Consider the following 68,652-nt stretch of genomic DNA (forward strand, 5'->3'; position numbering starts at 1 on the left):
CTGCTTTCACTCGGGAACTTTGCTGTGATTCCTGGCAGAGGTTGGAAATGGTGGAAACAAAAAGGAAATGAAGTAAAAGGGGAATAGAGGAACAATTGTATTAAGAGTCAGATGTAGGACTGTTTTTTTTACTGAAGACACATCTCTTAGGAGAACATGGCCTCGAGATGTGCTTCAGGGAAGCTGCTGTTGTTGTGTTTTAACACAAATGTACACTCTATGGCCATCTGAATAAAAAAAGTTTGTGTGTGTTTAAGTTTATAAGTATTATCAATCACATTTCCCTTTATGGTATGGATCATATTACTAAGTTAAGAAATTATTACCATCATTTTGGTATGAGTGAATGAGTACAAAGGTGTTTGTATTTCCAATTTGTAACATAACCCCCACTACACTGCAGTTTCTATGCAAAAACGAGCATACAAGGCTCCTGCCTACAGTCCACTTGCTGTCTATAAGAGCTTCTTCACTAATGCATAGATGAATGGAAAATGCATCAAAATATACATATTTTCAGTTGTTACCAAAGGAACCGTAAATTGGATGTTATCTTTTTTAACGTTGAGTGCCTGGGTAAAATGTTTTTGTGATCTTCAAAGTACTTTAGAATGGCGCAGGGTTGTGTTTTGACCTTTAAAAGAGAGAAGAAACTTTCCAGTCTCCTTTGTGTATACTGTATGCAGCCTGCTTGTTTGTACTTGTTGGAATATTCAGTTGCTAGTGCAAAATGTTGAAATATATTCATTGTTTCCAGGCTGCAGAGGGCATAGTGTTCTCTCTTCACTTTGAAATGTTCAACATCTAATGCATAGGGAGCAGGAATGGTAACATGTGGCGTGCAAGGGAAGGATGCACACAGTGAGTGTTTAATAAGTTAACTTAAAACACTATATAATCCACTACTGTTTAAATAAGTTAAGAAAAATGTCTTCATAGTTTTGCATGGACAACTTCTAATAATTAAGAAAAAACACAAAACATAGATAAAACGAAACAGCTATTCTTTCTACTTTCATACATCATTCAGTCTTTTTTAAATTAATTATTCTAGGTTCCACGTCAGACAAATCATTGAAACGTGGTCTCAAATGTGTCCTTCACAAGCTTTTCTATTTACCTTATTTACTCTAGCTTGCTTTTTTTGCAGTAAGACATCTTGCTCTCCTCTTTATCTATTTCTTGATTGTCTCCTGTGCCCTCACCGCTGGGGGTCCATGTACAGGTAGTCATGCTGCTGACATTTGTGTCCAAGCCCGGTGACATGGCCTTTACGACCCCTTGCTGGGTATTCCTTCCCTTTACTTACCCCCTACCGCCATTCTTAACCCACCAAGTCCTCTTCATCTGTGTACACACGTATGTGTGTCTCTTGGTCTGCTTTGGGACCATCCTGTGTGTTTAAGCCATGTCCTGATCAGACTCTTTCGTACTGCCTTTAGCTTCTGTGCACAGTAGGGGACATGGTATGGTGCAAGCCTCTTTCTCTGCTGGATGCAGGGTGAGCAAATACAGTCACTGCATGCTGGGAGGTAGTGTGGCACACGTGAAAAAGGATACTCAATCTGATGTGATAAGATAGTAGAAACATATGAGCTCTATCCTAATAAGGACAATAACCTGATAATATGTCTTCGAATGTCTCACAAGATGTCAAAAATGTTCACTTCAGTAGAGCAATACTTACTTTTTCATAAATGTAATGGCCATATAATCTCATTTTCATTATTCACTATAGATTATCTGGAAATATTCTGACCCTGACTGTGATACAGAATTTTGGAAGAGTTATAAGGTGCACACACAAAGTGCAGAGCCTCATTGTTCTTCTTCTCAAACGCACACACACAAACACACAGACGTGCTCACCGTCCCTGCAGCCATGGGGATGGAGAACGCTGAGGTTCAAGGTCATTTCAAGTATTCAGCAGCCTGGGGCTCTCCATTGTCAGTGCATCACATAATGTTGCACACACACACATGAACTCAGATGCAAGCATTGTTGGTAGGCGTATATTCTACACACCGCATCTCACTAACACTCGCATCCGAGACAGAAAAGTGTCTGTCAGGGGAGAACATGACACCTCGAAAGTCCGCTCACGTGCACTAATGGTCACAGGTGTGAATCTTCAATGGAGACACAATTATCCTGTTTTGTTTTTAGGTCGAGATACAAAAGAATGAAAGGTATGACAATTGGACAATTTCTGTTTTCTTTCATCATTTATCTATTCTGCTGTGATTGCTTATTCTTCATGCTCTACAGTCTACAGATGGTGCAGTATGCATGGCACTTACCATTATTTGGCCGACTGATTATTTATATTCGGTTTCTATTAGGTAAAGGAGTGAGAATTTGTGGAAATAGTGGAGTTTTTAAATACAGAGTGGAGGTGAGAGAGAGAGAGAGAGAGAGAGAGAGAGAGAGAGAGAGAGAGAGAGAGAGAGAGAGAGAGAGAGAGAGCGAGCGAGCAGCAGTGGGTGTGATTAGCTCCTTTGTTGGAGGTCTGTTGAGCTTCATTGGCTCCAGAGAATAGGTTCCTAATGAACCCAGTCAAGCTTGGACCAAACTTTGTGCTGAAGACAAACTAAGTTATGGTGGTCTGGCAGAGCGCTGAGGGCGAGCCAACTGATATACAACGCTTGGACATATGGTCCCCCCCCATCAGGGCCTCTCCCAGCCACTTTCTCAAGTCCTGGTTTCTGTGTGTGTGCTTTTGTCTGTGTTTGTCTCAGAGGCACACAAGAAGAATATTTATAATGTGATTTTTTTATACATTTTTGATAAGTCAATAGAACAGAGAACTGGAAAAGAAAAACAGAGAGCAAAGAGGGAGGGGGGGGTGCTGCTTGATGCTTACTGAAAGCGACAAAAGAGAGAGGGCTGCAGGCTTTGTCTTTCCAGCTGACCCCAATACTGAATCCTTTCTGACACATCCTACAAGACATGAGTAACTGAGTAAATCAGGCCAACCTGGCTGTGATGCAGCAGTGAATGCACCACAACAGATGCAATATGGAAGTGAACCACATGGTAGCTCAACATATGAAAAAAAGAACACCTTTTACTGTACGGTTTTAAAATGGCATGTTGCAAAAGTGTTCTTTATTTGTAGAGAAGTGGAAGATTAGATAGCATATGTAAAGTATGTAAAGAGGAGGCGCATGTGAGCTTTGAGGGTAATTGTTTGGGTCAGGGTGGGAGCGTGGGGACGGATGGCTTCCGTGTACCACCAACAAGGCTCTCGGTAACTGAGCCGGCGAGGGGGAGAATGGGTCCACTACAGGGCCACACAGCAGGCTTAAACAACACTTATTCTACTGGCCAAACTGTCAGCCAGAACAACTTCATTGTGCCCAAAATTGGAGTTGAAAGCAAGGCAGAGACTTGGAAAGGGAGGGGGGCGGTGGGAAGGTAGTGAGAAAGAAGGGGAAGAAGCATAGAGAGAGAGGGAGTGAAGAGAGAGGGGGTCTGTGGGAAACAGGGGGACTGAAAAAGGGGGAGTCCTAGAGAAAGTGCAGTCCTGGATGAATAGGGTCAGACGGTGTGAGTTCATTTCAGTGAGGAGAATTCCCACAGATCCTAACTGAGGAGCAGACGGCCACTAGCAAGGCAGTGGTTCCAATGGAAATGTATTAAAATGCATTCTGGGTAGATGGACTGAGATTTTTAATTCCTGTATCTATATTGCCACCACTATTTGTTCACACCATGAAAAACATAGCTCTTAGAGAATGAGGATATAGCTGGATTATGCTACATACAGAATGCTACTAATGTGCATCAATTGACTGCTTCTCTTAGGTTTATATTTATTTATTTGTTGTAGACCTAAGTAGAAATACAATATTATGCTGGTTCTCTTCTTGTACTCCAATTTTGTACAACCCCTCCCCCAACATATCATGGCAATATTTAATCATATATTTGAAAAAGTATCATCAGGGCTGTGTAATAAATAACTGTGCCACATACCCAGAGGCATTATTCACCTTCCTGCAGGATTTCCCTGCATCGGACCCCAGGAGGGAGCCCACAGGCTCTGATCTGTAGTATGAGAAAACCTCTTCAGACTGACACTAAAGCAGTCTAAAACACTGATTTACCCAACTGTTCTCCACTTTGTCTCTTCTCTTGCTATTTCAAATTCTCTCTGCCCTTGGTAACTACTGCAAAAGGGTGAAGAAGTTTACTTAGTCACACCGAGTCAAGGGAGATGAAGAAAGTCTCTGATTCTGTGTGTGTGTGGGCGAAGGTGTGTGTTTGTGTGTGTGCACTCTCGCATGTCAGTGTGGTTTGCACTTGCATTAGTGTGTATGTGTGCGGGTGCAAAATGCAGAAATGTACACACAGCCCTGTTTGATCCAGAGCTAGCCCTGCAGCTCCCAGATACTCAACAAAAGGCCTCCTATTGTATGAGCTGTGTGTTTCCCAGGAGAGCTCGGGCTCAGCGAGAGAAGGGCCCCAGATCGCTTTCTCCTCACATGGATGTTATTCGCTCCACGGTCCAGCAGAACACTGTCCAAAAGGACTGGCCTTAGCATCTTGACGTAATTGACACATAGTGTTGGGAAAGAGAGCCAGAGGGTGTGAGGAAGAAGGGGAAAAAAAGCGAGAGTCTTGACAGGTGACATATGAGACAGACAGACAAAGAGAAGGCCTGTCAATAAAGGTGTTCTCATAGGAAAAATAATATGTATTGTGTTCTCCACTATTTTATGTGCTCCTTGACTTTACAATAGTCAGTTTTATTGTCAACCTTGTTCATGAATGTAGATCCGCCCGGTGGGTGGGTAGAGATTTCGCCCTGATCTTGACAAGCTTCATCCCTGACTGCATACTAATTTCCCCAGAACTACTGAACCAATGTAAAACAAATACAAATTGCCTGGGCTGCTGTTCATAGCTTGAGAGGCAGGGTCTTTGGAGGTTAGCAGAAAGTAGCTATCTATTGTGCGTATGTGATTAATCAGATGTTCTGCTGTGGACAGAGGAGCTTAAAGGGACAGCTAGTCGGCTTTACGATATCTGTAGGAATCTGTCAATATTCTGAGCTAATGAAGGGAAGTGTAACAAAAAGATGAATTAATTCACCAGTCAATTAAAAGTCCATCAAATGTCCAACGCGATCAGGCAGACAACAACAACTGAAATACAGACAAAGACATGTCTGTATTTCACTTTACGGGCAATTCTCAGCTGCTCTCTCTTCACCAGCTGTCTTTATCTAAGAGTTTTGAACGCTATATCTATCAGAGTACTTCGCTTTCCCTAACGATATCTAAACGTTTCCTTGAGATTGGGAGTGCCTGCGGAGTTGACCATAGATCTTAGTAGAGCTTCAGAAGCAGACAGTTGAAGACAAACAGGGTAGGCTGATACCATCTAATCTGTTGAACACCATTATCGTCTGAGATATCTCTATACCCCCCTCCATACATGCATGCACCCACCCTCCAAACCAGACTTACTCTCTCTCCACCCTTTGAGGTAAAAAGCTTGTGTGTTGAGGCTGAGAGTGAATGTAAGCCATTGTTATGGAGTAACCGGACTCCACAGCAGGTTGTTTGATCCTGTTTGGACCTGAAAAGCCCTTTTTTCTTGAACTACCACATCAGCTGAGAGGTTCAGACAACAGACTCTATTTGTAGAGTCCTCCGTCTGTCTGCTTCTCTTTCCTTTCTTTCTACTTTCCATTCTCACTTCATCGGTCTTAATCTGTCATCCACATTCAAATTTTTAGTCCAAAGCTTTAATTACCATATAGAGGAGCATGCACTCATTCACAAACTGTACTTAGACACAAACGTATGCTTTTAGGCACACTCTGTCGCTCTCAATTACTCCTTCTTTCTCTCTACCTTTTTTTCCCCTTCTTGTACCTTTTTCTCTGTACAGACACTGGGATTATATTCCTCACTTACACCTCTGTTATGGAAACAGCAGAAGAAAATGTTACTGGGAAGTGTTTGAATGACAAAAGCTGGAAATTGTTTTGTTTGCTCACAATACTAGTGATACCTCCACGCTCTTGTTGTGTTCCTGTTTACCCGACATCATCTCATTATTTAAATGACAACATAGAATCAGGCTGCCGTATTGTCGAATGTGTTGGGCGCCTACTTGCAGTTCCACGCCTTTGTTACTGTTTTGGCATTGTGTTCTGAATTTATGATCTGTTTGGCGTTCAGTGTGGACAATGTGCATGCAAATATCTGAGTTCCCATTCTGCCAGCTGTCGTTGTACATCAGCTTTCTTTCCTTAGAGGTATAGATGTAAAGTTGGAGGGGGGGGTGGAATGGCCCTGTAGGTTTTTGTAGGGAGATTTGTGCGGGCACACATACACACACACACACACACCTCTCACACACACACACACACACACACACACACACACACACACACACACACACACACACACACACACACACACACACACACACACACACACACACACACACACACACACACACACACACACACACACACACACACACACACCCATCTGTGCCCCCAACCCATTTCAGATGTGAGAAACTGTCCCGTCATTTGCATAAGACAAATTTACACTTCAACTTAGCCTTCCAAAGAGGATTCTTTTTTTCAGCAGATGTGCAGCCATTGCCATATTGGAGAATATAAAAAGGGAGGTAAAAAACGAGCATGGATAGGGGGACACACGTCATAAAAGATTAACCCTTTAATTTGCTCATCTCAGAGTAAAGGATTTATTGCAAACATAACTTGATATGCAGTAAAACAGACTTTTGTAGAGAATATAAAGTGTTTTCTTCTCGCCTCAATCAAGAGTTCCTATGACTGCCAGTTAGGGCACAATGTATTTTTTTTCCTGACTGATTTTTTGAAGCATGAGGTGCACTGACTGTGTTATGTGCACGTTTACACATCTATACTCACCTCAGTGGCATTGGGCGTAGGGCAAGAGAGTGAGTGCTATTAAGTAGAGTGTGCATGTGAAAGTGTGCGGATCGAGGATTTGCTCACATCAAAGCATTAAAGCAAGTGCAATGATGAATTATTGATAATGGCTAATGAAAAGGATCAGTTCAGGATGAACTACAAGCTTAGCCCTGAGGGTTAACACACATTCACACAAGCACCATTCAAACACCTATTTGAGGTTTTAACATGAAAACTGGTGCAAGCGTACTAGGTATTCTCTGTCTATATCTCATTGTTTGCTCCATGTTCTATTTTATCCACTCCAGTTAAGAGCAATGGAGGCCCAACACTGGGACAAGATAAAAGCACTGTGCTTCCTGGCCTACCAGCTGACAAGCAGGAAGCCTTTATGAGGCTGAGCTTTTTTTGGGGGAGAATAAGGGAGAAGGCTTCAGTTTTGGGGGAAGGGGATAGAGAATGGGGGTTGACGGTTTGAGGGCTGAGGGGGGGAAAGCCTCGGCGCCAGCCCCTCTGAAGCGCTCAGCATCCCCCCACTTATGGGATGGCGGATGCGTCTGGGGGTAGCCATGACAACACTGCTGCATGCCAGGGACATACCACGGCAACAGGGACAAGTAGAGTTGGTGTTGATGTGTGTGTGTGTGAGTGTGTGTGTAAAGATCCATTAAGGCCCACATATCTCATTGACATTAATATTCACTCGGTCAGACAGGAACGCCACTGCTGCCTCAATCAGTTTGCTGTTAGTCAGGCACAAATCACAGACACCTTTAGTATAGACTTGGAGGCTTAACATGAAAATATCCACAGTCTACATGCCCTCTTGTAAGTGAATGTAAGCTAGTTTCTGTAGTTTGACACAGTTGTCAAGGAAAGCACCTACTTGCTAATGTTTGGACATGGCACAGTTTTATACTTGTAGTATATAGTTTATACTCTCACAGACACAGAGAGGTGCTCACATTCACTCAGGTCATGAAGCATGGTCAGGTCTCACTAACTCTCTAACAAACATGCTCCTACACACACACACACACACACACACACACACACACACACACACACACACACACACACACACACACACACACACACACACACACACACACACACACACGCGCACACACACACACACACACACACACACACACACACACACACACACACACACACTCCTGGCCCTTGCACAGATCAAGCTGTGTTATAATAATCCCATATGGGACAGCAGGGATTCTCACTCAGAAAGTACCCATATAATGATGCTCTGATGAGTTCCTGTGTGTGAGTGTGTGTCTGTAGAAAAGAGAGTGTAAGTTGCTATATGTGTCATAGGTTATATACTGTTTTATTTTTTACCAAATCCCAGCCCACACACATACACATGCATGAAGAGTCAAACTCGGATCCTGTGGGAGTGTATTTGTAACCCCGGCTGCCTGTGCATTTGCTGAGGGGTTAAAGGGCCGAATGGTGAATCAAGTAAATAATTCACAATAGCTGAAACTCTTTCGATGTAACCTCATAATGCATGTGGGGAAGGAGACCAAAGAGACTTAGTTACGTACTTGCACACAATAGTCACTTCCAATATTGCTTGGTGTTTTGAGTTTACTGAGAAAAAAGTAGGCCAAAAAGAAATATCCATTAAGTCAAACAGGGCTCGCATCTTCTGATAAAGTCTGACTCTATTCAGGGTCGGAAAAATGAAATCAATACCTTCCATGTATGTGTGTTAATTTCCGGGTAAACATACAACTATAGTACTAAAATGTTTTGTCTATTTTGTGTTTCTAGGTTGGATGGTGACCTCGTAGATCATGACCCAGAAACAAATGGCTGACTGAAGTCTCCAGACAAAGGACGTCAAGGATATTCAGCTGATCTCAGAGGTGACTGCTCGCTCCCCTTTCAAGCATTGACATTTCTTCCATCTTATTATATGGGCAATATTTTACGAATTCCCTGCTATGGATCAGTGGTATCTGCATCCCTTTTCTCTGAGTATTCTATATGAAAGTGTCTGTAAGACATTTTGAGTGACATTGCTTCTGTCAAACGGCTGATTGAAGGAGACACAGAGAGAAATGCTGTGCTAATGAAATCGCCTGACCCACATCTTTTAATGCTATCCATTTCTCCAAAGACACAGAAAGGGCATTTATACAGGTAAACCATGACTGGTCCCTGAAGTGAAAGAAGGGTTTTTCAGAAGGATGAGGAGCATCCATTATTTACTATACTGGGGTTGCTAGACACTTAGGAGATAATGCAGTGCTTCAAGCATACAAAACATAGAGCCTCCTCTGTGCTGGCAACGCCATTGTTGTGTGTTTTGAACATGTCTGTTTCCATCCATACTGACAGATGAAAAAGAATATGTCTCCCTATGTTTCAGAAGCACGGACAGAGATAGAGAAATAAGGAGAGAATAGGATGGTGGAGAGATGTGTGTGTCAGCCATATCTTTGTGTATGTTTTGTTTATTCATGTACATGTGTGTCTTTTTAATGCCACCAATCTGTGTGTTGGCCTCTGCATGTACAACAGTGTCCTAACCTACCCATGTTTATATAGTCTACATTAAGTAATGGTACACAGTGCAAGCACATGTTTGTTGTGTATGCATCTTGTTTCTCATGCAATGACTCTCAGTAGTCTCTAGCAGGCCTCATGGGCTTCAGTCAAGACTTATTCTCTGCAGATCAGCAGCAGCCTGCTCCTCGTGGAGAGTGGAGGCATCTGACTGGGAGTAGTTAGTCGATTTCCTGAGGGACAATTTGAAATGAAATCCTTTTGTGTGGATGAGGGGAGACCACTCCCAAACAACCCTGTATTTTTCTGCATATATGTGCATTGTGATGGAGAGCATGACAACTGTCTATGTGTATTGATCTTGTCTGGGAAAATCAGGGTCCACTAAAAATCACAAAAATTTGAAGGACAAAATAAACATATATGTTTTAACCAAGTTATGTTGGTGATGTACAACATTATTTTAAAGGTATCATACTATAAGGAATGAGTTTGAGTCAAAGTAAGTAAATCTGACTTAAAGAAACATCTTTACAAGTCCACATTCGTAATTGGTGAAAGAAAGTACAACTGTTGGTTATCATGCATGGTAGTGTTTGTACTGATTTTACTTGGGCTGCATTGTTGCAGCTATTTTCATTTACATTATAAACATTAAGCTCAGATCTACCTGTTCAGTCTGTAAATTTCAAATTTGATGTACCCTGAATATCAGAGATACTGAGAACTATCAGCAACGTTGTGGATCCACACACAAACACACACACACACACACACACACACACACACACACACACACACACACACACACACACACACACACACACACACACACACACACACACACACACACACACACACACACACACACACACACACACACACACACACACAGACAAGCACTGCGGACATCATCCTTATATATAGGCATCAAACTGCAGTGTCAGCAGAGAAGATGGGGAGGTTGCAGAGAGAGGCACAGGCACATCTAGCGTTGACTAAGATCAGCTGCCACAAATAGACAGGGAGGCCAGGAAGGCAGTATGTGCCCTTGAGGTGCTGTGTGCAGGCGGATGGTGTGCTTCAGTTGTCTGAATCCACCTCCCTTCTTCTTTATACAGATGGGCTGAGTTGGACTGTTGATGGCTCAGGGACCCTCTGCCAATCCTGAACTGCTCTTTACTGTCAGCCAAAAATCAGAGAAATGTGTTGAAAGAGAAAGTATGGTCAAAACAGTTTTCGAAATGCTTGTAAAAAAATAGGGGAGGAGTTGCTGACTATCAAGAGTGTCAGAAAAGATAAATCAGCAATTTAGAGTTTACCTTAAGGAAACTCTTTTGTTAAGTCATTGGATCTTCAAATTACGTGTTACTCGGCCATTGTGGTGTGATGTAGACAATACACAGAAAATGTAACTGAACCAGTCAGACAACCTTACTCTCTCAAATAACCCCAGCTGTTCTCTACAGCCTATACGTTCATAGTGGGCCCCAGAATACCTTTCATGCTTGTCAACAAGCTCTATAGTTCTGGGGAAATATAATACCATAATGTCCTCGTAAAGAAGGGAGTGTCAAGTATGGGAAGAGTAGTGGGGGAGGGCTGGAGGTGCAGGTAACCGTTAGCTGGGTGTACAGGGGATCCGATAAGGCGTTCCCCAGACCCTACAGTCTACCAGTCTCCTCTATGAGAGAATAATAAGCAGCTGTAACCCTGAGACACTCCCAGGCCTGTGTCCTCAGCTACAAAAACATTCACCGGTCGTCTTATCAGGTTCTAAGGATATCACGTAAGACAATACATGTGAGAAGTGCAGTGGGAACAATGGGAGGAAAGTGCAGCGTGATATGAGGGGGACTAATGTCAGCGGCTATTGTTCAGGCCTTTGTCACTGTCAAGTACACCGGGAACTCACAGCTCACTGAACTCCTTTCATTCAAAGATCTTGCTTTGGGATGTGATGAAACTCTACAACATGTGCTGTACACGCTGAGATGATGTTTGTTGAAAAATGTAACATTGCTTTAAGAGGCTGGGGATGATGATTTAGTTTCACACTTCATAGTTTCTAAGATGAACTGTTTTAGGCGTAGATGTAACACACACAGGATATTATTAAAGCCCATTAAAAGTGTACACCTTGATGCTTTGATAGTTTTAATATAAGGTATATCAAATGAGATTTCCTGGATTTTTAATCATTGTCATATTTCTCTTTTTTTATATAGGTATACAAGTTCTTCTGATCAACAAGAGATGAGCTTGAATATCGTCAAGACCGAAGCTTCAAGATGTCCCATCCGAAATCTCACAATCTCTCACAAATGTATTTATTTGTATATGGGAGAATATTTTATAAGAAGAAATTATGAAAATATACTCCACTTTGAAAATTGCATTTATTTCATGTAACTGATTCAGTCTAACAAATATATTTTTTGACAGCAAAATAAAGGCATTTTTTTTTACTTAAAGTGATGTTTTAGTGTGAGTTATTTCCTCTTCTCTGTGTAGTGCTCTGGCACTCCAGGTAAAGAACAATGTGCTTGACATAATTGGGTCCTATTTGGTTATGAAAAGAGCATGCACACTGATAAAAGCTGGCAGAGTGATCAAAGCCCAATGCGTCCCGATCAAAATCATACACCTGACACAGCTGTAGTTTATCCTGACAGACTAACGAAATGTGGGGAAAAGGTTCAGACAGAAGCCTCCCAGTTTAGAATTAGCTCGATCTCACACTCTGTGCTATTTCTGGTGTACTTCTCTATGTCTGTCAAATGAAATATATCTGTGCGAAATACAAAATAGTAATTAAGAATTTGAATGATATGCTTCGTTTTGTTACCATTTGTCTCCATGCTGCATGTCAGGTTCATGTTTTTGAAAAAAAAATACAACAATCTAACTTTCGTATCGCTGTTAAAGTTTCCCCTGAATCTACTCAATGTACAACAAGAAGGATCACAAGTAAGAGCCATAACATCTTGACAAATAGTTTCTTATAGGAAAGAAGCGTCATTTTCTTCCCTTCTCTATCTTTCATTACTCTCCATTCATCTTTTTTGCTTCCCCATTTTCCCTTCTCCTTCCTAATCATATTAATTCTCACTGTCCCTTCCTACTTATCATTCATTCTCACTATTTTTCTCACACTTACGCCATCTTCATTTCCTTTACAGCATCACTCTTCTTTTCTACAACCATCTTTCAGTCCCGCCCGTCCCCCCTCATATTCCCCCACCCGAACCATTCTCTTGCTACCTTTCTCTCTCCGTTGTCTCTCTCCTTCTCAGATGTCAGATCACAGTCTACTCTTCCGCTTGCCCTGTCATCACATTTTTCACACAACCCCATCCCTTAATTGGGCCTGTATCATCATATCATGTAGAATATCTGATCACAGCAAGAGATGAAAGATGGCCTCCACCTATCCCCTCCCAGACAGATAGATAGACACACACACACACACACACACACACACACACACACACACACACACACACACACACACACACACACACACACACACACACACAGATACCTGTGTACATTTTTACACACCATGTTTGCACCAAGTTGTCGATGTGATTGTTACAACGTGACAGGAGAGATGGTGGATATTCCGTGAATGTCCACTGATGTTTGTCTCAGCTGCTAGTGGCTTTTGTGATGAGACAAAGGATGCCCTGGAGCCAGCAGTGTCACAGCTACAGGTAACTAGCAAAATAAAGGAAACAACAACAAAAAGTGTCTCAGGAGTACTAAAATAGCTCCAACATGTCTCTGCATCAACTTGAAGGATACAACATGAAATCTTGAGAAAAATGTGCAGTCATTTCTGTTGCTGGCAGACAATGCTTCCCAAATATGGTGTACTATAACAATTACTCATATCATGGACTACAATTATGAAAAGGGCCACACCTTCAAAGTGCAGAGTAAAACTGAAACGCTCTTGACAAGCATATTGTGTCACACAGCTGCAAAATCTTACTTTTCCTTAAGTTTCTAATTCTGAAAATCCAAGATCTAATTTCTGGCTGAAACTTTATATTAGTATGTTGGCATTACATCACAATACATCTAATCATGTTATTTTGAGTAATCTTTAAATGTAAATAAAAATTGTAATGTTTGCACAAGCAGAAACCCACTTTCTTTTGGAGGCCTTACCAGGTGAAACTACACAATTTCCCCAAAAAACAGGCTGCACCCATTGTTGGTGTTCACATAATTTTGCCAGTTGTACCTGACACCTGCACTCAGATGTTTAGGAAAAAAATATTTTCCATTTAATTACCATAGTGTATACAGAACATATACTGTGTCACTATGTGGGTGTAAAGTCTAGAAAAAGTTCAAATGTCAGAAGTAAAACTGCAATAATTAAACCGCTCCTAAAAAAGCATAACCTAGACAAAACCATAATGAATAATTACAGGCCAATATCAAACCTTCCCTTTTTAAGCAAATTGATTGAAAAAGCAGTTTTTCAACAGTTGAGTAATTTCATGTTTTTAACTGACGGTTTTGATGTGTTTCAGTCGGGCTTTAGACCTAACCACAGCACTGAGACTTCTTAAATGACATCAATTTGAACACAGACAGTGGCAGTGTTAGTATTATTAGATCTCAGCACTGCCTTTGATACTGTTGACCACAACATATTGCTAGACCGTCTTGAAAACTGGATGGGAGTTTCAGCAACAGCTCTAAACTGGTTTAGCTCCTACTTGAAGGACAGAACAAACTTTGTCTCAACAGGCAATTACAAATCAATCCTGATAAATATGTCATGCGGGGTTCCTCAAGGCTCCATCTTAGGACCTTTGCTTTTTAATATTTATATGCTACCTCCGGCTGAGATTATTAAAAAGAGCGATCTAAGCTATCACATCTATGCAGACGACACCCAGATTTATTTTTAAATTACACCGGGAGACTATTCTCCGATTAGAACACTCAGCAAGTGCATTGAGCACATCACTGACTGGATGACTCATCATTGTTTTTGGAGCAAAGAAGGACCGATTAAAAGTAATCACAGAGCTTCAGTCGGCAGACTACAAAGTAACTCACAAAGCAAGAAATCTGGGTGTAGTGATGGACTCAGACCTGAATTTTAACAGTCACATTACAACAGTTATTAGGTCTGCATACTACCAAGGATATAAGGAATATATCAAGGATTAAAAAACTAATGTCGCAACAGGATTTAGAAAAACTTGTCCATGCTTTTATTTTCAGTAGACTCGACTACTGCAATAGTGTATTCACATGGGCTCACTAAAAACTCTATCAGAAAGCTGCAGCTGATTCAGAACGCTGCTGCTCGAGTCCTCACTGACACTAGAAAAGTGGATCACATCACTCCTGTTCTGAGATCATTACACTGGCTTCCAGTCTGCCAAAGAATTGATTTTAAAATACTACTGCTAGTTTTTAAATCACTAAATGGCTTAGGACCGAGGTATATAGACGACCTACTCCATCACTATGAAGCATCCAGGGGTCTCAGGTCTTCTGGGTCGGGTCTGCTCTCTGTTCCGAGAATAACCACTAAACATGGAAAAGCAGCTTTTAGTTATTATGCCCCAACAATTTGGAACAAACTGCCTAAATCATGCACGTCCGCCGAAACAATTCCTATTTTTAAATCCCGACTAAAAACGCACCTATTTGCCGCTGCTTTTAATTGAGCTGCCCATACTCACACTACAGTATGCCTTTTTAGTCATGTATTATGTACCTGCTGTGTTTATTTATTTAATTTATTTCATTACCTTTGCTTATTATGCCTGTTTTTAAATGCCTTTTTAATCATGTATTTATGCTGTATTTGTTCTTAAATGTATTTTGCTAATCTGTAAAGCACTTTGAATCGCCACGTGCTGAAAAGTGCTATATAAATAAAATTGCCTTGCCTTGAAGTAGATCCTGATCACAGAACATGCAAATGTAGTTCTATTTACACGTGGAAAACAATATGCAGTGGTCTGCAACAAAACAGTTTTGATGGAACCTTTTCTACATCAAAAACAAAAAACGGTATATCCACAGATATAGAGGAAGACAAATGTGTTTGTTGGTTAAAGCGAGGACTCTAGTTTTAATTGGGACACAATATAGGTCACAGGCCTGCTTTTTGCAGGTGATGTCAAACAAAGTATTTTAATTATTGTAATTCACTACATTTGTTTTCCTTAGCATTTGGACATTTTTAAGATCACAGTTTTATTTATTGTTAGACTGCAAAGCCCAACAAAGTTATAAGTGTTTATCTGTTCTGCTAACAAGAATATTAATATGCTTTAATGCAGTGGTTCCCAAAGTGGGGGGTGCATCCCCCCTGGGGGGCGCAGAGGCATGACAGGGGCGAAAGACCAGGAGGAAAAATGGTTATTAAAAAAAAATTAACAATAAAAAAAAAGAAAATCATAATTTGAAAAATTATTGATTCGAAAATAATATGATACAGTACAGTACTATTACGTCTGGGTCTCTGTTTCATTAAAGCTCGACTCTGTGTGTGTGTAAAACGAGCCATTTTGTGTGCGTGCGCGAGCGAGAGAGAGAGAGTGCACCGATACCGGAGATTGTTGTTGTTAGCTTCTGGTGCTAGCGAGCTACGCTAACGGATATAAGGAGTTTTTTCAACAACAAAGTGGAGGAGAGTCCTCTCCTGTCAGACTGAGAGACTCAGTGAGCTAAAGGACTCTCTCAGTTTTATCTCCGTGGATCTCAAACGTTTTGGTCACCATTAATGTAAACAACTATTTCCGAGGCACATGTTTATATGATCATTATAGTTATAAAAAAATAAGAGAATAAATGAAAAACAGGTATGAAATACTATATGACAGTAAAAAAAGGAAATCTGTTTACAGTTCTGTTTCATATGGGTGTTGAGAGAGGTATCCATAGATCTCTTCATTTTGCTCACAAAGTGCACCAGATTGATGCATTTAACTTCAATATTTAAAAATAAATCTTCCCGGGGGAGCTTGCCCGGACCCTCCTATGTGAGGTCCACACACCACCTACAAAAATAGCACTTTACCCGTGCTTACACCTATATGCCGTGAGCTGATTATCGAGCCTTCATTGTAACAGTCGCGGGTACGTTGTGTGTATGCGTGGGGATTGTTGCAGTAGAACATTCCACTGTAGCGACCGGTACATTAATGGGAAACCCTAGATGTTTGAGCACCCTCTATGAAACGTCAAGCTACCCCACAGCACCCCCAAAATAAATCTCTGGCGCCGCCACTGAGCCTGACTTGTGTTGGGGGGCACGACTTTGTTTTTTCTCCACAGGGGGGCCTGACAGAAAAAGTTTGGGAACCACTGCTTTAATGAGTAGGTTATAGCATGGGAATATATTTCATAATTAGATTTTGGGCTGGATACATGCAAAATCATTGATCGTGTTATAAACTGCACACATGCACTACATGACTGTAATGAAGACTTTATCAATAACCAGGCTTTATCCATGAAATAAAAATGCTCACTACAGATCATTCCGTAATGCAGTGCTTGTTAAATTAATGTGTAGTTTAAAAGAGACATAAGAAACGTGCGAGGATGGACCCTAGTTTAAATGTGTCTTCCTGGAATTGAAATGCAGCTGTCTACCTCTTTCAGTACAATTGAATTGAGCCGGGAGCAGTTGGGAACCACAAAGATCTCAGATGGCACTTAGGATTGATCTCCTTAAGGCAGTAAAAAAAAAATGCAAGAATTGTACTATTGAAGCAGAGCTTTAAAGAAAAAAATCTTCTTTTTACATTAAGGTATTTTTTTGGCCCAGAAACATGACCTTGGAAACTGCTGGCAGGCAGAGTAAAGAGTAAAACTTCTAAACTCCATTATGTGATAGAACTTTTTTGCTCCTTTCTTTGTCTTCCTGCTCTTTTTTCTACTAGACGGCACAATTTCACTTTTATCTACAGATAGCAGGACTTTGTGTTATCTTATTTTGTTGGGTAGAAGATTCACAAGTACTATCCGCCCCGTGATCCCAACAGACGACAAGATACAGAACTCTAGGTCTGGAAACTTCAGAGTGAGAAAAATGAGGTCTTATTGAAACTACATTTGGTGTGTGTTTAACTCTGGTTATTGCCTAAGAGGATCTGGAAACCAAAGAAGCTGCCGGCTGCATCGGGTACAGAGCTATGAGATATAATACAAGGATGTGTGCAGATTGTTAAAAAGCAGCTTGTTTAAGATCACATCTGCAATGTGGTGCAGAAACGTGGAGTGTTATTGAATCATTCAAGGTTGTTGGGTGTTGGAACTTTACAAAAAAAAGCACTACTTCTCAAATGAAAATGTAGTCACATGTTATGAGCAACTTTACACTCCTCATCAGATACAGCAACCTTAATATCTCATTCTGTAAATAAGTAAGCTCCACAGCCTTGATGGAGAAACTCAGGCACCCTTGCATTGACACCACCCATAATGTTCAAGAGTGTTTATTTTAACTGGTTTGAACTGAATGTCATTCATCACTATCAACTTTATAAAAGTGGGTATCATTTTATACAACGTGACTGTTTGGGTTTGTTTGGACAAATTGTGTTCACACTGCTACATCTTTTGACTCTCTATCCACTATTATTATTTCGCCATCAGTTTTAAACATTTATTCAATACTTATTTCAAGTATTTATCCAATACTTATAGCTAAACGTTTGAACTTCCCTGCTTAACTATTTTTCTGCATCCTCCATCGCAAAAGATTAGTGTTACTATATAGTTAGGGCAGATAGACTGGAAAGGGTCCAGTCTATCTGCCCTAGAGAAGGAATGACATGCAACTTACAGGGTGGTTTTGAACCCATAGCGCAGTAAGGACTCAGTGTCGATACATAGGCTGCAACTGTCCCAGGGAGCTACAGTATGCGGTTAAATCCTAACTTATATTGTTGAAATTGTACAGCTGACTCAATACTAACATTCATTTTGCTTAATTAGTTGAGCTACTCTACATTCCTTCCATGTACCCTCAATACTGCAGAAACCCCCTCTGGTATATAACCAAGTATATGATCGTGTAACAGATCACACAGTCCAGTAGTGCCTCTGTTTTGGAGAAACTTGGTGCTCTGGCGACCTTTCCTTACAACGGCTCACTATCCCACATTGCCGTGACATGCCAAGGCTGCCGTGTTGAAACTGGGCAAGAACAGAAGACATTGCCTGTACACTTGTTTGCGTGTGTGAGTGTGCACAAGCGTGTGAATGCATGTGTCTTTCTCTTTGTGCTCAGTCTAGAGTGATTGATTTTGAAGTGTAGAATCTTGACAGAGTGTTTGGCTATCCCAGGAGGCACGAGACCACAGGCCCGAAACAGACTAGCAGCCATGGTTTTCTTCTTCTCTCTCTTTCTTCTGTTTCTCTCTCTGTACCCATTCTCTTCTGGCCTCTCTCATCCTCCATCAATCCCCCTTTCAATCTAACCCCTTTTCCTCCTTGCAATTCCTACCCACCTCTTTCATGGGTTTATTGATATGTAATATTGATATTTATTGCTGGCTAAAATGAACCGCCGTCTTGCAGGTGGTGGGTGGGGATTCCTGATGTGGGTCAATAAGAGACAGACATGCCTGGTGATTTGAGGGAATTCACAGCTGATGTAGCTTATACTGCTGAGATTTAGCATGTGTCAAACTCTCATCCATAGGAAGAAGAAAAGTAACAGAGATGTGAAATGTAGGGGTCTCAGGGAACATTGCAGATTTTCAATATTGTTTAAATAGATTGTATAGAGTGTGAATAAGCTATTCTATCACCTATCACTTACTGTCCTCAGCTATGTGTATATACTGTACCAGGAAGAGAGTGAGGAAATAAAGAGGTTCTGTTATACTCGCAGTAGCAAATGAATCCATAAGTGCTCCTTCTGCCCTTATGTCATGTATTTATGGGAGTCTGAAAACTACATCAAAGTGGAAAATATTGAATTAAATGTACACTACACATATGACATCCCCATGGCTACACAACTCAGAGGAATTTCTTGAAATTACGCTGATGATTGGCTATATATTTCCACAAATAAAAGAAAATATCTACCAGTAGAGTTGTGATGGACGCTAAACTAACTCAATACAGCTGTGAAAATCTCAGATTTGAGTTTGTGAATTGTACTGCAGTATCTCCAACCTGCAGGTTGTCAGGAGGACTGAGGGTAACAAAACAGAGGCACTGTTCTTCTCTGCTCCGCCATTAGTGATGTTGTGTCACCCACTCCTGGGACTCTGGCTTTGTTTTCCCATCATGCCCTCTCTGCCTGCTGGTTGGTTTAAACAAGCAGTATTCTTCTTCAGCCTTTCAATTATACCATGCCCCGCAGCAGCACCCTGCACCCTCTACACTGAGATGGGAGCTGAGAGAATGGGAGGGATTGATTTGAATTTGGCATTTAATTGTGTTTCTGTATATTAGTATTGTCATTGGTTGGTTTAACTCCTTTTCACAAGATGTATTTTCTGTATTGTTTGGAGGGACACACCCATACAGAGAAAACGGAAAATATTGAAAGTAACCCTTGATGAAAGACCCCATTTAGGGGTGAAACAATGTAACCTAAGAGTTAAAAAGACAAAATATAATCTGGTTTCCACCATTAAATATAAGGAAAAAGGAAATCACTTTCTCAACTTCTTACACTGCTGTCCCACTGTCTTCACAGCACATCTCTCCCTGTCTCCTTGACTCTGAGTCCCACGGCAGCTAGACACGGGTCAAGTTCTCCTATTGAAAGGGTTAGAGGCTGAAACCCTGAAACCACAAAAGCAGGCCGTCTAGACAAGGCCCCACAGTCCTGACCCCAGTTAGACCCTGTCCCCCCAGGGGCCCATCATACCTTTGTTTCCATGTTGATAAATTCTATTTCCTGTCAAACAAATATCGTGACATTAAAACTAAACCAGGATTGCAGGCATGTGTATAGCTGTAGGTAACTTTGAGAATTAGAAAAAAATAATTCAGGCTTTCTTTTACGGATAATTTTTGTATTTATTAAAACAAATGATTAAACAAAATAAACCAAAGTGCTTCTTATTGAGGTAACAAAACAATTGGAGAAATGTGCATCAGTAAATGGTGTTAAAAAATAAAGTGATCTGTGGTTGAAATAATACTTAGTCTGTTTCACTCAACTGATTTGTCTCGGTGTGACGGTGATGTCCATAATATCCGTTGACTTAGGGTCCTTGGTTCCCATGGACACTTGTCTGGATTTGGGGTTTTTGGGGGTGCAGTCTGGTGATTTGGACATGAATTATCATCTAGCCGTAAATTAACATACAGCCTTAGACAGAGTACACAAGAGCAGGACACTTCTATTCAACGGCCCACAGGGGAACACGGTCTGCTGGCCGTAGACTCACAGTGTCTGTCTTAGCACCCGGCCTGCTCATCGGAGGTGTTATGCTAATTAGCTCTTGTTTACACATAAGCGCGCACTCTGCCATCAATAATACAGTGTTTTTTGTCTACATGCCAACACTGATCATTTGACCAGGAGCAAGGAGCTGTATAAGACAAAGTTGTAAAAACAAGTATAATCAATAAAAGAAAAGCAAGAGCACTGGAGATACATTTTGACAGCAGTACAGTAATTAATTGAATCAGCCACCATTTTTTATCTTTCAAAATCTAAGGGAATACCCTTTGTTGTATAATCTGCGTTAGAAGCCTGGGACTATCAGAAAAGGCTGTATAAAGATAATACATGAAAACAAAGGGCAATAATATAGCAGTTGTTAACCAGAAAACTGCAATAAATGACTTGTTTCGCATCATTTAAAAAAAGAAAAGTCAAACACTTTTTAAATCGATTATCTGTCTGGGTAATTCATTTTACCATACCAGATCAGTACCAGAAAATCATCATTCAGTAACTGAATACAGTACGGGGGGGAAACTGTACTTCCTGTTCTTTGTCCTCCATTTTCTGCCAGCGTGCCAAGGAGGAGATGGAAGCTAAAATGAACACAGAGAAAACCACAACACGGGGTCTTGCTAGCTATCTATCATTGTGCCGTACAGACTCCTTGTCCTCCCCTCTCCATCTTGTGCCTCCCCACAGAGAGCCATCATGTGTAGTCTGAGTCATTCTCAATTACAGTGTGTATTTATAGACAGTAGAGTCAGGACCCAGGCCCTGTGTGCATGCATCTGTAAAAGTGTGTACTGTGTGTGTGTGTGTGTGTGTGTGTGTGTGTGTGTGTGTGTGTGTGTGTGTGTGTGTGTGTGTGTGTGTGTGTGTGTGTGTGTGTGTGTGTGTGTGTGTGTGTGTGTGTGTGTGTGTGTGTGTGTGTGTGTGTGTGTGTGTGTGTGTGTGTGTGTGTGTGTGTGTGTGTGTGTGTGTGTGTTTCTACCTCAAACTGCCTAAAACCTAGGGCCCAGAGTCCGCTGACTCACCCAGCAACTGGACGCTTCCACCAGGAGAGATGACGTCACCTGTCCTGAGATTTACTGCCCGCGCTGCCCTCACTCTGATCCAGGTCAGAGAGGAAAAGTGCCACAGATTACCTGTCATGTTGCAGCTTAAAGACACTGCTTAATTTCCCAATTTTCAGAGCACAGGTCAAAGTAAATATGTGGCATTGCAGTTTGTGAAAATGAAGGTGGAGAGGCCAAAGTTGTTTTTAGAAGCCAGACAGTACAGTAATATTGTAAAATTGCACATTACAGTTGTTATTGCACTCTTTGTCTTATCCATCACCAACACTGTCATTCACTTGCTGTCTATGTGTGTGTCCAGGTTTATACAGGCATGGGCAGTCTTTCATGCTAAAGTTAGGAAGAAGCAGACCAGTTCACATGCATACAATCACATATGCACACACATGCACAAACACAGGGCTTAGGCCTTCGTGTGGCTGATGTTTGAACATTTCAATTGAGAAGACTATAAGACCTGCAGCTGCCTGTCTCGTCTGGTTGAAAAGGAGGGGCTTTTTGGGCGGGAAGGCGAGGAGGCGGTGAATCCCCGATGAGAGATGAGGCATATTGAAAACTATATTAAATTACCCTGATTAACAATTTAGCCACGATCAGGCTAGCCGTGGGGATGCTCTATGGGGAGGCCCACAGACTATTCTTCCCCACAGCGCCAGGGTCGAAAGGTGCCCCAAGTTCACAGGCTCAGGCCCTTTGTTATGCTAACACCCTATCCCAAATCAGCTGCCTGCTTCATGGCCAGACACAAGCACTTCCCTGAGAACTTTCAGGGAGTCGTCATTCCACTTCATCTTAACCCCCCCTTTCTCTCAACACACACACATAGACAGTCTGTATTGCCAAATTCCATCTGCAATTCGACATTTGTTTCAAGTAGAAAATAGGTGGGAGTTTTGGGGTATTCTGTCTATGTCCTCAAACAATATTAAAGATGTCTTTATATCGTCTTTATATTGTTTTGTATATTTCAGGCTAAAATACTCCAAGGGTCAAATATTGCATTGTTTATTTTATTGTTATGTCAGATTTGTTTTTGTATTATGAAGTAAAAGGGAAACATCTCATTTCAATTTCTTTGCAAGTGCGGGTTCAATTTGTATAACAACAAGGTAGTCCATTTTACAAAAAATTACTGAAAATAATATGTTTCCGTTTCTCTGTCTCTGGGGAGGGATGATCCATAAACATTAAAAGGCCAGTTGATAAGACATGTAGAGGTCAAGAGTCTACTGCGGGTCAAACACCCTTGACCTAAGGTTAAAGTGTTTAGCGTGAACATGCCGTTGGTGCAGAGTCACATATGTGTAAAATCTTGACTCTTTAATGATGACAGTGCATTTTGGGGGGAATTAAGAGTTTTTACAAACAGATGTAGATAGTGAGGCTTTTATTTTTCAAAACATTTTTATCATATCAGAAAAGTCAAACATATCACAATATTTCACAATATTCATTGATCCAAAAATAATGTAGATACCGTGTTTGCTCAGAATTATTTGTATGTCCTTAGGACAATCAATTTATAATAATAATGTATTATAATGTAAGAGATACATAACATATGATGCACACACATACATAACCTCTCTCACACACACTTTGTCACTGACAATAACAAAAACAACAACAGCAATGCATATATATATCGCATAAGAATTGAATAAATGTCTCGAAAAACATGTAATATAATTATATACCACTGTTTGGAAGTCACTGATTGCGTACAGCCATGGTCCTGAGCTGTAGGCGTGTATAACTGCCCTCGTCTCTCACTCACTACCGCTGAGCCAAAACCTCAACCATGGGAGGGAAGGAAAAAGATTCTCATCAATGCAAATTAGAGCCCAGAACCTGGAAAGCCCTGTTTAAGTCACCGGTTTTCCAAAAAGCCAAAATCAAAGGCTTTCACCTCCAAATGTTGTTGTCAAACACAACTACAGATGCTCCACATTATAGATAGTCACATCCATGGATTAGTCTGCAGTTGCTTAAAAAAACGTCTCCACACTCAGGCTGCCACAAGAGAAAATAAGGACGCTTCTAATTCTGCCAGCATAATTGCCTGATTATAATGAGCTACTCTCTCTCTCCCTCTCTCTCTAGCTCTGCCTTTATTTCTGTGTGTCTGTTTCTGTATGCACACACACACACACACACACACACACACACACACACACACACACACACACACACACACACACACACACACACACACACACACACACACACACACACACACACACACACACACACACACACACACACACACACACACACACACACACACGCACACACAATGTAGTCTAATTCTGATATAAATCAGTCTTCAATTGAAAAGGGGGAAAAAATCTGCATTAATATTTCCCGGTGCTGCAATGGCGCTCTACAGTGTTTTCCTGAGACTTCAACAGCCAACAGAGATTTAGAAAAGGAAATTAAATATACAGTTAAACAACACAAAATAGTAAAACAAGCCACCAAGCCTAACACTCAGACAAATAATTGATTTTGTGGTTTTCAGGCAGGTAAGTCTGAAGGTAACCATGAGGTAATGTGAGGTAAAACATATGCCACTTTGCTTTATGTTGCATTGTTATTACATTATGACTTTGAATGTGTGAGACGTATAGAAGATGAAGAAAGAAAACTGCAGTGTTCAAGATTAATCCAACCACTGAACTAAATTGGATTTTTTTTTTTAATATAAAAATTGCAAATCTTTAAATCGTATACTCAGTGTAGGAGTGAGTTTTTATATAAATAGCATCAAAGTGAAATCTATATTTTTAACTCTTTATTATTATACATCAACAAAGTCTTGTCGCTGAGAAATACTTTGAGTACGAAAAATCCTGAAACAATTAAGGAGAGGCCCAAAAACGTCAGTCTGAACCGATTAATCCCATGGTTCAAGAGAGAAACCCCCAGAAGATAATTATGATTTAATATCGAGATTTTATTACAGTCATATCAACTAGAGTCATTTTAATTACATTTTTGTGACCATTTTATATTCAAATGAGAATAGAATGGCTTCATTACAATTGTAGCGTAATAAATTCATTTTCTGTTCGATTTTATGCAACTTAAAATAAGAGAAAATATACACACCTGACATGCCAGATACTCAGAACAGCAAATGTTACTAAAACACATGCGTCCAAAGTTTTAAAGCATAGTTGTTATTCTGTCTGCAATGTTTCCACTTAGCTATAGCATACGTTGCCTTGTTCCACCAGGATTTGTTCTTTCATCCCTCCAAAGCTGTCTAAGCCCGGACGCAGGCTAAATGAGCATGCCCACTCATGAATGCTGTTGCTTAATTACAATCCCTGATGGAAAAAACGCCAAAGGAGATGCTTGAAAGCAGCGACACTTTAGGATAGAAACAGAACCTATTTCAAGAAAAAATAAATAAATGTATGTGTTCAAGTGTATATGAATGCCATTAATTGTAATAGGTGTAATTTTTTCCCAGCCCCCACACGAAATACAAAGGCATTCTTCAAGTGCGTCAATTTCATTGCCAGAAATTAGAATGACGTATTGAACGGGGACCTTGGAAGGCTCTGTTACTGTGTTTGATGCAAAGGCACTGTGGTATCTGAAATGGGGTCTAATGTCAACAGTTGTTTGGATTGACATTTATATACAGTATTTATTTAAATAGCTCTAGAGAATCCAGAAATAATTGGGGGGAAAAAGTAACTACTGTTGGTTACAGCCTACATTAAGTTCAACAACAGGCTAAATTACACATCAACACCAAAGAGGAATGAAGCATGTACTGTAAAATATAATTATTGTTTGACCGGTCGGATTAAGAGTCATCTGTTGTTTAATGTATCAAAACCTTTACTTTGTCCAGCATTATACTATAAACACACAGTACATCATTTGAGGTAATATCATTAAGAAATTAAGATTTTTCATCCTTGATATTTAATCCTGACACCTTCAAAACCTACACGAAATTGTTGAACAGAATTTTCCACAGTGAATTTCTATGGTAAGATATTATGGTTAACCAAATGTGTATTTCGAAAACCACATTACTCTATTTAAGCAAAAAGCTCACGGTTTCTTTAAAGGAACTCAACGCTACACATCAATTATTCAGTAGTATTTGCATTTGCATTGTAATTTGCATCCTTGTAGATTACACAGAATGGAGAAGTCGGCGCTGCACCAAAGAGAATTACATTCTGATCCATTTTCAGTCTTACTGGTGACGGGTTGAAATGGATTTTTGTTCCACTTTCCTCCTCTGCTTCGAGGTATACTGCTGAGATCAGTGACAAACATTTCAAACTGTTGTTTGATTAATAAAAGAAGGAAACGATGTATAATGCTAACCAGCACTCACACACAAAAAGCGCTGCCATTAAAAATGAATCGTGACATTGAACAATGAGTCTATTTGATTGACTAGGCTGAGATTTTTACTGTAACATTCTCATCATCTTTATTGTATCTTTATTGTATATATTGTAAGGCTTGTGAGTTGAAACTCAAAGAAACCAGTAGGCACGGAGGAGATGTCATATGGATTAAACATTAGGAAGAAGTGTGAAACTCTCACAGTAACTGAAGATTCTGGCTATTATGTTTCATCTAAAAATAACAAGCCTGACTAAAAAGAACAGACAACACTGGATAAGAAAATAAAAAAAAGACACAAGCTCCAGAGAGAATAGAGTTCAAACAGCAGCAGTAATAGTGCTGAGTGTGATATGGAACGCAACGAGGAGAATGTACAGTATGAGACTCCCTTCAATTATAAATGAAAAGTAAATCAGTGTGAAATGTATGGAGTAACCCAGATACTGAAATAACACATTGCCAGTGTTCCTCTAGAGCCACTTTTGTAAGACGTCATTCTGTTTCAGAATCAAACTGAATTTATGTCTGGATTAAAAAAAAAAATTCAATTAAAGTACAATATGTTCATGTGAATCAACTCATTGCTTTATATTCATTGCTGACATAATCATTAGTAAACAGTTATCTTTATAATGACACCTTCCAGGCCTCAGGGCAGAATTTGCATTTTTTAGGGAGGAAAATGTGCAAGAGAGTAGATTGAGACAGTGTAACACTCATGCAGTGTGTGTGTGTGTGTGTGTGTGTGTGTGTGTGTGTGTGTGTGTGTGTGTGTGTGTGTGTGTGTGTGTGTGTGTGTGTGTGTGTGTGTGTGTGTGTGTGTGTGTGTGTGTGTGTGTGTGTGTGTGTGTGTGTGTGTGTGTGTGTGTGTGTGTGTGTGTGTGTGTGTGTGTGTGTGTGTCTACATACCACGAGGGGCTGGTACGATGCATCAAGGGGGTGGGGTAGGTATCCCTGCAATAAGAGAGGAGGGATTAGACAACGTATGCGCATGTACAAATACAGCCTAGCCATATCACACCCACATGTTGATGTACATCATAGTCTGTGTCTACAGCTGCAAACACATCACTGCAAAAACATGTGTACTGTGTGTTTGAGAGTTCCACCTTTAATCTTAGCCATGCTGTAAATAGAACTCAAACGTTTTTAAAAAAATAAATGTAGAAAATGTACATGTTTTAAAATAATGTATAAAGAAGACACAAGGAAATAAATAAATACAATAGTACATTAATATAGTGCAAGAGAAATAAGATGACAAATAATTGTAAATGACATACTGTACAGTACAATAAATACTGTATACTGTAAATATATATACAGGCAAACTTGTGGCCCCACGCAAAGTTGTATGATGAGGCCCTCTGAGCGTTGACGGGCCTATTGGCTAAAACCCTGTATCTGGTGGTCTTGGCAGTGTAATGTTACTTAATAGTAAACTACTCTATATCAAGTATACCCAAAGTATGCATGAAAAAAGAAACATTTGAAAGTATGAGCAATGGCCTACGATACAATCAAGTAGCATATAAAAAGTAATATTGTGAAATGTTCCCTTTAAAAAAAAATATATAGGATGTATTTCATTCAATGTGTGAAATAGCTTTAAGTGATGCAGATATCACTATGCCTAATTGTACTTAAAGGTCCCATGTCATGGCCATTTCTACTGATCATAATTCCATTGTTGAGGTATAGTAGAATAGATTTATATTGTGCAATTTTCCAAAATCACATTGGTTTCTCATACAGCATCTCTGTATAGTATGTGCTTAATTACTCTCTTAATTACACTCTCTGTCCTAAATGAGCCGAGTGGCCGTCTGCGAGACAGCGAGACACAGCGAAACCCAGCCCGAACATACACACACCCGCAGCCTGGCTGGGAGTTTGTGTGTGTGCTCACACACCGACTCACAGCCTTGCCGCGTCCCGCTGTCTCAGAGAGGAGAAATTGGCGGAGCTGCAGCTGAGAAAAGATTGAGTGTGTGTGAGGAAGACGGGATTTAACGTAACAGCTCCGCAGACGTAACGTAACGGCTCCACGGATTGGTCCATTTGGGTATGGGCACGTCACTGAACCCAGGAAGAAAATCTCCAACGAGGCGTTCTGGGCAATACATCCTCACTCCCAGATCGGCCTATGTTGACGTTATGTCAAGTCCCCTGTGTCGGCTTTTTCCAATGCAAGGGGGGGGCCCTTAGCGTACATTTTCAACTTTCCGGGATGTCCATAGGCTTCTATATAGCTCCCTAAACGTATGTTGGAGAGGACTTGAGATCGCGAGCGAATGCTACCCGCAGATCCATTCTCACAGCGCTTATCAAGCTTTTTCTTACTCAATATCAAGCCACACTTATTGTTTTTACTTCTTTATTTTAATTGAATAATGTAGGACTTTTGTTGCCGTCAGTTCTGCGGCGGGATTTGACGCTCATGGAAGCACGGCATTCGTTTGTGTCGACTGCCCTTAAAGGCAATGTGAGCGTCCATTCTCATTGGATAACGGAGAATTGTACACCCGGAAGTAAGTATTCCCCTTATTGTCGATTGATTTTACAGTGATATCTGCACTACTCATCGACTAAAAAACACCAGATTATCCTTGTTAATACACAACATTGATTGGTTTAAATTGTGTGCAATGCTTTTGTATTTTTCCCCTTCGATTCGGAGAAACAAATATTTTTTCGGAGTAAAGGATGGCAGAAGACACTACACTACCCAGAATCCCCAGCTATCATTTGGACTACACCATGTGCTCTGTTTGACAAACCCCGTGATAGTCCTCAAGCTCTGTGATTGGAGAGTGTGCTCGAGGGTTACGCCGAGCCTCAAACAGCACTTGAAATGGGATGGAACCACCGCACGACGGCAGACTTTCCTAAACTGGATTTGAACGGGTCCACCGCGTCCCCCCCCTCCCCCACCCTGTCCCCAGAACCACACATGCTGGCTATTCTGTTTCGCAACATGTTCTCTATCTATGGCACGTCTCGACTGGGAGTTGTAGTTTTAAAAGACAATAATAAGAAGTTGCCAGTATTAAACTGTGTACATCTGGAGGTTTAGGGGATAGGAAACACTCAAATGTAAAACATATAATTAATAAATGGGTGAAAATTGCTTGTGCCCATATTGGACAGCATTAATATATATACACATGCCAGCAGGGGCGGACTGGGACTACAAATCAGCCCGGGACTCTCGACCGGCCCACTTCGGTACCGCCGGCCCACGCGGTGCCGCAAGTAAATACCGCTAGTAAAGGTTCTAATCAAATCAATGTAATTGATTTGATTAGAACCTTCATTATCCTAAACTGGTGGGACATTTCGCCAATACCTTTATATTGTCTATACTCTTCACTTACTTGTCAGCATAGGTCGGCATTGATGTACAGAGCCGACAGAAGACCTTGTTTATATTGGCATCATATTGAGATGTGCAGCCAGTGACGCGTCCTAAAACCAGGAAGTAAGCTGCTGGTTCCCTCCACAAGGGTTTTGGAAAATAGCTGGAAATAAGGTCTGTGGAAAACAAACCTGTTTGATAAATGCACGTTTTGTTCAGCCGGATAATCTCCACATGTCAACCCTACTTTTATAATTTTCGAATCATAAATCTAATCGATAGATTATAAAAGGGTTTTAGGACGTCACTGCACCACTAGAAGCCAACTCCATCGATCAAGCTGAAACTTTCTCTCCCTCTTCTTCTCATGATCCCTGTCACTCTCCTTTAACTCCTCCAGTGACTTTCTTTTATTTGAAGATTGTTTTTTGCCCGGCGCTTGGCCGGTTACCGCTGGTATTAAAAACATTTTGGCGAAATAGTGAAGGAGCGCGCTGCCGCTCACGGGAGCCTGCTCGCGCTGCACTCTGCAGCAAACAGCTGTTTGCTTTTCACCCAACAACAAGGACAACCGACTCACGGAACGTTATGTTGTAGCGTTGATAAACGAAACAATTTAACTAAATTGCTAGTCAAAATACCAATACCACAGGACAATATTTTTAAAGCAATATTTTTAGTGGCCCGAGCGGGCAAGTGGAAAGTACTATGCTGGCCCGGGGTGTCTAAATAGTGCTTCCGGGCCAGCGGGCCATTTAATATCGAGCCCTGCCGGTTACCGGGTGGCCCACATCGTCCGACCGGCCCACTTCAGTACCGGCCCATCGGGATTCGTCCCGATGGCCAGTCCGCCCCTGCATGCCAGCTAAGGTCAGAAGAGCTTTATTTAACAGCTGGTCTTATGTTTGTGACCCCTCCTGTTGTTAATTGTTAACATTACATTACATTACATTAATTGATAAGCCTGAAACATGCACTTGTCAAGGTTCAGAGGCAAATTTTGCAAATATGGCAGTAGCCATCGATCAGCTTAAGATATACTTTATTGATCCCAAGTTGGAACATTTGCATTACATCAGCATGTGTAACAGTTGTAAATATGCAGTGGTGTTTATTTGTAAATCATTTAGTATAATCACACAAATTCTTTGTTTTATATTTAACAATTCTGTGTTCTTTATTGATTGTTCAATACCTGACAAGGCCGGAGATGAAATAGCTACATACATCTTATAAGAGTATAATACATTATGTATAATATCAGTTAAAACATTGCTGGAGGTATGCACACATATTGATAGATGTCTTGTAATGCACTATTGAGGAACCTGCGACCCAAGTTTTTCATTCAATGCATAGTTGTGTAGGCCTATATGATATGTCAATAAACCTTAGAAAATCTTGAAAGGGATGTGCAAAATAGTCATTATATACAGTCTTTAATTAACTATTAGTAGAGAATAACGAGTAATGAATATACTTTATAGGGATCCTATAATAAATATATATATAATAATAAAAATAATGAAATTCAATAACATGCTTTAACCACTAGGTGTCCCTTTATATCAGCTGTGCACCTTTATGGTGTAAATACAGCCTATCTACCAATTGGATCAAATATAAAAGTCAGCCGAATTAGTGTTGATACTGCAAGGAGACGTATTGTGTGAAAAGAAATGTAAGATGTTGTTTAATATGGGCTCAGAACAGTCTCATAATACACACATGCACACAGCAGGATTCAAACTTGTATTTCCGGATCCATACTTGTGTTTTTCAATACACACACAAATGTATTCCGTTTCATATACATGTAAATAAAATCCAAATACAGAAAAAAGTTTTACATATGTATTTTTGATCCTGACTTATTAGTTTCCCGTTTAAATCCCCTGAACCTGCAAACACAAACAGCGTTCTGTGCACGGATCGCTTTGCATTCGTGTGTGGGTTTTTTGAGACTCCCCTGACGGTCAGCCGATTCGTACTTGTAATTTTTTCTATCTATAGCCAATCAGATGTCTCCTTCATTCTAAACCAATCACACGAGCGCGCCCCCACGAGGGTAAGATTACTTCATACGCATTTTGCGCAGTCCGGTCAGCTCGTTAAACAGACGGAGGAGCATCAGGTGATCATGCAGAGCGTCAGGTGATCATGCAGAGCAGCGTGTCTCCATCAGACTCAGCAGCTGATCTGATCTCTCTCTCGCGTCCGGTTATACTTCACTCGCGTTTATGTCCATATCGATCAGATCCAGCTCTCCTGATCGGCCTTTATAGAGAGCACCGATACTATTCAAACTATTAAAAGTGAATATCGGCCGATAATGACCGGCGGGGCTCCCCCCGTTAACAGGTCACTGTCTAGCACTGGCTTGGTAGTGCACTGATCGATTAGGCTAAGCTAACCTGTAGCTGCTCCCTCCACACTCACAACAACTTCATACAGACATAAATAAAGCAGCTGTATTCGCTATACAGGAAACACACATTTAAAACGGTTTTGCCTGCCGTTTTTGTGTACACAAGCATTCATCAATGGTTTGGAAAGTGGCGTTGTACCTTAATAATATAAAGGCTTGTATTTGGGTGCATTTCCTGTTCGGAAAGTGGCGCTGTACTGAGAGTGGAGGGTGTCCTGACATTAGCGCCTGCAGGCAGGCTCCATGGAGCTGTCAGCTCCGGACTGCGCAAAATGCGTACATGAAGCGCTACGTCATGAACGCAAGAAATCTACCCTCGAGGGGGCGCGCTCATGTGATTGGCTTAGAATTGAGGAGACATCTGATTGGCTATAGATAGAAATAATTACAAGTACGAATCGGCTGACCGTCAGGGGAGTCTCAAAAAACCCACATACGAATGCACAGCGATCCGTGCACAGAAAGCTGTTTGTGTTTGCAGGTTCAGAGGATTTAAACGGAAAACAAATATGTGAGGATCAAAAATACACATGTAAATTTTTTTTCTGTATTTGGATTTTATTTACATGCATATGAAACGGAATACATTTGTGTGTGCATTGAAAAACACAAGTGTGGATCCGGAAATACAAGTTTGAATCCTTTTGCGGATCATGAAATAAAAGTGTGAATCCTTCTGTGCGCATGTGTGTATTATGAGACTGTTCTGAGCCCATAGTTTAATGGCTGATATATTTATGATCCACGTCACGTTTTCAGTTCCTCATGTTTGTCTAGAAGTCTTCTCATCAGGGCTCTATAAATACAGAACACGGCAGATATGTAATATTGAATGCAGCCGAACCGTGTATTACAATGCCGTTATGTGATGACTTTCAAAGAGAAAAGCAAGCACACTCGGAATAAAGTATTATTTTATTTTTTTTAATGTTTTCGGTCTGTTTCCGGTATTTGTTAATGACGATGTGCTGTGAGATGTGAGACTGGAATTGCACAGGGGAAAATAACGTAGGCTATCTTCAGATGCGGATTTTGTTAAACCAATATGTTTGCGCTGTGGACCAACACTATACATTGACGGGGAAGGGGGTAGCAATAAAGATAACACCATTAAACAGTTACACAACATAACAGAAATAATATCGATAGCAGCGTCCCTAGCAACCACCTTGGTAACAATGAAAACGTTGGACGCAATTTCTTGAAGTAATCTTCGTAATAACTAGCAAACTAAAGATCATGTACATCCACTGCACACATAATCTGAAATAACAACTCATATTTCTCGCATCAAATGACATCACATGTTTTTTTTTTCTGCAGGGAGAAATTTGAAGATCACGTGATGTCAAACAGAGCACATGGTGTAGTCCAAACGATAGCTGGGGATTCTGGGTAGTGTAGTGTCTTCTGCCATCCTTTACTCCGAAAAAATATTTGTTTCTCCGAATCGAAGGGGAAAAATACAAAAGCATTGCACACAATTTAAACCAATCAATGTTGTGTAATTAACAAGGATAATCTGGTGTTTTTTAGTCAATGAGTAGTGCAGATATCACTGTAAAATCAATCGACAGTAAGGGGAATACTTACTTCCGGGTGTACAATTCTCTAATGAGAATGGACGCTTTAAGGGCAGTCGACACAAACGAATGCCGTGCTTCCATGAGGGTCAAATCCCGCCGCAGAACTGACGGCAACAAAAGTCCTACATTATTCGATTAAAATAAAGAAGTAAAAACAATAAGTGTGGCTTGATATTGAGTAAGAAAAAGCTTGATAAGCGCTGTGAGAATGGATCTGCGGGTAGCATTCACTCGCGATCTCAAGTCCTCTACAACATACGTTTAGGGAGCTATATAGAAGCCTATGGACATCCCGGAAAGTTGAAAATGTACGCTAAGGGCCCCCCCCTTGCGTTGGAAAAAGCCGACACATGGGTCTTGACATAACGTCAACATAGGCCGACCTGGGAGTGAGGATGTGTTGCAACATACGTTTAGGGAGCTATATAAGCCTATGGACATCCTGGAAAGTTGAAAATGTACGCTAAGGCCCCCCCCCTCGTGTCTTAGATGGGGCAGTGATATCATAAAACTATACGCTTTCAAACACTCGGTAGGCCTAGTTATTTTGTAACCAGTTGTTCTGTATTCACCTTGCCGGTGTAACTCTGTGGCTTGTATCCTGGATTATATGTTTAAGTCATGGATGTTAAAGCTCATATTTGTCTAATATTAGTTTACTTTTACACTTTTACACTTGTCCCTGTTTGTGATTGGTCAAATGTAGCTAACCCCGCCCCTTTCACGTGAACGCGGTCTCACCTGGTGAGAGAATCCCTGGCTTGATTTACCGAGTTGATAACCAGCGTCGAAGGACCGCTTTGCGAGATCTCGTTTTTTGTTGTTAGTTTGTTTGTTACTCAAACATATCCAGGGTATGTTGAACTGGCTTCGAAGTACAGGGCACAGGTGGCTAGCAGCGCTAATGTCAAAGACACAGACATTATACATTATATTTGTATTTTACCAGGATGCAGTGACACACATATTTCCCTAGCCTACTACAGCACCCGCCGCCCCTGCGGGTGGCCATATCTTGCGAAGCACACTTTAAGATCAAGAATATAATAATAATAATTATGTAATTTCCAGACCACTGGAGAGAAACGTTGAAGTATGGCAAAAGGTGAACGCTCCATAAACTACAACTGCTAATTCTACTGAGTTTTCAACTTCCGCTCACTAAGAGGGATTGTACATTTGGCTCCTAGTCATATCATGAATAAGTCACCGCTTATCAAAACAGAGTAACCTTGTGCATCATTAGGATTCCATATCAGATGTCAAGTGATTAAAACGTCGCACTAACTGCCAAGCACTGTTATCATTTATGTTAAAATACAACCACAAAAACCAACCTATGTGTTCCTTCTGTTGGATGTTTGAGACCACAGGCTTTAAAATACATGTGATGAATTTCAATCTTTCTGAAAGGCCTCTGGCGTGATACGCAGAATTGCTTCACAGTTAATAACTTTAAACATGTCAAAGTAGCCACCCTTAAAAGTCACCTTGATTAAGTGAATAGACAGCCAACAGACTAGATATTTTACTTATTGATGCATACAGCCGCAAAGTAGCCTACAATGCACAATGCTTCTTAAATGTAAGAAGACGTATGCATTGGCTTCAGCTGATATTTAAATGCATTTATCTGAACTATCCCCCTTATTTAAAGCAGTATTTTGTACCCTACTCACCAATTAATCAAGTTAGACATTCTGTTCAGATTTATTTCTCTGTCCCCTCCGCAAAAAAATTGATTGGCAGAAGAGCGTTCATGTTTAAAGCCCCAACTGACTGGAATACTTTACCTGCTGCTATTAGATCTCTTGCATCATTGGGTATTATTTAAACATGCATTGTTATGTTATCTCACTTTCAACTCTGTACTTGTTATTAACTGATATTGATGAAACTGATTTGCTTGACTGTCTCAAATTGCAATGATTGTGTGCATTGTGTGTCATGTTTTGCATTTTGTCTTTTTGTTTATGTATGTCTGTAAGTTGTTGATATTGTCGGGACCCCCTTGAAAACGAGATGGTGCATCTCAAGGGGTTTATCCCAATGAATAACATTTCTATATATACTATCAATAATCCCATTCCAAGGTAAATCAATGAAGTCAAAGCCTATTCGTCGAGGTACTGCTTCGGGACTGCATGCATCTGATGCCATGACTATATAAGTATACTGTCTGATGTTGTAGGTACTGATTATGGATGCAAGTACCAATTGAACTGATATGTCATGTGTGGTGGTGTCCGTCTCTTTGCTCTCTTCCGGTTGCGGAGGTCCTAAAGCATACTTATAGAGCTCCTGTCTAATCCAAATCAAAATGATAATGTCCATGTACATTTTAAAAACACATTTTGAATTTTAAGACACAAAGCTTCGTTCAATATAATTTATAGCAACAGTTTTATTTTAATTTGTTGTGAATTTAATAATGAAATCCTCTTATTTTACTCTTTTTGCTCAGGCATATAGGAAGACACCGGCTTACCCAGAGTTCTAGCGTGACCTCTACTGCAGTTGAAAATACTTGGGAGAGGAGGTTGAATCCATTGATTTTGGACGATGTAACCCAAGTCTGCGAGGATACGGTGACAATTTGAATGAGAACCCCCTTCAGTTTGTGCATAACCATCGCAAGAAGGGCTTATGTGCTCCTCGCCACTTGATTTCCGACTCGGGGAGCTCAGTGTTGTCGGGGTAGAGTCAGTTTCAGCTGCACTGCATCAACATGGTGAGTGTAACAGCGAGCACCTGCACGCAACGGTTTCTCTTTATTGTCGCATTGCATTGATGGAGGCATTTTACTCATACCAGTTGTAATGCAGATTACTTACTATTTAGACTTTGCTGACTGATTGACGTTTTCATTCTATGTGTTCTTGTGATTGCAGTGTACTGTTAGCTTAGCTTGCTAACCAGAGCAAGTGCATGTAGCCGGCTAGTCAGTGTAGCGGTTTAGCTAGCATTAGCTCAAAGGGACCGTTGACTGCAATCCAGATGTTAATAGTTCATATCGGTGGCTGTTTCAATTGTTTTTCACTCACATACAATGTCTGGGTGTACTGGTGTTGGGTTCTGTTTCAGGGAACATATTGAAGACAAATAATTGGTATAAATCATACAACAAGCGGTTAGTATAACGTTGCCACTAAGCCGGTAGCAAGATACCTTTGGGAAAAGTTCACCTGTCTGACCTGCGCAGTTTGACCTCCGGATGTTTCGACCAGATCTGAGTCTCTTTTATTTGTAATTTCATGAGATTTGGTCGAGTACTCTGATAGTTATTTCCAATTTTATTTCAAGGGTTTCTAAAAACCTGTCAGGAAAATGTTTGCAGTGTAAACTTGTTTGTTCTTCCAAAAGTCAATGAAGGGAGATTTATAATGGTGTGAATTTCAAATCAAATCAAGTTTTATGTATATACCACATTTATAAACGATTTTTGGTCGAGCCAAAGTGCTGTACATATAATAAAAATAGCGTACAGTAGAGACACTTTACAGCAAATACAACAGCACAGATTGTTCAGAATATCAGTAATAGTATATTTTGTTCTAGCACCCAATAATCCAACATTTTCCCCCAAAACACATTGAAGTTGTATCTTCAATCTCAAACAGTTAGCAATACATATAACAATAACAGTAACATGGGATGAGTTCACAATTATTGGCGCTCCAAAACCACCTTCTTGGTTTTCTTGTTTTTTTGTTGTTGGTATGACTATGTTGATGAGTACATTTCTAGTGTTCTTCATATCATATAATCAGAATGTCCACAATATGCTGATCTGTTACAGCAGCTAGGACAGGATTCTATTCACAGCACAGGTAGTCATTCATTCTTGAAAGGAAGCTGGTAGAAAAACAAAGATAATCTGAGTATTTCGAGTTTATTTTAACACCACTAATGTATACTGTATTACAAGGGGATGGGGTGAAAAAAACTAATCACAGTATATCCTAGAAATAGGAAACATCCAGGATTTCCTCCAGTCTTACCTACTCCAGAATTAATATTAGGCCCATTCCGATATACATTATGTCCCATCTTTAACCAAAGCTGCAGTATGTCTATTGGAAAGTGTAACCTTAGATGTCAAATACTTAATAGTTGAACATTTACATAGAAATATAAATACATCAAGTTAAATGAAACTAGGGAAGCATAAGGGGTTTTGCTCCTTAAAAGTTAGTTGCATTGCCAAAATAGTAGTGAGGTGGTGGAGCTCTTATTGGTGGTTGTTATCACTGCAGCTCCCTCGTCTTACCCCCTACAGATTTAATTTAGTTGTTGTGTGGAGGGGGTCAAGCGGTATGGGAAAGATAAGAGAGTCCATGCTGGCTCAATTCCCCCCAGGCCAGAGATCCTTGCAGGGTCCCCACAGAGAGTGGTCAGCATCCACCAAACTAAGGCAGTTTACTTTTGACCTATATATCATGACCATCCCTCTCATGGAGAATGTCTTGCGTCAGAAAGGTTGGGTTTGGACACGCATCACATCTTAGCGAGTACAATTTAATGGCACCCACACTCCTCTCTGGGACTCCAAACGAGGTATTGACTTCAGACTTTGGAGCTTGCCACATGCTGGGTGACTCTGGGGATCCCCATGACCAATCCAAAATATAGGTCTAGTGCAGAGTCCAGACTCAGCCCCTGTCCTGTTAGTTGTCATTTCCTTCCTCCCTCTAGTCTACACCAACAGCAGTCTGACATAGGGTTAACCATCATTTAGAAAGACATTTACTAGCATCATGCGCAGGGTTGTTCATTATAGTTTTTATTTCATTATTGTGTAAACATTATTGTTGCTAATCAGACAGGTATAATCAAAGCAGATATGTGTATGGGGTTAGGTTAATATGTCCAACTACATGCAGTGTAGCCTTAAAAACCCAATTTATTTGTATAATAGTACAAGATTAAGTTTAATTATATATTTAAGAAAACATGCTGTAAAGCATGGTTGCCCAGTGCAAAACTAAAACTAGAGAATGGTGATAATATACATCACTAAAAGTCACAGGTCACACATGACAGACTGACCCAGAAGACACCTTTTCAGAATCGGCATGTTAGCAGAGTCTGTTTGGATGATGTACTGAATCAATTCTATGATAAAAGTATTTCTTTTTGGTGTAATTATTCTCGAATCCACAAAAGTCCAGCTTAGGCGAGAGGAAAATAGCATTCTGGCTGTATTGAGTAAAGTTGAGAAAGGGGAGGGAGTTTTGTTTACACTAATATTATTGATGTGTAAACAAACATCATGTTGAGTAAACAAGAAATCTACAGAACGGTTTGCTTTTATTTATGGTATGAGTTTGCAAGCGTAGTTTCACTGCCTAGGTGCTCAAAGAGATATACGGTCATTGTGTTGGAAAGAACTATTTGTATTGGGGATTAGTTAGGTAATTGGTTCTCTCACTGTTCAAGAGTGTTCAGGCACAGATATCAATGATTCCTACCGATTGCCCAAAAAGATAGGCCAACCCGCAGACCTTACCTGCAGTGAAAGGATATTAGGGCTGCATGATGGGAATGATTCTGGCCTCTTAAGCCCAAGTGAATATTGATCTTAGTGTGCTGGGTTGATATTGAGCTCCTTATGTTGCTAAATTTGGGTTTCTACCAAAGGAGTGCAGGCTGTTCATTCTCCTGGGCACATGGAGGCTGTCATTGTGACAGATGTTGGAGTCTTTGTACACCACTAAATGTAGTCAAACTACGGTACCTTGGAATGGTGAGTAAACTATGAAATGCCTTTTTAACTCAACATTGTGATTATGTTTTGTAAAAGTAACCCTTACATTTTCTTGTGTTGAGGTTAGGGATGTCCCGATCACCTTTTTTTGCTCCCGATCCGATTCCGATCATTTGATTTTGACAATTTGCCGATACCGATTTTTCCCGATCCGATCTTTATGCAATGCATTAAGAAAAAAAAAAGGTAACAGATAACGGCTGGTCCTCCAATGCGATGAATTCAGCTATCTAGTTATTTGTTTGGCCTTTTCACTGTTCTGGGGCAGTTTCTCTTTCCTTTTAAAAGTCTCTGAAAGTGTCGGTTGTTTCAGTGCCGTTACCTGAGTGGCCGCTGTGTACTCGCCGTGTTGTTGTTGGTGTTTGTTTCTCAGGTAGCGTATTAGATTGGTCATGTTGAACGTAGCTCTGTTCTTTCCACCACGCGGAACCTCCGCCTTGCAAACATTGCATCTGGCTGTTACACTGCCTTCGCTTTCAATTTTGTAATACTTCCAAACTCCTGACATTTTCTCTGTCCCGACTCCCGAGTCACCAGCTGAACGTAGCCTCTCGTTAGCTTACTGCTACTATTAGACACTGCGCCCACTCTGTTGCCAGATTTCAGAGAAATAAGCAACCAGGTCTATGAAAACAAGCCCAAAGAAAGCAACACATACATGATGTTGTGTAATTTTAAACCAAAACTAAGTCCTCAGGATGACTTTAAGACGTGAACATGGTAATTTTTGTTTTGTAACATTAAATTAAAAAAAAAAAATTATTAAAAAAAAAAAAAATCCCGATCCCCGATTTTTTTTCTCCCGATCCCCGATCTTTTGAAAATCACGTGATCGGCTCCGATCCCCGATCACGTGATCGGATCGGGACATCTCTAGTTGAGGTACATATGACAAAGTTAGGGGAGGGGGTGATATTAATCTCTTAACACCTATAATTAAAATGACATTAACTATCACGATACTGTATATTTCTGGTACAAAATAACTCTAATTTAAATAAATGTGCCTTTTTTTTAACGTTCCTACTTATTTCAAATTTGCAATGTCCTGCTGCAACCTTAAACCTAATCATGTCAGCCAATACAAGGTCATCACTTCAACTGTTTCACTAATCATGTGAGAAGAGGTGTCTTTAGTTAGTGTTAGGAAGCCCCAGACACTTAAACATATCATGTTGCTCACCATGATGTCACATGAGAGTTGTGGTTAGGGACATCTGCTAGTCACTTGAAAATCATGTTAGGGCACTCAGGAACGGATGTTGGGATGATATGTAAGCGTGTTGGTAGCCTCGAAGGTAGCCATGGTTTTTCTTTTTGGTTTGACAACTATTGGGGTCTTTAAAGTTAGGTATTGTTATACTACAAACTAAACATATAGTCAGGCTTTCAGTAAAATAGGAAAGTAGTAATATAAAGTGTTTTGGGGCATCCAACGGCCTTCTTCCTCTTCTTGGTTTGTCTGAATAATAAGTGTGTATCTCCTGGTTCTACAGAGCACACTCCCAATCTCTGTTCATATTGAAATGAAGGTCATTCTGGGTTTGAGCTTTGAATCCTTATCAAGGTTGTTGAGTCAAATTTTTCCACAACTTTCCCTTTTACAGTGTTTACAAAGAAAACATGCTGTGGTGTTTCATGTTCAAGGGTTTACCGTCTAGCTAAGGCTTTGCTTTTGGCCACATTATAAATCAAACACTTCATCTAGAGAAAATAGCCATGCAGTCTTTCCAAAAGCATACAAAACCTGGGGACCGTGAATATGCTTATCACATTTCATCGTAATCTAACACTACCTTTTCTTTACCTTTTTGTTTGTTTTTGGAACTTATGATAGTCAAGATATAGAAAGGGCCAGCGGTCATGGTCAAGATTATTTTCTAATATCACATGCATTTACAGTTAGATTTTGTCGCTAGATGATAAGAGATGCAATGACTTCATCATCATTTTAAGATTGGTAATAACATTTAAAACATCTTATTGCATTTGGAAAATATGGTGTAGCCTTTAAGTCCATATAAAGCTGTATTTCATATGTGTAGCTGCTTTATGCCATGCACAATTACTATTTAAATGTGATTTTAAACCCCCTTCCTTTTTCCACAGGGTGTGATCGGTGTGCAGCTGGTGGTTACCATGGTAATGGCCAGTGTAATTCAGAAAATCATACCTCATTATTCCTTCGCAAGATGGCTACTCTGCAGTGGCAGGTAAGGCAGGATCCTGTACATGCTGTTTCAGTTTCTTTAAATGCTACAGTTTAATTTCTTCAATTTACCTCTAAGAAGTTTATTTCAGAGTCCTGAACAATGTGAGTAAAAATGTTTACTTGGACGGCAGCGTCCAGAACGGTTTATATAGAAGAAAAAAAGAGTCATCAAATGATACCGTGAAGACCAAAGGGTATCAAAATATTGGGAGGACCCGAGAGGGTGGTGCATAAAAATAAAAGTGCTGGCCTCATTTCCTCTAATTAGTGCCACATGTTTTTTTCAGTAAACAACTTTTTGGAACACATTTAATAATTAATTACTTTTTCACTTTTCAGGGCAATTTCCAAACATTTTCTGAAAACTTTTGTCCTATAGGCCAAAAGCCCAGAGTGCCCCCCAGAATATTTAGTTATTAATTTGTCCATAATAAATAAATGTTCGAAGGGATGAACACGCTGTGCTCCTTCTCTCCTCTTCTGCCACGCAGAGTGCTTCTTAAGATGCTCTGACAAGAGGGTTTCTAAACAAAGACAAGGAAGGAGCCTGAAATGTCTTCAAATGGACGCTCTTAAATGAGCTCATATTTCAAGCTTAAGGACAGATAACCTTGCTGTGGTTAAGCCTCACACACATGCTTTTAAGATGTGTTTCGATGATATGAAATGGAGTTCTGATAAAAGTCTGTTTTGTGTCTGTGTCTTCGGGAGTTAATCATAAAGCTTAGAGCTATTACACATTAAGGCTACGAGAGGGGACCTATTGTGCAAAATCCACTTGTTCATGTCTTTTCTACATAACCATGTGTCCCCTCTGTGTAAAGAGATTCTGAAAGTTTCAGGACAAAAGATGTTCTCACTTTTTGTCCTGATCCATTTACCGTACTTTTCGGACTATAAGCCGCGACTTTTTTCCCCATTTTTTTTGTACAGCTAACGGCCACTAGGGAACCTCCTAAATCTATGGATTTTACAGGTAAAATTAACCACATTTAACGCTATGGGCTCTATGACCGGTCCGCGCCCGCCACCTTTAAGTGGCCTAAAGCTGGAGACCGGAAAAGACAGGTAGCGCGCCAAAGTAAAAGTGGAACCGAGAGACAGAAAGAGAGCAAGACAGACGGACAATTTAGCTGCTGCGGCTTATATGCAGGTGCGCTTTATAGTCCGAAAAGTACGGTATATAAAAACCTGAAAATGAGCTGATCAGATTTTGGCCACCTTATGATGTCATAACGATTTTTTTTGGCTTGTGTAACCATTAGCCAATCACCAACCAAGGTAACCCCCCCCCCCACCTGAATCTCCTCCTAGAGCACCATTGTATTCTTTTTAACCAAATCTCTCTCAGAGAGGCGTGGGGAGTGGCTCCTTATCTTCATCTAAAGTAACAGACAGAGAATCAGCACTTTTGAAACAGGCCTGAAACAGAGGGGATTATGGGATGCTGCAATGATCTGTTTGGTGTTTGGAGCCAAACAGAAACATGTTCTGTATATATCTGAGACCTATAATATATTGATAAAAAAACAGTATAATAGGGGAACTTTAAGTGCTTTCAAGAGCATCTGTCAATTATATTTTTATATACTTTAATGTTTGATGTAAATGTAAGTAATTGAACTCCACTCCAGTAAGCACACAAAGTATTATACATTTTTGTTAAAGTTCTAATTACTTACTATTTCCATGCCAAGCAACTATTATGGTAGATATGTCTAAATTGAATGCTTTGATAATTGCTTTGTATGCTTCAATGTGTGTGTTTTTGTTTTATTCAAAAATATTTATTTTGTCCCCTTTTCTTTCTCTGTCCATGTCGGAGCCTGATTCCTCATCCCTCTGCTTCTCTTTGTTCACAGTCTGCGGTGGTATCAGCACCCTACGGAAGATGAGTTGAGGAGCTTAGCTGGGAAACAAAAAGGACAGAAGAAGAAAGACAGGTAGGTAGGGAGGGGGGGACGGAATGAAGAAGGGCTATTGTTTTGGGGCTGGGGAAATGCAGTGGCACAGAGGAGGTACGAAAGGCACCCCTTTCATCAGAGAGGCATGAAAAGATGAGAAGCAGACATTTGAGATGGATGGAGACCACAGGCATGTCGGCAAACAGATGAAGCTGATGTGTTTATGTGGCTCATTTAAGGCCTGTTTGAAGTAAGGAGACGGAAGTCTGTTTTTGTTGTTTTGTTCCTTTATGGCTCTTCATCGAGGCTCAGAGCAACCGGGCTTAGAAGTGGCCCTGTCTGGCGGATGTGAGGAAAGTTGGTTCTGTTTTTTGGAGCCATTACTATTATTCTATTTTAGGGGCTGACACTTTAAAAGGATTGCATCTTCTCTGAAATCAAAGTGTTCTAAACAGCATAATATCTTCAAAGTGGTCAGATGTCGAGCTTTGATTCTGGCAGATCATTTCCCATCAGGCTACTTTGCAATTTAAAAAACAATATTATTCAATTTTTCGGGCTGCAGGTGGAAGTTGAACCATATGTTGAACACATAAATTAAGTGGTGTTTTCTTTGTACTATCCTTTTTAAATATGAATTTCAATTGAAGTCACAACTGAGAGTTAAGCCTCACTGTTCCTCACCGTGTCCAGCTTCTAACTCGGGCACAGTCTTTTCTCTGGCCCTGTATGAGGTACAGCGAGGCTCTCTAACACCACATGCTCAATAATCCCTTCAAGGAAAAGATGGGACAACTGTCCATTTGCCAGCTCGTGCCATGCCGCTCGGTTCCCTTTGTTTAACGCCGACTCCCTCAGTCAGGGGTGAAGCTGAGCCCCTTTTCTCCTGTCAGGTGCCTCACAGATGAACTCTGTCCAGGGCATGTTTGGCCCTAGAGTCTTACTGTGGTATTGTCCTGTGAATCTAGCGCACACAGGGTGAACAAACAAAGCCCAGAACTGAGGAGGCCACCAGACAGCTCTTGAAGCCTAAAGAACAGCTCTGCATTCGCCTGCTGTTAGATATCGAGCACAGCCTATTAGGGGTGTAACAGTTCACAAACATTTTGTTTCGGTACGTACCTCGGTTTTTAGGTCACGGTTCGGTACGTTTTCGGTACAGCAGAAAAAATTATCACAAAACATAAAATATTTTTTGGGTTTTTTTAATTATTATTAAACTGTGAATAATGTATTCATCAAATACAAAATATAATAAAATGAACATTACGGTGCAGCTTTTCGATGAACTGAAATCATCTGTATTTCAACTGTACTAGTACCTAAGCAGCCAGTTTGACATTATGACTTTGAAAAATGAACTTGTCCACATTGCTTGCCGAAAGGGCAGATCTGCTGGCACTAACAATGTCTCCTGCTGTGGAGAACACCCTCTCGCTAGGGACAGAGGTCGCAGATACAGCCAGGTAGCGCTTTGCTAACATGGCAACATAAGGATATTTGGCGTTTGTAATAGCTTTGGCTCGGTCTGAACTCTTTGCGAGTGGTGGAGGCTCAAATGCTAGCAGGAGTTGTGTTTGCACTTCAGTCTTTTTTCTTTTGGTACCGGTGATATTCACGTTCGGGTGATGCCTTTTCAAATGAGTGTGCAAGCTTGATGTATTGCCAGCCGCGTATACAATTTTAGTTGAACAATGCCGACAAACAGCTTTGGTTCGGTCCACCTGTCTTTGTCCGTCATCCTTGTACGTAACTGCGAAACCAAAATGTTCTCAAACCGGAGACTTCAATGATGCTGGAGGATTTTCGAGCTCAACTTTATCTGCGTTCGCCATTTCGATAGTTCCTCAAATTACTGACTTAATTTGGAACGCATCCCTGTGAACAGGGGCCTCATTTATAACGCCGTGCGTAGGATTCACGTGGGAAGGTTGCTTACGCAGTAGAAATCCAAAAAATAGGTACAGAAATGTTCCGACATTTTCCGATTCACCAAACATTGCGTACCGGCGAGGAAAGTGCATACAGCACTTCCTACGCCGGTTTCCCTTTATAAATCACAATCGACTCGAAATGCGCTGCAGCTTTTGCGGGCTTCACGTAACGCCCATATTTGCCTATAAATAGTCAAAGAAACGCCCATTCATTCATTCATTCTGACTGACTGACTGCATGAAGAAGATAGCAGGAAATGACGACAGAACAGCTAACAAAGACATCTCACACCGTGTCAGATTTTGGTTATTTTGGGGACGTGGAGATAAATCATATTGTTTGGTGGATGCCGTTTGAACCAGAGTAGCAGCATGGAGGTCGGATCGTCACCAAAATAAATAAATAAGTGGTCCGAAAAAAGTTAATGACAAAAAAAATACACATAGCCTTCCCCAGGCAGTGTGTTTGTACCGGGGACAGGAGACCCCCCCTTGATGAGAGACTGTAAGAAGTGATCGGGGAATCCCTCCGGAGTGGAGTCATGACGACTGGATCTGAATTATGTTTTCGTATTTGGTGGTTTGTGTCCCAGCTGTCGATCAGCTGTGCACAGCGTCTCCACTGCAGCAACTCTATATCCACCAGTTAGAGGAAATACAACTAATGTGTTGTGTTATATCAGCTGTACAATTTACCACATATGGTGTTCTTAGCTTCCATACCTCCTGTGTTTTACGAGCGACTTATCAAGTATTGGCAAACGGCATAAAACACGATTAAACATGGAAGTATATAAAACCATGCTCGTATCTACAACCTATAGAAATGCAAAACCGCATCATTTATGAGAAAACATTTCATAACATTAGCACAACATATTCGAGGTGTTTTTAAATAACATATCCGTATTTATTTATTTCTCCAGGTTATGTTTTTGTGTGCACTGAGGAATCGCAAACAGGCGTTTGTTTAATCATTTTAAGATTGGCTTTAATCAATGTTTGAAAATGAGTTCTTCATATATGATAAATGAGAGGTAACATTTTATTTATGGTATTATTTCCACACATTTCTCTCCATTCTTCCTTCTGCCAACGGTGTCGCAGTTTCTCGTCTCTCCCGTTGTTGTGCTTAGTGCGTACGCATGGGTTAGAGTTTGCGTGGAGGACCGCATGTTTTCCCGTCAAGTTAGTATTTTATAAATGGCAAACATTGCGTAGAAACTGGCGTACGCCATTTTTTGAGCGTATATCCCTTTATAAATGAGGCCCCTGCTCTCATAGTATGCCTCTCGTCCAATGAAATGACTTGGTCGCTCTTTGACTCGTTGAACCCAATGTGAGCAAATTACTCTGAATGCTGCAACGCAGCACCTGAGATTACTTCCACTTTTTTTTTCACGTTCTCGATTTTTTTTATTTAACGTTATATTCGTTCAGTACACTTCGGTACACACGTGTACCGTTACACCCCTACAGCCTATGCTTTGGCCCCCTTTGGTCATGGAGTAGTCCAATAGTATTGGTAGCAACAGGAATAACTACAACTCTGCCAAATGTTAGCGTTGTAAGCCAGAGTCGCATTGAGTGCAGACGTGTGGTTCCTTCTTTTCATTGTATAATAGGAAACATTAATTTAATTGTTGTTTCCTCACAAGAATACACAAATAAAATGCTTTTAAATTTGAATGTTCTTGTTCCTGTTATACTGACGCTATTCTCTGTTTTGCTGCGCTCTCCTTTCTGCTTTAGGAAGTTCAATGGTCACATTGACCATAAGCCAGTAACAGTTCCCAAGGACATAGATTTACAGCTGGAGACGAAATGCATCACAGAAGTCGACACGTTGGGTATACATCTAAGAGGGCCAATGTCTCCACAGTTTAATATCAACTTTTAAATCACACACTCGTTTTAACTTTTGCATATACTGGCCTGTATATATTTTATTATTGAATATTATGATGAAATGAAATTCTCTTTGCCCCCAGCGTTGCACTACTTCCCAGAGTTCCAGTGGCTGGTGGATTTCACAGTGGCGGCGACTGTGGTCTATCTGATAACAGAGCTGTACTACTGCGTGGCTCAGCCCTCGGGAGAGATGAACATCAGTGTGGTCTGGAGCCTGCTAGTGTTAGCTTTTGTCCTGTATCCTTACATCAGTCACTCTTAACATCTTTTTTCTTTTTTATCTGACTTTTAAATCTATCTCGTGATTTGGTTTTCAATGTTCTTTAAATTGGTAACATAGTTATGTCATTATGTGGGTGGGGTTGGCAACATATGAGGTTTCAGTGGAAGTATTTTCTATCGTCTCTTTCGTGCTCTCACAATTTCCTTATTTTCAATTCATCACCACATTCTATATATGTCATAGGTTAACATCTCTTTGTCTATAAGAGAGCAAATCATTCCTGCTTGATTGTGTAGATGCAGCACGGTTTGAGAGAGATCGTAAAATGACCGCTCGAGCTCCTACTGGCTCGACAGCCAGCACCTTTATCCTCCACAGCTACCTGAATGACGGTTAAATGTTATGCATTAACCTCGCCACCAACCACAGGGATCAATCTTTCCAGTGCTCCTGGTCAGGCCGCTCTCTCAGTCAGATGGTGTGTCATTTCCTGCCTACGTCGGAGATTGGAGGCCCAATTTTCACAGCCCAACAGACTGATATGCTTTGGGGGGGAGGAGGAAAGACAGGGCAATACAGTAGATGGACTGGCACTATGAAGATGAAGATGATGGAATGTGTTGGCTCAGTATAAGTGTTAATGGGACACTTGATTTCAGTTTTCCTATTTCAGCCCTGATGATATGTTTAAGACACTTGCCGTCTCGACTGCCTTAACCGTCTCTGACAGCCCTGGAGCAGCCAGTCGTCAAGTATCTGCATCTAATGGCACCTCGCTTATCCCCCTAGTTTACTGGAATGTATACATTTGACTTCATTCATCCTCACCTTTGCCCAATGTTGATAGGAATACTTATTAATTGTAGTCCACCACATGATGGCTCAAAAACCTCTTTTCAACTCCATGCTGGCTTGAACTCGTCCTTTGAGTGTTTGGACAGCTGTCTTCACAGTGCTGAATACAAGGGGGGGAAAGGGAGACTCCGCTGGTTTGAATACCATTCCTATAATGGACTAAAAGGGAGTGAACAATTGGCATGCTGTCGCCTGAAATGTTGCACCTTCCATCTCCGAGGCAAACGGTTCTCTTTAGAAACATGCTCTGTCCTCAGCTGTCTGATCAAGGTTGACAGGGGCAGAGTGAAAATTATTGCATCCTTGATCGCATGCATAGGTGCCAAAGTCCCTCACGTTCTGTACCCACACTTGCTGGGTAGCAGATTGTGTGTAGCGTTAAGGGTTTCAGGGTCCAAAGGGTTCTGTAAGAATGCACAGTGTACTTTTGTGAAGCTGAAACACATTTTTGGTGCTGAAAGGATGTGTGGTGCTGTGCTCGGAAGCTTTTGTATTGGTTGTTTGCTGCGACACTTTTCCCTTGAACCTGCAAAAGGCATTGCAAATATATCAGCAAAGCAGTTGGGGTTTGCTTGATGTGTGTCTGGAGATGTTTTTCCTTGACTCTGAACCCCTACAGTAAGACCCTGTTCTCTATAACGGCTCATTACTTCAAGCTGGAGGAAGGAGGCGAGCGCTCACTCTGCATTACTTTTGCTTTCTTCTTTTTTGTCAAAGCCATGGCCATTCTCATTGTCACTGAAAACTACCTGGAGTTTGGTCTTGAAACAGGTTGGTTTTCTCCTCAATGCTTTTCTCGTTGCTAACGATGAATGTTGTTGCTTTTGGCGCAAAGAGTAAGTCACTCTTTAACGTTTTCCTCATTTCTAGGTTTTGCAAACTTCTCCGACAGTGCTCTCGAGTTTCTGCAGCACCAGGGCTTGGAGTCCCAGTAAGTACAGCATCAGTATTCTCATAGTATCCTTTTTGTTTTCTCTGCCTTCATGAATTCTTTATGACTCCTCAAACTACTGTAGTATCTCACTATTCGTTTTCGTTTGCACAGGGGTCCCATATCTAAACTCACCTTCAAGCTGATCCTGGCCCTGCTCTGCTCCCTGATTGGAGCATTCCTAACTTTCCCTGGTCTACGATTGGCCCAGATGCACCTAGATGCACTCAATCTGACCACAGGCAGATTTACACAGTGAGTCCACTCCAGTCTCTGTCTTCCCTTCTGGGGTCAAACTCATGTATGTTTCATTGAATACACTTAAAGTCGTTGTTATCCTTTTAATATAAAGGATGTAAATGGTGGAAAGTCTTTGAAATATTTGTTGACACAACTTTTAAGATCAGAACCTGGTCAGGAAACTTTGTAATGGGGCTTTATTTTTTTTAAACCTTTGTCAGGTTCTTTATGTTTTACATAATTTTTCTACGATCAACCTTCAAAATCTTTATTTCTCAAAATGTTCCGCGGCATTTAAGGTGAAAGCACAGAAGGTCGGTTATTTTTCTCACATAAATGAATCGCTGTTCAATGGAATATATATGTGTCTGATGATAATGGAAACAAATGATGGTGTGCTGTAGGTTTTGTCTGTGGTTCTAGGCTTAATTAAAACCCAATGTGCTCAAATTGGCCACACACATTGCTCAAGTACCACCTGGCCTGCCTTGGAGCACCGAGAAGCCAAACACAGTGCCGTTGTACTTCCTCAGTTGGGACAGATTTCTATTTCAGAACTCCCTGGTTGGCGTGACTATGACTATGATAGGGAGCACGTCACATCCAGATAATCCACTTTAGCATTGCAGACTTTCCAAAATGGCCTCCTCATCCATTCCTACCTTACACCTTCAGACGCTGACACTAGAAGATTATCTCCAAGCCCTTCAAATACGTGCCTTGGTTATCTTCCCACCTTCTTATGGAAAGCTGGACGGTATTTTTCCTTATGTAAACTTCTAGATTAAAAAGTGGATCATCAGAAGTCGCCCGGGACACTTGCTGTTAATGTGGAAGAGCGGTTTGCGTTATTAATATAACTCTGCATCTTCTCCTTCACCTCCCTGTTTCTCTAGGACTCTGCTTCATATCAACTTCTTGTCCCCTCTTATCATGGTCCTGCTGTGGGTGAGGCCCATTACCAAGGACTACCTAATAAACCCCTATCTGGAAAAGGGGAATTTGCCTTTGTAAGTAAAATGAGTTATTTGGGTAAAAATAAAACAGTTTAATGGATGATAGATGAACACAATACTGCAAGTGCTGTTGCCATTCTGACACATGTCTTGTTCACACTGCTTGTGTTTCTTATTTACTATAATTCTCCTGCTCATGAATATGATATGTTCTCCGTGCTGTGACGAGGCACATTCTTGCGTGTTTATATAAATAGCCATAGTTAGTGTGCTTAAAACCAAAAAGATTTGCTTGGAAGAGAATTTGTTTTTAGTTTTTAACTTTTTTTGAATGTCCAAATAGCTGTTAATAACAAACATTGTATTTGCTATATTAATAGTTCTAACAAGGGAGCATAACTAATAAGCCTATGGTAAAATGGTTTGCAGCTCAAGCAAGAGTTTGCCATACATTTTATTTTTAAAACAACAGTGCTGATGGTGTTCTGTTGAGTGATCTTGATAGGCCAGCCAGTTGGACTCCCTTTATAGCTAGCTCGCTAATTGGCTGCCATTCAAACAGGAGGGGTAGGACAACATTGGCCAGCTGTGAATATAAAAGTAATTGTGGCTCTTGTGTAGGAAACTGGATGTAAACGATGCAACAGCTGTCATGAAAATGAGATTCACAATGGTTCAATGAGATAAGAAATGTGTTCAGCTTGGAGGTGAAATGACAATACACACATGTTCTAAATGTAGTCATACCTCAGTGGAAGCTCTTTATTGTATCACTAACTGCTGTCCTTTGTTAGCTGCCTTTTCATTCTAAGATTACTTCTTTCGTTAGTTGTAGCTTTGAATTCTGTCATGTGCCAACTTTTTTCTGCTGCCAGCAGTGACTGTGACACCATCAAGGTCAAACACGATAAAGTCAGATTTCATGATACAATATCCTTCTGTTCCTTTTTTATCTCTCAATTTCACCCTCTTTTACCTTCTCTTTTGAGTTTTATATGAATCATTTGCTCTTACTATCTCTCATTGTCTCTGCGTATACATCCAAATGATGGAGCAGGTGCATCATGTCTCCTCACGCTCCTGTCTTTCCATTATCACCAGGATGACGGAGGATACGTATGATACGTTACGGTTGTGGGCCATCATACTGATGTGTGTGCTCCGACTCGCTATGATGAGACATCATTTACAGGCCTACCTCAACCTGGCCCAGAAGGGTGTGGACCAGATGAAGAAGGAGGCGGGACGCATAAGTACCGTTGACCTGCAGAAGATGGTGAATAAGAGGATGGATAACTTTATCCCATTTAACACATGGCACACTTTGGATGGGGTGAAGAGGCAGAGCTGTGTTTCGACACAGTGAGCGTTTAGATGGGGCCACCTTGCTGCTTTTGCAGGGTTGGAGAATAAAATAAGCCCTTTTACTTGGAGCAAATATAGACACATCCAGGGGCCTGTCTTTGTGAATTAAGGAACAAAGTCTAAAACTGTCCACAGGGCATGCATTATGCAGGAGGCATGCAGCCCACCTGTAGTGTGCTTGAAAATAGGATACATTATCAGTGAGTGTGTTGTGGCCCAATGCATCAGCTCCTGCCATCATTGCTTTCAAAAGCCCCTTCCCAACATAAAGTACTGACTGGTTGGTCTAGTGAAGACAACCATATCCTATCTTATAACTCGTATTGTTGTTCGGTATGTGCACAAATATTATTATACATTAAAGTACAAATTAGATTTTGTGGTGCAGCAAACACAGGTGTGCTGTGAATATTGTGTATCTGAGATGGATTTCATTTCTAGACTTGGTAAAAGGGTCTCTAAATAAAAAATATCAACAGATGCAACATATTTAAAACTGTTATTGTCCAGTACGGCTAAGCGATATGGAGAACATTACAATATGTTTGACCAAATACTTCTGTTGAAATTGTGACTACTGTATATAGTGGACTGATTCCTCTGCTGTGTTGTATCCCATTCCTCACATGAGTTGATGCTTGAGGAGACATCTGAGTGTGTCATTATGTTCTGGTTTACAGTTTGTGTAAAACCACACGGTAATCTAATTCTAACTCTTCACTCTCTCCCAGGTTGCTCGTGTTTTTTACTACTTGTGTGTAATCGCACTACAGTATGTGGCACCGCTGGTGATGCTGCTGCATACAACTTTGCTGCTAAAAACCTTAGGTGAGTCATGCTCCGTGATTTTTTTCCAATTTAAAATATCTCTTGCCTCCCATCCATAAATGGTATCTAATTTCATCCTCTGTCTTCCAGGTGGACACTCCTGGTGGGTCTACCCTACAGAGGACCTGCCTTGCATCTATGAAATTAACTCTGACTCTGTGATGGGGGCGGCCCCTATAGCAGCCCCCCCACCGGCGGTAGAAACAGCAGCCCAGGGGTCTGTGGCCCAGCTGTCGGTGGCCCTGGGGGGCCTGCGGACTGTCTTCAGCCCCTTGCTTTTCCGTGGCCTCTTCTCCTTCTTCACTTGGTGGGTTGCTGCCTGCCTCTTCTCCACCTCCCTCTTTGGTCTCTTCTACCATCAGTATCTCATGGCGGGATAACCCCCACCCTGTGTCGGGCCCGATCAGAAAGGACTGAGTAGGAAAACAGAGGCCTAATGGTGACACACACACACACACACACATCCTCCCTGCCCTTCCTCTGACCAACTAAACCCTGACTGACCATATCATCAGAGCTCCTGGTTCAACTTCCAGTGCTTCCTCCACAGACGACTCTGTGAACTCTCGTCATTGTTTTTAATACACAACCATTACCTTTTTATTTGGAGAGCAAGGTTTCTAAACCCCTAACAGACTAAATCGGGAGTTGGAAGAATCGTAATATGTGTCATTAGTGTATTGCCATAGTAATGAGAAATTGGTCCAGTTGGCTGTGTGACATTTTAATCATATGAGGTGAAGTAATATATCTCAGACGCTGATTACAATTAATTTAAAATGTGGTGTGGCATTTCTCCTTAAATCCACCAGTGTCAAGAGAGTTTAATTAATGATCTTTTTTTCTTTTTTTTCCACAACCTATTTTCATGTAATACTCTGCAAGACTGGGTCCATGCTGTTAGGTTTAAGTGTTACGGTTTGGTACGTATGTGCGGGGCCTTGACAATGAGAGTCAGTCAACGATCTATATTCCAGTGTGTTATTACGGGCCATAATAGGGCTTATTTCCCTGAGTGATGCAACGTGAAGAAGCTATCGAGGTCACACATAATGCCGGATCTGAAGACGTTTGTTTGTGACTTCATTTGAGCCTTAAAATCACATTTTGTTATTGTATGTTTTGGGGGAAAACAATGACTGACGTACTTGTGCCCCGTTTGTCCTTTTGATCAAAACTTTCAAATATGTGCGTTCAAACAAAATTGCCTGTTTTACTAAAATGTCTAAATTTGATTGCCACGGACCACGATAGTGTCTGAAATAGTCTTAAAACGTCACGTCAAGGACCAGTACGCCTCAGCTTGAAGCTAAAAAGGGTCAGGAGTGGACTACTGAAGAACTGCAGAGGAGGAAGAGGAGATGTAAAACTCATTGACTTGAAACTGATGTATTTAAGTGTTTAAACTGCGTCGTAACCTTCTTGGTTTTAACTGAGCCATTTTAGAGTTTATCAGATTTTTTTTGTTTGAACAGCAGAGACGATTCAAAGGGAGGACAGCACTGAGGGCTCGGCCCAGGTTTGTGCTGGTTTCCACGTGTCTGTCTGCATGTATAGGATCTCTGCTGTCGGTCAGCTGTAATCTAAAAGGGCATTGTGATCAAGAGGAGATGATGTCAACTACTGTTGGTGAACTACCGCCTTTATGTTCTGCTTTCCATTTGACTCGTTACCCATCCTTTGCTTTTGTAACTCATTTGAACAGTTGTTTTTATTCTTGTTCTAATGGATCAAAAGTTGTAAAAGTGCCAAGTGAGTCTGTTCCCCTGTCCGAATGGCTATAGATTTGGTGTCTGCTAGTGTTTAAACCTTTAACTGACTACAACTCTGCGGCCTTCTTTCTTCTGTAGTTCCATCTCAATAAAGAGGGGAATCTCAAGCCCTGGTTTCCATGGAGACATAACAGCATTTACAGTGTCTTTGCATACTGTAATTATTTGGTGGGTAAATGTCTGCACTAAGAGTCAAAGGGCCTATGATTGTCCAGCCCTTCCAGGAACGTGGTGCCAGATGAATTACAGATCACACAATCTGGTGTTTTCGGGCATTTAATGTGGTCATTATTATATCGTAGAGCTGTAATTTATGAATTGCAGCTCTATGAGTTTTGTACAGAACATATTGTACAACCTCAAGCGGCACTATATCTCATTTTTAGCTCCTGATGTCAAAAGTCTTAGAAATCGTCTTTTTGTTTGTTTTTTAAAGATGGGGATTATGCACATAATGAATGTATCCATCCTGCCTAATTTCTAGATTGTTTTTCATGAAAATAATTTGTATGGTGAGTTGATTTAACACCCCTGCACTTCCTGAAGTCTTTCCTCGTCTACTACCATCTTTTAATCTACCGTTCAAGCTAAATCTAATTTATCCTAATGATTATTTTTGATTGATTTATCTTTGTTTTTGTATTTATTACACATGCTGAGGCCTGTAAACATTTCTAATTTTAACAGCGAACACATGATTTTATTATTGGGGGGGGGGCATGATGGCTTAAATCAATTTTGAAAAAACGTGTTTGACAAATCAGTTGCAGATTAACCTTTTTTAATTGTCTGGTCCGTTAAGAAGTAGCTGGGATACTTTCAGAATTCAGTGGCCTGATGAGGCGATGTTTCTTCTGTTTGTTACCACTGAAGTGTTTATAATTCATTGTTGAGTTCACAAAGTAAATTACACACATTGTTCTTTCATGTATTTATTTCTGTTCTAGATTTTCTCTTAAATAAATTATGTTCTTTACTTTGTCGTTTTTTTTTTTATATGTTCATGCTCTACGACTGGCTTTATATAGGGCCTTAGCAGTATGGACACAAGGAGGTGGGTTCATTTATAAAGCTGCACTCATTCTGGACTTCTAGTAAAGTCGAAGGAATTATCTAAAGTCCTTTGTTTTTACTTTTGAATGATATGCTCCAAAGTGGGTCAGTTTACAGTCATGAGATGCTGCAAAGACAGTCTGCGAATGTTATACATCCATGTTAACACATCAAAATGACAGCAAGGCAGTAGTCCCACTATATGTGAATGATACTCTGGCCCATGCAAGAGAATGACTCGCAACTAATCACCAAAGACTTGTTGTAAAATAGTTTATTGACTCAATTTGTCTCTCTTGTTAGATCTCTTGTCTTTCCTTTAAATCATGCCAAGAAAGCTTAAAGTCCTTGACTTGTGGTTAAAAACAGTAAGCGTATCATTTGGCATGTTGTGTGTTACAAAACTTGTAAACTGTGCTTTGTTAAAATCTAACATGACAGCTGTTTTTTTTACAGGAAAGAAGATCATGTGACCGATTTTTTTTTTACAGTCAGAATGTAAAAATAACTGTCCAATAAAGTGGTTTTGAAATATGTGTTTACTGCAAAGCTGCTTCTTGTGGAATGGCCTTGAATTCATGCTGCAAATTGCTCGAAGGAAATGATATGCCCTGCACACGGGTTGGACCGTGAGTTACAAAATAGGTCAACACAGATGCACCTTTCTTAAAACCTTAGTGCTTTATTCATCATTCTTTACAGTGGCTCCTATTTGGGTCTTCAAGGTTGAAGGCAGATTATTTTCTTTTGGATTTAGTAGTCTTTGAATAATGGTGCTCAATAATACTGTAATTGTGTGTCATCAGTCTACTTGTGAAATATCTCCTCTTAAAAACTTGTATTGATTTAGACACTCGGCAGGCAGCAGCCATCGATTTTTGCTTTTCTTAGTTTAGCTTCTCTATTCTTGTGGGAAAGGTTAGTGGAGTAGATAGGAGGATAAAACGACAAACGCTCCCAAAACTCCTTAATGCACGCTATTCTCTGGGAATAACATCGGGCAAGTTAATACAGGCCTCAAGTGCCATTGTCCACATGAGCGAGAAAACTGGGCCAACGCATTCATTCATAGGTAGACAGATCAATAAGACAGCTTCCAAAACAAACCAGTGGAGAGGTTCCTTTATTCCTCTTGAGTGGGGCCTATTCACGAAGGTCCCTTCTTCGTAGAGTGGCGTGGAGCTCTGCCTCAGGAAGGGGAGCAGGGACCCCTCCCCCCCACACAGCCAGAGGAACTGAGAAGCTTCTGGAGGGCTGACGCTATAATAGTGGGCTTTCTGTGCGACACAGAGGTGATCCCACCCTCATGGTTATTGTTTGAAGCAGCAGCCATACTTCATGACTGACCTGACCTTGTGTCGTGAATGGCCTAAAAGAGAACACTTAACATTGCTGGAACTCCTCTGTGCGTTTTTTTTTTAACTTTCTTTACAATAGTTACTTTAAATGATGACAATGATAGGAACAACAGAAACAGTCCCCTGCAGAATTAGGTGCCAATATCAGATTTGTTAATTGAGATTATTATAAAGCAGTCACCTTAAATGTAACATGTGCAATTATCATCCTTTCATTACCATGACAATACGTGAGAAAGTGTCTTTAGCTACAGCAGGCGAGTGGGGGTTTGAAAATACTGACATTTCAGAAGATTGTTATAAAGTTTATTTATCAGAAATTGTTTCCACAAAGCAGCATTTTCAAAAGAAATATGTAGTGACACAACAATTTTGTTTGGGAAAAGTGTATTGAAAGGTAGTACACACAGGACACATTCCCAATGTGTTGAAGTAACACGTTAAATTAAAGACTACATTGTTTTATGAAAGGCAGTGAGAAGCCTGTGTTTAAAACATGAATACAAAACAAATTATGTACATTAGAAAATACAACTTTTTATATTGTTAGACTGGGTCAGGTGTATCAATCAGTGTTATTTAAAGCTGTGGTTCTCTGTATGATTTTACAAGGAGCATACACATACAACGTAACATAGATAGCAAAGATACAGGAGACATTTAAGACCATGTGTCCATGTGTGTGTGTCCACACACACACACACACACACACACACACACACACACACACACACACACACACACACACACACACACACACACACACACACACACACACACACACACACACACACACACACACACACACACACACACACACACACACACACACACACACACACACACACACTGATGCTGACCCATTCATCATTCACATCCACGCATATGGGTAATATTGTTCATCTATAAAGCCGTATGTATAATGGCCTAATTGAGTTTAACGTGCTCCAGTTATCAGTGCAAAGCAGGGGAAAAGAAACAGAGATTCTCGCAAAGCAAAGTACATTTAAATCTCGTCATGGTTAAAATTTGAGGTCCACCGCCTCGTGCTCGGAGTATGAAATGGCTGACTGCCCTGGTGGTAATCACCACTGCTCTTACATTAATTCATCTCCACATGAACATTGTTCCTTTGGGGTTTCCAAGCTTCATCAGCAGCCCTCTGATAGACACTATACACACACTGCTACTGTATGGCTCTTTTAAAGGTGTGTGTGTGTGTATTTAGCACTTAAATGAATTGCTTTTCTTCTACGCTTAATGTAAACCAACAGTGACACTTCCTCTTTTTTTTAATAAATTCTGTATAGATTATAGTTCGTTTTATTAAACCTAATACTGTACACGTTGGCCCTTTTTATAAAGTATAATGAATTGAAGTGAAATGTAGTGTGATGAGAGTGCAGCTCAAGCATCACACAGTAACAGGAGGTGCCTTCATGAAAACACTTGCTTGAACACTTCCTCTCATAGTGAGCCACCATATTCATTTCAATGTTCTCTTATTGCATCCATAAGATGCTTTCAACTTAGCTTTGTACCTCTTCAAAGGGAATATTCACCCACTAAGATACATTGATTTTATGTTCTGTCTTTTATGTGTAAACTGTGATTTAATTAGAAAGCCCTGCTTAACTGTTCGATAAATAAAAGGTACACTACAAATATTTAGCCAAGCGAACCACAGATTAATGGTTTTAGGGTGAAAAAGTAGGACATAGAGCTCAAAGAAAGCTGCCAGATTTCAATAATCAACATGAATGAATACATTAATTATATATATGTATTTTGACTCCTGCTGTGTCCTATTTCTCCTGCTACTGTAGATGCCTCCTTCAGAATAACAACCAACAGAGTGGACTGCCCCCTAGTGCCACCGGCTGAGTGTGACAGCGTGCGAAGGGGGAGGGGGAGAGGGAGAGGGGGAGGAGGGGGGGGGGCTGGTGCTCTGAGCATTAGCAGAATGCCATCTTCTCAGTGCCATCCAATCAGAGAGCGCCTTGGTAACGTGTTCATACATCCAGGGGAAATAGGTGGCGAATGCAAATGCTCCAAGATCAAGGTTTCTCCTTGGCAATAGTGAAGCACTTGTTTCTCTCCTTTCATGTCCGAATGATGATGGTGATAATAAGAGGGGAGGACAGGCCTCAGATTGAGCCAAAGGGGGAATGAGCATCGATGAGATCTTTGATATGGAATGCTGCATCATATGATATTAGTGTCATTCAGTGTGCTGTTTGATTGACAGTTTATTAGAAAAACTGTGAGGAATGCACCATTGTCCTCCTCCATTTTTCATTTTCGAAGTGCTGACACTTTGATGCACTTTGGTGAGTGTGGTGCTCAAACTAGGACAAAAGAGCTGCAGCCTACATCCCATTTTTCTTTGCCGGGCTTCTCTCCTTTCTATTCTAATAGAATACAGTAAAAAACATATTTCTATAATTGGTTACTTTGTGGTTCTACGCTCTTGCAAATATACCTAAATATAAACAAACACATGCGTACATGGATCCACACATTACAACAGAAACCTGCAATCATTTTGCTCGCGGTTCCTGTTGTTCTGCGTGCCTCAAGGCCAGCAGACTTAATTTTCAGAGTCATATTTTATTAGGTTGATGATGCACATTGCATTCACGGAGCACTGCAACCTCCAGGTCCTCCCACACATTGCCGTAAAGACAGCCTATGTTCCTAATTACCGCGATGTAACTGCGCTGTTTTCAGGAAACTGATTGGAAATGATTGGAGTGAATTCAGGATATTGGGACCATTACTCTGGATAAAGGGAGACATTTAAGTCACTTAGCTTGTATCTTAAATGTCATGAATGCTTGTTTCATGATTTTGAATACTTTCTTACAGCTTAGTTCTGATGATGTTAATGTTCATGCTGTGTGGTGACACTTCACTCTGTGAACGCCAGTCCACTGGATTTCCCTTGGTGATGTTAATGTCATTTGTTCTTCTAAATACAGATACAAACCCAAATTAGAAACACATAATTTACTTATTAAAATGTCCAATATAGCAAAAAAACACTGTATTTTTATGATCAAATAGTTTACACAAGAGACGAGCATGACCATAAGACAAGCTACATCAGGCCATCTACTGGCACCTAAACCCAGGACACATCTTCTGAACTCTTCTGTGTCTTATAGAGCTATAAAGGAATGGAACTCATTGCCAAACTACCTTGCTGAAATAGAGTCCAGAGCCTCTTTCAAGAAGAGATTGAAGGGCCATCTACTAATGACCATGTACCCGTGTGAGCTGTGAACCCAAACTTAATTTACTTTGATCGCATGTTGTTGATAAACTTAAAATCAGAGTCAATGCTTCAACCAAAATTCAAAGCATGACCTCGTTCAGAGAGTTCATTGAACGTTTGATCCTGTGTGTCTTTGAGAAGGTCACATATTGACACCATGTTGCTTCAAACAACCCCTGACCTCCGAGCTCTCGCTGCGACCTGCTGGAGCGCATGCCAAACACGGAGGAGGGCAACAGGTCACCGGACTGGAGTCCTAGATGAGTCCCAAGGGGAAAATGGCCCCTGGACACAAGGGCCCCCGAGCTTCTCTTGGCGCAGAAACACACTGTGGCTCCAGTCTAGTCTGTTACACTGTCTGCTGCAGAGACACAGTGAAGTGAAAAGGTAGAAAGAGAAATAGCTGTTTGTGACTGAGACATGGAATACATATGTATGCTGTCAATGCATCAAGAGTGAATGTTTTTGTGAAAGACGTGTGTGAAATTATGTGTGTGTGTGTTTTCTTCAAAAAGCAGCTCCATATACACTCAGGAGAATAAGAGGGGGGGAGACCGAAAACTTTTTTTTTCTCATTGCGATATTTCACTCAAGAATATGAAAAAGGAGCATCTATAGAAAAACGTAGCACACCTTCATCATTATCAATTGTGTTTCTAATGAAAGACTGGGAATTATATATCACATCTAGCACATTAGGGGAACAATATAACATCAAAATGCTGAATTCTCTTGGAAGGTATTTCTTTTTTGCTTCCTACAAAAAGACTATTATCTGGTAGTGGTGAATGCATATTAAGGAAGAAAAGCAACTATCATTCATCTTCTACAATGCATAGCTGTAAATTACGGCTTTATCTCCGCAGGCAGAGGGGGAGGAGCGGAGCTGGGAAGAAGATGCAGATGAGCGAGGGTGTTGAAAATAAAGAAAGGACAAACCCGTACACGCACACCCTTCAGCCTGAAAGCAATGAGAAAGATTATGCTTGGTCTTATCCAGGAAGGCCTGTCAGATTTATTTCCAACATCAAGGGACTTTCTGCTGTCTCACACCCCATCTATCAGGGCCCTGTCTGGGTCTCTGTGTGGTCAGAGTCCTGGGTGGAGGCAGGGAGTGGAGAGCTAAAGGGAGCCGGTGTGTGTTGGGGTGGTGGGGGTGTGAAACGGGACCGGTTGCCAGGGCACACGGGCCCGTGGCATTCTCCACCGTCTGGCATCCCAGGGTGCAATGGGAGCACCAGTCCTCGGTAAGTCACCAGCGGAGGTGAAAAGCACTGTCACGGAGATGAAAGGGGGCTTCCCCCCACACTCTGATCTGTGAGAGAAAAATGAAAAAGACAGAAGAATATGAGGGGAGAGCGAGGGGGAGAGTTTCAGAGAGTGTAAAATTGCTCTCACTGTATTTCATGTCAATATGTCTTACATTTGAAATCCTTATTATAGAATGGGTGTGGAAAAAAGGGGATGTGCTTTCATTGTTCAGGGACATGTCCCCCTCACACACGCACGCACGCACGCACGCACGCACGCACGCACGCACACACACACACACACACACACACACACACACACACACACACACACACACACACACACACACACACACACACACACACACACACACACACACACACACACACACACACACACACACACACACACACACACACACACACACACACACACACACACACACACACACGCCCTTCCCCTCGCCCGGGTGCATGTGCCACACCACCCGCCCCTGTCGCTCTGCACGATGTAACCTAGCAACTATTTAATTAAAATAGCATCAGCAAGGATAGAAGATTTCCCCCTCCTTTGCAAGGATTTCCTCCAATCTCAGTGCCTTTCAGCACACCATGACTTAAAACTAACGCTATGTCTGCCACCGTATTGTACTTCTTTCATCCCCTTCTTTGTTTCTACATGCCTCTCTGACACCTGACAGGTGAATGTACCTGATGCCATATATCTGCTGTGGTGCCTCTAAATCTATGCTTCAACTGGCTAGAGATGTAATGCAATGAGTTGTACAAGCAAGGCCATCACCTCTCTGTCCTTCAGAGTAGTCTATCAGGAATAATAGAATGCCTCCTCTTCAAGCCCTTCTCCTCCTCCTGCCCTTCTTCTCCCCTTCCACCCGCCATGCCTCCTTTTTCTCTTTGTATGCCAAATCACAGCACCCTCTGTTTCGACCTAAAAAGAGACGCCTCTTACCATGCTCTACATGTGTGCCAAGCTCGGGCAATGCGGAGCAATTAGGGGAATGTGAAGCAGCTCCACGTGTCAGCGTATATCGGACTCACTGTCACTCAAACCACATCCATGACTCCTCTGCTCTGAGAAACAAACAATGGAGCAATATTCTGGTTCATGCTGTCAAAAAAGACGGCCCGATTTTCTCTTTCTTCCGTCTTCTTTCTCCTGTGTTGTTTCTGAAGCTAATGGATACCCTGATGTGTCATAGGGCAGTTAAGTGGGTTACATTATAGGCTTGACCTCTAACTCAGGTACATTCATGCTTTTGACAAAAAGATTAATATTTCTCCGCTTTATGTACCTTTTTTTCTCACACACATTATTTTCTTGTCTGTAGAACTACAAAAACCACTCCACTAAACCAATGAAAGAGGAAATTCAATGTAAAAGGATAAAATCACATACGCACTCCCACCTAAGAGTCACTGCATCACTTTGAACCAGGTTTAAGGGGCTGCTGGCATTAAACCATTTAGTTTGAGCTTTTCAATACAAATATTAGTGGAGGACAATCCTCTTGACATGAAGAATATATTCAGATTTGAGCATGTGTCAGACGGACTTGAATTAAACTGGAGGCCAAACCGATATCTTTCATATCTATTCGCTTGAAATTATTTCATTTCATTTTTATTTGTTCCGCACAATGTATAATAATTGTTATCAAAACATGTCTCTGTAAACACACCATTGACCGAGAAAATAGAAATAGATGATCTGTCCTTCATATTTCTTTTTCACAGCCAATGATTTTAATTAGGACATCTTTTCAATGTATACTTTTTGTATAATAACTCTACTTATATTTAATCATTCATAGTAAACAAGCAGTTTTTTGTGCAAGAAAATAGCAAAATGCGGTACACACAAATGTACAGTAAATGTATGTTGTTTTAAATCATAATTCATTTACTGCACCTTTTACCGTTACCAACAAAAGGCTTTACCGTTTATTCACACACACTGATTGCGACAGAGCACCAAGACGCTGGCCTCCCCATCAGGAGCAACTTGGGGGTTTAGTGTCTTGCCCGCACGAGAACGAGAGGATTCAGAGATCGAACTGTCAACTGTCTGATTAGTGAACGACCCGCTTTGCATCCCAAGCTAAAGCTGCCACAAACATGTTCATGCAATGATAATGTTTTAATCTTCAAGGGCAAATGTAAAATATTCCCTCATTTTCAGAAATGTATACATGCAGTATGTATCTTGTGGATTAATTCTGTAACCATGTGAATTCACCACTGCCTATATCCTATATGTAAATATGTGTGAGTGTGTGTTCACACATTGATTTGCATAATGGCACATGATTTTGACAGGCAGGACGAGAGAGGGGGACCCCTTGACATTTTTATAATAGCACTTTACAGGGTGGACAAGGTTGGGGGTAGGATAGAAAATGGACGACAGTTCTGCTGGCACAAAATAGGGACCTCCAGTGTTTGTAGCACTCACGAAGCGAGACAGCGACCTACAGTATTTCCTGTTAATCAGCACACTGTGTTTCACACACAAATTACTGCCTTGAAAATGGACACAACATTTTTTTTTAATGATGTTCCCACTGATAATTGAAGGATAGTTGTAATGCATTTACTCTAAGTATTACTCCACTATTCAAAATAATATGTTGAAATTGTTGTAGACTTTGTGCAAAAGATAAGACCTTAAACTACTTCAACATTGTACACAAAAGGATTGATGGGGAAAAGTAGAGCATTAGTGAATCATGTCTGTACTGGGTCAGCTCCTCTGAGATATTCATGTTGATTCATTAGGAAATTATTTAAATTCTTCAAAGATGACAATTATGCAGTTACTGCCTTGTAGTCATTCTCTCATAGCAAGCCACCATATTATTAAAAAAACACTACTTGTGAATTTTCCTCCTGGGTTACATCAGTCAAATTAATTATCTTCTCTGGTCAATACCGATACGATTGTTAAGGAGTCTTAAATCACAGAATAAGGCATGTAGGGCCCACACAGGTCTGTGGGAGAGGCCACCGGCAAATGAAAAGGTCACGGACTTTGATGGCATTCCCTTTGCCCTGACACACGCCCCTACGTCTTGTCTGAGTGACACGTGCAACAATGGCGTTTTTTCCTCTTATGCAAACAGCCCGGAACAATGCTGTCGCCTTGAGCCATATGCTACGCCTGTGGCCATCCACAAGTCCCTCATCTTTCCGTCCGTGGGAACGTCGGGTAGACAGAAAGGCTAGTCTGGGATGAGGCCCTTACCAGATCTCCAAGGATCATTTTCTGTCATATAGTCTGTGACATGACAGACACAAGAGCTCTGATAAACAGCCGTGAATGTGATGTAGCTAGTCGTGAGAAAGTAAATCAGACAGGATCGTTTTCACCACACAATGACCGAGACTGCAGCTGAGAAAGTCAATTAGATTATATGCATTAACAAATAAGACTAGCAGTACAAAAGTTAATTTATTCATGTTCCTGATTATATTTAATAAATGGTAAAACATTTAGAAACGGCAAAAAAATACAGTGAATACAGTCCATGCTTTTTTCTAATGTAATCTAAACCTGAACACAGCTTATTATAGCGCAGTAAGATGATGATCGAGGCAGATTTGAGTCAGTGTCGACATAATTCCCCACAAATTATTTCTGCACTTGTCCAAGATGCATCTGATGTGTTCCGCACTCTCTTAAAACCTGGTGGCACATCCATCTCACGCCATGCCTCAAATCCCTGTCATCCTGACACGTATACACACGCTCACACGTACACAGAGACCTCATTAAAATGCATACACCCTCACTCACAGGCACACCCCTGCCGCATGCATTAATTAGCACGCTGGTAACAAGCTAGCCTCTCCATTCACACCCGGAGCCTCTTTCATTAGCATGACAGTGGCTAGCAGCGGCCAGGGGCCCATAGGCTGCAAGGTTCTCTCCTCAGGGCCCCTGATTAAAGGGAGAACCCCGAGCACGCAAAGCTCTCCATTCCTTTCATCATTGCACCCATGTGGCGTCTCTCGGATGATCCTCGGACCGCAAACTGTCAAGTATACCTGTTTCTATGGGCCAGACCCCCTTTCCATCTCTTTGACTCACTTCTCCTTCTCTCCACACTCCATCCTTCCTCAAGTCACCCTGACCCACTCCAGTGTACTTTCTTCCATCTCCATCTAATTGTCATCTCCTATCTCTCTCCAGACCCTTATGGGCTTCTTTCCCCCCCAATATAGCTCCTAATACATGTATGCAAAAGGGGGTGGCCTGGCTGGCGTCGGCCTTCTCTTCGCCCATGGATGCAGATCACACAGGCGTTCTATTGCAGGTTCACAATGGCAGCCCCAGGTGACCCGCAGTGATCCGATAAAGGCTTGTTCTTATTTTGCACCTATATAAATACCCTTTACCCATCTCATCGGTAAGAGATCAGGACAGCCTTACACCTGACGTACAGGGCGGCTATCAACTCCAGGCCTCGCCCATCAGGGTCTCCCCCCATTCGGCCTGCATTTCAAGGCAAAACGTCTCATTAGCTGTGGTCCTTGAAAGAAGGGCACTCAATTTAAAATTCAGTTACACATTCCCTTTGAATGGAATAGGCGGCAAAGGAGAAGAGAGAGGGAGAGCACGGAGAGAAAGAAGGCCTGCGAGATGGTCTCAGTCGAAGGCTGAGGCCTTGGACCCAGAGGGAGGGAGAGCAGAGAGGGGAATAAGGTCTGCTGAGGCAACCATAATTTCACGCCATCATTACCTCTATGGGCTGGAGATTTATGCTAATGCTATTTCAGGGAAGGAGTACCGGACAAAACGGGGTTAGAGCGTCAAAAGAGAGCTGTGTAGTTGCTTTGCCATGGCATGATTTTTGTTTTTCCCAGTACTGAACCTATATGTCAGTATATGGTTCTCAATTGTATTGTAGATACTTTTTTACACTCGTGTCTTTAAAATACAGAATGGTTGCATTCCTTGAGACACAGTACCTTACGTTAGCTGGTTCCTGACATCCATTTTGTCACCCTCCCTGACACGGCATTTCTCAAGCCAGTCAAAACAGAGGTGAAAATCAGATTTAGCTGAAGCCGGGTGATCCTGCCTTGGATGTCTTGCTAAGCTCAATGGTGAACCACGATTGCTGTTTGCTGGTGTAAGATTTGTGATTTGGACCCCATACAACTCCAGGATAGCCTCCTGGCGCTCAAGAATGCTGAACTGAGAACCTGGAGCATGGCAGCCACAAACATACAGCACTGTCAATCAGTAATGATGGTTGTATGGCAGCGGCTACATGCAGCAGGGGGCGGGCTGACTTCCTCCTAACGAGGAACAGTCTCACAGAGAGACAGGTCAGGGGTGTGAGGGCCGGGCAGATATCATAACATAACACATCAGACACAGATGAGGGAAATGTCGTGGTCTGCCCCTCCAGCCAGAGCAGAACTAATAATTAGGATTAGTTGATGTTCCTAAAAGCAGTAAGGGGTGCGGCACCCTGCAGGGTTTCATAGTTAATGATCAGCACGCAACAGCAGAGAGGTTGCAGTGCAATAACGAGGGAATCGATTGGCGCTGACCTTTCACGGATTCCTCATTCTGACCTATCGATTATGACACCTATTGATCTGCCTTTCTGCTGTGTTCTGATGCAGCTGTGGACATCAGAGGTGAGATCAGTGCACCGTGGTGTGATGGGAGGCGGTGGGTGGATAGTTATCATCAAGACCACCTGTCACTCCTCCAGCCTCCTCCTCCGACAACCTCATCAGAACTCTCAATATACACCACAGGAGGTCAGGCCATAGTAATAATAAACCAGTTGAAAGGATAAGGACACAGGCAGAGAGGAAATGGGCTATGACAGGTTTCACAGCAAATGGCAAAAGTACCAGTGACAATATCAAGTGAATGCAATTCCGCCATGCTATTCATTCAGAGGATCAGCAACACCTCTGCAGCACTGGGTGATTATTTAATATCGATCGCATAAGAGGGCATTCCTGCCGTACAATCCATCCTGGTGAAATTATGAGTACAGTTTAGCCAGCTTCCAAACACTAGAAAAACATGTTTCTGCAAGTGGATTGATCACATTACAGGAAACTGGACACACACCACTGGAGATAAGCAGCCTGACCATGTGATCACTATTTATTTCATGTGATTCAGAAATGATTAGATTGAAAGTCAAGAGTTAAACAGCATAATGTGCTTGTGTACTAATATTGATGATGTTTAGGCTTGCGTTTATTATTATTACTGCCAAACGGTGAGAGAGTCCCAATTCCTTACAGCAGCATTCCGGACAGTCTCAGTCAGGGAGAATGGAATGATTCTACTAATGCAGACCCTTTGTTACGTGGAGATGTGTTTGTGTATTTCAGCCAAAATCAACATCGTGCTTGAATAGCTTTAGATTTTCAAAAATACTGCTACTATTTTAAGAACACATAGCTTGGATAAATTCCTTTGATGTTTATTTTAAGTGATGTGATTCAAATGCACCTACTGAATAAAGCTATTCATGTCAGACTGTTTCATTGAATTCATTTGTCAAATGAAATGTGATTGTCTGTCGTGGTACCTGAATTGAGCACTAAGGATATCTTCACTCCGTTTTCAATCAGTGCATGACATTTGGCTTCACTATAAGAATGTTTTACTTTTCTATATTTCTTAGCTCTTGCACAGCCAAGTGCCAATCAAGATAAGGCTAAATATTAAGTACATGATTTGATTTTCCAGCAAGAGAGAACTCTTCACCTCCAGATACAAATGTGTAAAAGTGTGCATACTTTAATATAATGGCTGTCAAAAGTCAATTTCTCCCTCCTTAGGCCGTCTCTCATTGCTGCAAATTGAACTATACCACACAGATATGTGGAAAGAGTCACACACACATGGTGAAAGCTTGGAGGAAGTGCACCAGCAGCTGCTGTCTGTTAGCAGTACAGGAGGGTGAGCCCTTGTGCCCTACGGCACACTGCAGGGGCTAAAACGTTCCTCCACATCTATGCAGGCAGCTAAGAGACTGGAGGCATACATGGGATTACATCCTGTGCTATTGCCCTAGGCAGTCACCAGGAGAGGCCCTCACACATTCAGTAAAAG

At 41.1% G+C, this 68,652-nt stretch overlaps 1 protein-coding gene and 1 long non-coding RNA gene across 2 annotated transcripts in view; both read left to right on the top strand.

The window, feature by feature from the left end:
- Positions 1–11,912, top strand: part of LOC117452873 (uncharacterized) — a 36,624-nt gene extending 24,712 nt beyond the window's left edge. The window contains exons 3-4 of the long non-coding RNA XR_004552802.2: positions 8,724–8,818; positions 11,690–11,912. This is a non-coding gene — a long non-coding RNA (uncharacterized lncRNA). The remainder of the gene's footprint in view (positions 1–8,723; positions 8,819–11,689) is intronic.
- A 24,302-nt stretch (positions 11,913–36,214) lies between these two features.
- Positions 36,215–56,189, top strand: tmem161b (transmembrane protein 161B). The gene is made up of 12 exons (XM_034090889.2): positions 36,215–36,433; positions 41,579–41,682; positions 43,544–43,624; positions 47,272–47,369; positions 47,511–47,667; positions 49,128–49,279; positions 49,379–49,439; positions 49,554–49,694; positions 50,576–50,689; positions 51,737–51,911; positions 52,732–52,828; positions 52,919–56,189. The coding sequence occupies exons 1-12, from the start codon at positions 36,431–36,433 to the stop codon at positions 53,206–53,208; spliced, it is 1,473 nt and encodes a 490-aa protein (XP_033946780.1). The 5' UTR covers positions 36,215–36,430; the 3' UTR covers positions 53,209–56,189.
- Positions 56,190–68,652: the final 12,463 nt, after the last annotated feature.

The sequence above is a fragment of the Pseudochaenichthys georgianus genome, chromosome 9 (genome assembly GCF_902827115.2).
Source record: "Pseudochaenichthys georgianus chromosome 9, fPseGeo1.2, whole genome shotgun sequence".
NCBI classification, from domain to species: Eukaryota; Metazoa; Chordata; class Actinopteri; order Perciformes; family Channichthyidae; genus Pseudochaenichthys; species Pseudochaenichthys georgianus.

What these genes read in the sequence shown, in the direction of transcription:
- tmem161b (XM_034090889.2), top strand. An exon ending in ACCACAGGCAGATTTACACA is followed by an intron (nt 49,695 to 50,575) that starts GTGAGTCCACTC and finishes CTGTTTCTCTAG; the next exon opens with GACTCTGCTTCATATCAACT. An exon ending in TTTGCTGCTAAAAACCTTAG is followed by an intron (nt 52,829 to 52,918) that starts GTGAGTCATGCT and finishes TCTGTCTTCCAG; the next exon opens with GTGGACACTCCTGGTGGGTC.